The 72089-nt window shown below is 47.2% G+C and overlaps 1 long non-coding RNA gene across 1 annotated transcript; it reads left to right on the forward strand.

Annotated features, from left to right (window-relative positions):
* Positions 1–23584: 23584 nt before the first annotated feature.
* Positions 23585–37020, forward strand: LOC123651735. Its single transcript, XR_006740610.1, has 3 exons — positions 23585–23822; positions 25895–25898; positions 37010–37020. It is a non-coding gene; the product is annotated as an uncharacterized LOC123651735 (long non-coding RNA).
* Positions 37021–72089: the final 35069 nt, after the last annotated feature.

Genomic DNA, 72089 nt, shown 5'->3' on the forward strand with positions numbered 1-72089 from the left:
CACATCTGGTTTGGAATTTGTCTGGATCAACACTTTTACCCCCAAAATTAACATTAAGGCTTCTTTATTTGAAAATGGCACCTCTCACTTCTAGCAGAGTTAAAGCACACAGCTGGGGGACAGATGTGCATGTGTCAGAGCTCAGAGGGGAGCCAGAGCATGTTGGCACTGTGGTCCTATTATTTCAAGTGGAAAGATTTTCATACATTAGCATCATGCATCCCATCTGGATGCTATGGCAAACCCACACTGCCTGTGTGTTACGCGTGTGTGTGTGTGTGTGTGTGTGTGTGTGTGTGTCTGTATGTGTGTGTGTATGTAAATCATGCAATGTCCTTGACAATTTTTTTTGCCACTCATGTGAGTCTGAATGTGGGCAGTCATACCTCCCGCAGGTTAAAGTTCTAGGTAAATCTTCACTCAGAACTGAAGGGAGACGCACCACATCCTTTAACTTTTCATTAAATTGAGGTAATGTTTGTGTAGACATATACTAAAGTTAACTGGAAACTTTATTTAAATGAGTGTATTTTTAGTGCTGGCTTTCTCTCACAAATTTAAATATCTGGTTGTTTTAACATGCATATAAATGATATGCATTAAGTTAATTAGACTGAGTATTACTCTAGTAATATGATGGCATACTGTTTAATATTTTTATACAGCAATAGCCATTCCCATACTCTGATGGGGATGACGGGTGAATCTGACAGTGTGTGCCTACGTGCAGGGGGGCAGACACTATTGTTATCTTGCCCATGTGGGGCAGGTACTGCCAGACCTTTTGATTTTTTCTAGGGAAGTTGAAAATTTAGATCTTATGTGAAATATCCCAAAGATAAAATAACCGTATAAAACTCTGTAAAATCCTTTTGTGGGATATAATGACCTCTTCACACTTTCTGCTCTAGTGAGAACATTACGTATTGAAAAGGCATCGGTTTTGGAGAGAAACAGACCAGAGTTTGAACTCGGACACAGTTTCCTGTGTGGCTGGACAGATCTGCTAGCCCTTTTGAAACTTGGTGTCCTAACTTTGGAAATGAAGATGCTAGAGTGTTTTTTTAAACATCTGTAATATCTATAACAATAAAAGCATAATATGCAAATCGGCCCAAGGCCGTCATGACGACTGTCTGGACAGCCTTCTGGATGACGCCGGGGCTGAGATGGCCTGCTCTTACACAGGTCTCAGGCCCTGGGCCTCTAGGAAGTAGATCATTAGCATGACTCTCTATCACTGAACTTTCTTCTCATTTCCAGGATCTTTAATTACTCACGCCCACACTTCCTCTAATAACCATAAAGCAAGGCCACCACAGCGTCACAATTGCTCATTTTATCCTGTGCACCAGGCAGACATTCCCCCATGAGTGAGCTCTAACTTGGAAGCTAAGACAGGGCAGTGCACCTGGAAGATGGTACCTGGAGGGGCCTCTCTGAGCACGTTAGTATCTTATAGGGAGGACGGTGGGCAAATGGGCTTCACCATTTCCACGGCATGACTGAGAGCAGTGGTCGGCAGGATTGTTGTGAGCTCAAGAACACAGACATGGATTTACGTTCGTAGTTACTTTAGAAGTCTTTATTACTCAGAGTTACATAAGAAATGTAGATCTGAAATATGATGCCAGCTCCTAAAACTTAATCTAGGAACATACGCCTATCGTTGAAATTTTGGGGAAATGGACCTCCTGCAGTGTTTTAGACTCATATCGTGGCCATTGTGGCTCGTATTGTGGGAAAGTGTTGCCAAGTGTTTTTGGTAAAGATACCAATCGCTGCAGCTTGGGAGGGAGGATGCTTTGTTGTTGTTTGTGTTGGTGTTTTTGTTTCTTATTATTACTTCTAGAGGTTGGTGGAGGAAATTCTTCCATGGGCAGGTTCCCTAGGCCTGGCCGGTGAACAGGCTGACCGGGGTTTCCAGCTGCTGGCCAGGGCTTTCCTTCATTCCGCATTGCCCTCTGGTGGTCAGTACACATCATAACAAGCGATCGAACTCCTAGTCTCCCGGTCGAACTTCCAAAGGGACGCTTTGTAGATCAGCCTCATCTCTATAGATGTTGGGCCTGGCATTCGATTTAGGATAAATTGGTTTTGCAATATGATATCAAATTCATTATTTTCCAAAGAGGTTTGATGGATATTAAAATATTTGGCAAATACTCTGTATGAAGAGGAACGTACACATTGGGTCGCATTTTTAAAAAATTACCTTGTTTTGTCTTTTCCCAGCTCCGTTAGTATAGACACAGTCACAGGAAATGTAGATCTGCTGGCTCTGATTCTGAGGCGTCAGCAAGTTCTGTCCGTGCTCTGGTCTCCAAAGGCTTCGCAACCTCTCTCTCACCACACCCGTGTCGCATCTCATCCAAAAGGAATTCAAACGATTGGGGGTGGGAGCCATCTGGCAGCTCCGATGCATATGTAGGGTGCTCTGGGGGAGCGTTTCTCACCGATAAGCACAGAACGAGTTCAGGGAGCGTTTGTGTCATTAAAGCAGCTCTCACTGTGTCTCACGGACACGGCACAGCCCCGGAGAGGTCCAGGGAGTGCACAGGGCTGTTCCCTTCTTGTCTGAAAGGGTGAAAGCAGCACTGCGTTTTCTCTTTGAATGTGAGCGTTATAAACGTGGCCTTCCCCCAACTGCCTCTGGTTGTCTATTTCCCACAAATATCTTTTCTTTCCTTCGGAATGCACATGAAGTTAGTGTGAAAGAGGGAAACAGCAAAGAAGGGATGTTTCATAATGTAAGTCAACTGTTTAAAAAACGATTCTGCTGAGTATATTGTCAGAAACTGTTGGCCGTGACCCTCATTAGCTTTACGACAATAAATCACATTGTAGTTATCGTTAATGAATCTAAATTGCAATAAAATTGTAACATAATTCACACATATTCCCTATGACCTCTGTAGATAGCAAACCATTGTCTGTGGCCTGGAACATATTCCTTAGCCACTGTTTACCCCAATGTGCTTATCTGTAAAATGGGAATGATAGTGGTAGCTAACTCACAGGGTTTTGTTTTGTTTTATTAAGGCTTAAATGTAAAGAACATGCTAAGTACTACTGAACTGTTATGATTGTTAACATCATCATTATGGTATTATTAGCCACTGAGTTGTAATGAACATTGGCTCCTTAGACATTGTGTATGATTATTTTCACTTTGGGTTACTAATGCTCCAGGAATGGGGCTGCGCCATGGATATTTGGGGTGCACACCATACTGAGAATTTGAGTGGGTACCTCAGCTGTTGGTTTGATCTCGTTCATCGAGGAACACCTGGTATGTACTGGTCAGTGTCAGACAATGAGAAGTGAGGAATCTCTCACAGGAAAAGAGCAAATAATCCAATCCTGTGGAATTAGATGGCCAAACAGGTGAGGCAAAGAGCAGCCAGGGCTGGGAGCTGGGCCGTGTCATATGAAGAATAACGAGGTGTCGCCGAAACCGGTTTGGCTCAGTGGATAGAGCGTTGGCCTGAGGATTGAGAGGTCCCAGATTCGATTCCGGTCAAGGGCATATACATTGGTTGCAGGCACATCCCTGGTGGGGGGTGTGCAAGAGGCAGCTGGTCGATGTTTCTCTCTCATTGACGTTTCTGGCTCTCTTTCTCTCTCCCTTCCTCTCTGTAAAAAATCAATAAAATAAAAATTAAAAAAAAAAAGAATAACGAGCTGTAGAGGCTCAGAGTTGGCTCAGTGGACAGAGCATCAGCCTGTGGACTGATGGGTCCAAAATCAAGGGCACATGCCCGGGTTGCAGGCTGGATCCCCAGTTGTGGGGTGTGCAGGAGAGAGCCAATCAATGAGTCTCTCTCATCATGGATGTTTCTCTCTCTCTCTCTCTCTCTCTCTCTCTCTCTCTCTCTCTCTCTCTCTTTCTCTCTCTCTCTTCCTCTCTGAAATCAATAAAGATATATATTTTTAAAGGGGACAGGATTGGTATCTCAGAGAAGAAAAATAGGGAAACAAAGATGATGAAGCAATAACAAATCCAGATACGAGGCTGACAAATATGAACAATAGGAAGTCAGAATCCTAGAAAGGTATTTCTTTTCATAGAAAAACAACAGGAGTCCCACCAGGGAAACTTGTGCCTGACCCAGGATGAAATGGTGCCTCCTGCATTCCTTCTGCCCCGGAGCAGGCTGGGAGAGCTGGTGGCTGTGCTTGGCCAGACAGGGAGGACAGTTGTGGCTAGACCCAATACTTTCTACAGGCGAGTGAAGGAACCATCGTAGGAGACATGTTGCTTGTTTTCTTTCAACTTTTTAAAATTTCTTTATTGATTAAGGGATTACATACATTTCCTTATCCCCCATTGCTAAACCTGTAACCCCCAAGGCTGCCAGCTCCCCACCCCACTGTTGTCCGTGACCACTGGTTAGGCTCATATGCGTGCACACAAGTCCTTTGGTTGATTTCTCCCCTTTACCCCCACCCTCCCCTGCCTTCCCTCTGAAGTTTGATGGTCTGATCGCTGCTTCTCTGTCTCTGGATCTGTTTTTGTTCATCAGTTAATTTTGTTCATTATCTTCCACAAATGAGTGAGATCATGTGACATTTATCTCTCTGACTGGCTTACTTCACTCATCACAATGATATTGACAAAGAATTCACACGTTGGAAGACACCACGCAGCCTAAGCAAGCCTGCTGGGCACAGGTTCCTCCTCCACGCAGTACCCTGGGCCTGCGTGGTCATCCTTTCTGAACACCCCCCACCTCCTGCTTGCCCATCTCTCCACGTCGCTCTCTCAGTCTGGAGTCTCCTCTCTCCTCTCTCCCTTCAGGGAGGACACTCTCACCCTCCAGTTAGCAGGCATAGTGAAGGCTTCATGTGGGATAGAAGTGAGTATTTGGTATAATGTTACATTAATTTTGAATAAAGCATGAAGCAAATTCTCAACAAGAAAAAAGGCTCACACCTCGGGAAGTGTGTGCCCCGCACAAAAAGACACACAGGAGGGCGAATAATGGGGGCAGGAACTTCTGTGAGCCGCCCTCCCCTCGTGTGTCCCCCCAGCATCTCAGCTCGTGGCCCAGCGTCTTTGGGGCGGGACAGTCCATGCCGTGCTGGGCGCCTGCAATGGGCACAGAGCCCTTGGCTGCCAGAGGCGCTGGTGTTGGTGGGATTATGTATGCAGACGGTCTGATCTCTGCTTCCCTGTCTCCGGGTCTGTCAGAAGTACATAAACTGATGAAGAAAAACAGACCCGGAGACAGGGAAGCAGTGATCAGACCGTCAAACCTCAGAGGGAAGGCAGGGGAGGGTGGGGGTAAGGGGGAGAGATCAACCAAAGGACTTGTATGCACGCATATGAGCCTAACCAGTGGCCATGGACAACAGGGGGTGGGGGCATGCTGGGGAGGGGTTTGGGATGAGAATGGGGGATGAGGACAAATATGTGATACCTTAATCAATAAAGAAATTGAAAAGAACAGAAGTCCCGAGGCCTTCCCTCTGCTGCCTCGGGCCGGGAAGGGAGGCACATTGATGATCAGAGTTTCTGGAGGCATACGTTCTGGAAAAGGCGCTGTAGAGGGGGGACGGATATGTGAAAATGACATTTTACTTTCATATTTTAAAGTATACCTCACACTTTTTAGAGACGGTGTCTAATCCCGGTCTTCCTGCACATCCCCATGTGCCTGTTCCAGAGAACAGATCTGTGCAGGCGGAGCGGGCGTGCGAGGGGCCCTCCCGGCCATCTGCGTGCTGGGAGCACCGCCCTGGCTGCACTCCGCGGCAGCATTCCCCGGGCGGTGCTGCCGGGCGGCGGACACCATATGTTTGGCTCTGGCCCCTGAGGATCTGCCATGTGTACATTCTAATAGCGCAAGCACCACGGAGAATGGAGCAAAGATACTGACCGTCTACACCCATGTCCCGGGCCCGGGTTCTACAGCGAAGTGTGCAGACTATGGAGAACATAATTATTAGTTTGTCCACAACTGTTGAATATTTAGATGGTGCTCAAAGCATGCCTTCCAAACACACACATTCCAAACAGATCACAGCGACACTTGGGATAAGCAAATTGACCTGGAATTGTTTAGGGTGTTGAGAAAAAAAATTAAAGGTCAGAAGTTTTTTTGCTTTGTTTTGTTTTAAAATATGTTTATATTAATTTTAGAAGGAGAGGAGGGGAGAGGGAGAGAGCGATAGAAACATAAATGATGAGAGAGAATCATGGATCGGCTGCCTCCTGCAAGCTTCTTGCTAGGGATGGAACCCAGGCATGTGCCCTGACCAGGAATTGAGCCAGAGATCTCTTGTTGCATGAATTGATGTTCAACCATTGAGCCACACTGGCCGGGCAAGGTCAGAGTTTTAGTGTTACCTAGAATTGAAAGGTTGAATGAATTTAATAAAATAAAAATAACTAACAAATAAATAAAAAGAATTAAAAGAAAAATGATTGCGTGATAACCATTGGGACCTTGAAGCTCCTTGAATCAGGTTTTTAGAGAAGGAGGTGGATAAGAATACTTGCTACTTTGTGAATATTCAACATGTAATACCTTCCTAACTGAGAAATTATGAGAGAATTTGGCTTTAGTCTGTTTCCTCCGAAACAAAGGAACACTGTTATCAAAATGGCTCTCTGGTGTCCACTAGAAGGGCTCAAAGGACTTACTGCCTCTGTCTTTGACTTTTGTTCTGGGTCACGGGCTAATGCTTGAATAACAAGTCATCTCCGATGATGACTGCCTCACTGTAAGTGAGTAATCAGAAAGTTCGAGAGATTTTCACTGTATGCCTCACAGGTCTTAGAAAGCATGGCTCTTCGTAATCTCTTTAAAATGATAGAGAGAGAATTTGCCGAAGCCGGTTTGGCTCAGTGGTGGAGCGTCGGTCTGTGGACTGAGGGGTCCCGGGTTCGATTCCGGTCAAGGGCATGTACATTGGTTGCGGGCGCATCCCCGGTGGGGGGTGTGCAAGAGGCGGCTGGTCGATGCTTCTCTCTCATCGACGTTTCTAGCTCTCTATCTCTCTCCCTTCCTCCTCTCTGTGAAATATCAATAAAATATATCTCTTTAAAAAAAAAAATAAAAATAAAATGATAGAGAGAGAATTAAAAACATGCTCTACCCTTTATGTTTTCAGCCACTTATGACAGGGCTGGATCTTTACTTCTGAACCCATAGAAAAGGAACTGAGTCAGACAGGGCATGTGGTGGTTGAGTTGACGGGCCCTGAGGACACCCCTTGTCTGAGAGCTAGACGCTGTAGTTGACGTCAAGCTGGCCAGCAGTCCATCAAAGGGGGTCAAAGGTACAATCCACATCCTCTCTGCAGCCTCTGGTTTGAGAATTAGAAAAGCCTAGGAGAACCATGACATCATGCAGACTTCAGAAACTCCAGCGAAACTCAGAGAGCAGACTCTCTCGCCTCCGTGGCTTCTGCGCCGGCCAGGGAGAGGCCAGGAAGGCTGCTGAATTCGCACACCGGGAATTGTCTGCCAGAGACACGTTGGTTTCACCACGTTGGTTTGTCCATTCTTCACTCCTAGGAACATATGTGGAAACTGCTGCAAAGTGCTTGGTATTCCCTTAGATCCGTGGTCGGCAAACTCATTCGTCGACACAGCCAACTATCAACAGGACAATGATTGAAATTTTTTTTGAGAGCCACATTTTTTAAACTTAAACTTCTTCTAATGCTACCTCTTCAAAAGACTCGCCCAGGCCGTGGTATTTTGTGGAAGAGCCACACTCAAGGGGCCAAAGAGCCACATGTGGCTCGCCAGCCGTGGTTTGCCAACCACTGCCTTAGACCGAAGAAATACAGCAGTGTTCAAGACAAGCATGGCACTGACCTAATGGAGCTTTAACCGAGACATGAAGCCATTAAACTTAAACAAACACTTATGCAAATTGGTATTCACGAAGAACAGTATAATTTGGCATTCACTTAAACGTACGGGGAGCTATGTGTGCCTGTTACGGGGGGACCTAAACTAGTTCTAGGGTTTATGGGCGGTTTCCCTAAAGAGGGGACATTTATTTCACTTAAGGTTTGAAAGGCCAATAAAAGTCAAGCAGACAAAGGCTCAGAATGGGGAGTGAACGTGTTGGACTCAGCACTGGATTTCTGAGTAGGGAGGCTCCTTTCTCAGATTGTTGCATCGAAATAAAATATTCGAAGGCCAAGCTATGATTTAGAAAAAAACATGCACTGGAAGTCTTACCACTTGTAGGGCCACAGACATATACAGAGGAAATACATTATGGAACAGCCAGAAAATGCTGACATTGGAACAAGAACACACATATTTATATATGATATTTTGAAGGATTATAAAATTAAGATATGGATAATATTATAAAACTAGAGGCCCGGTGCTTGAAATTCATGCACAGGGGGTTATGTTCCTCAGCCCAGCCTGCACCCTCTCCAATCTGGTACCCATCGAGGGATGTCTGACTGCCTATTTAGGCCCTATCCTGGAGCAGCCATCGTGTGTGTTGGAGTGACGGTCAATTTGCATATTACTCTTTTATTAGGTAGGATATTCAGTAGCTGAACAGGATTGTGTACTGATTAATAGGAGCAACCTGGCAGATGTTTGTGTTTTCCCACCGGTGAGAGGTCTGGGCTAATGGAAACTGATGTTGACATAGAAATGTTGCTGCTAAGACTGATGTGGGAATTGAAAGCATTTCTCCTCGGTCCCCGCTGCAGTCTTACTAAACGATGTCTCCACCGGCTCAGCAGGCCTCACATCCCCTTGAGAGAGAAAGAAAGTCCTGCCTGACGTGTCACAGGGATGTTCCAGGGAGCTGCCCTGCCCCTGCATCCTCCTGACTCCACACGCACCTTCAGCACCGTCCCCTGAAACGCAGCGAGGCCTCCCCTGGAGCTGCATTGACCGTGCAGGTGAGAGGCATGTGAAGCCTAACGATACATGCATGATGTGCATGTCATTGAGAGACATCAGCTGTTCCATTTCACAGGGACTTGACCAGGTTAGGAAATCTGTAGGTAGAATGACTGAACCCCAGTATTTTCTTGCCACACAGGCCATGGGGGGTGCAGGGTGCCCCTGCTGTCATCCAGGCTGTGCTTCCAAACGTGGCTGCTGAGCCGTGGGCCGCTACTTCTCTGACATGGCTGCTGGTCCCTGGTCAGACAGATCTGAGGGTCCAGGAGAGCATTCTCAGGACTCCAAAAGGTCAGGGTGACCCGGGGGTGAGTCAGCCCCTGAGGACGCCAGGAGCCTTCCTATCCTTCTGTCTCCACGTCCAGTGCACGGAGCCAATGGTGTGAGACGCTCAAATGCAGCCACCGGGGAGAGACTGGCTGTGTGTGCTGGTTGGCAGCCTCACTTTGGCCTTCAGAGGCCAGCGAAGCAGGGTGGGGAGCACAGTGTGGAGGAGGGAGGGCCTGGATGAGGTGCTGACAAGCGCGGGGAGCCAGATGGAAGGTCCCGGGAAAGAGCTGGAAGGTCCTGGGACTGATCTCGGGCCAGGAGCTCTCAGCAGTGACCTGGGTGTCCCGGGCAGACATCATGAGAGAGAGTCCCTCTGCTCGCCTCCCCACCCCTCCACCCCACCCCCTGTTTCTCTCTAAGTCTACAACCATCTAAAGCAGAGCTTTGGTTGACTTTGTGAACCACTTTCACCCAAATAGGCACTATTTCCCTTCATTTCTGTAAATATTCCCTATGGGTTACAATATTAGATAAGTTCTAGATGTTTCTAGATTCAACAGAAAGTCAATTCAATATAAACCAAGGAACTGAGTCAGGGACAGGGAAACCATCTTAGAAAGTCAGTCCCGGTGATTTTGTAAGCAGTCAGCAAGGTAGTGGTGATAACAATGCCTTCCCTTTATCCAGTAGGTTTTCCAGAACTTTCACATCAACCAGAACTTCCACACAAACCCCAGGGAGGGGAATGGAGCAAGAGTTATCATCCACATTGTACAAATGAGGAAACTGAGGCTCAGAGGGACTGGTGTGGCCAAGGAAATCGTAAGGGGTAATGCCCAAATGAGAAGCCAAGCTTTGTCACTTTCCCATTATTCAACGCCATCTCTCTCTCCATCTTACAGAACTCACTCAGGGCTGTTTTTAGTTTGAAAGGAAAAAGGGAAGAGAGGGATTAGGGAACCAGCTTTAATATTGTAAGAATTAAAAATAAAAGCAAACACCAGTGTGGGCCGTGCTTGGCTCACCAACATGGGAGTTACCCAGTGCTTGGTGGGGGTTGAGAGGAAGTGACCTGGCGAAGATGGGTGCCATCCACCCTCGTCCATGCTCAGCGTGGAGCCTGAGAGGCGAGAATAATTCATCCTGGGCTAAATAGCCATATTGTTTGTTCTGTTGCCCGGTGACATTTCTAATAGCCTGCCTCCCACCCCCCTCACCATAAACACACCTCCCACCTCTCCTCTTAGTTTCCAAACGTGAGGTCTGAGTCGGGTGCCTGTCAGGTCATTGGTCTTGTGCTTGTTGACTTTCCCCCGGGGGCTGAGGTACCTTTACCCATCCATGGAGTCAATGCATACGACTTCTCTCCTTTTAGTGTTCTCAAGAAGGACTGAGCAGTGATCAGCTCACTGAAATAGGACAAAACATGCTTACTATTCGGGATCACTTTGTCCCTAATATAATGGAAAATGTTCTTGTTAGAATTCACAATTTGAACGAGAATTCCAGTGATGACATATTCATGCAAGAATGCAATTTGTTGTGTGGCTACCTAAAGAAAATCCTTTAATTTGTATACTTACTTCGAATGTCTACCACCAAGGGTTAGGTACACTTACCAAACTGCAGTTTGACTTAAAATTCATACTTTTCTATTGGCTTGATGGGCAAAAAACAATAACTTTATCTTAAGAATAAAGAAGTCTATTTTTTTTAGTCCTTGCCCAAGGATATGTTTATTGATTGTAAAGAGAGCAGAAGGGAGACACATTGATTGGTTGCCTCCCATATGGCCCTGACTGGGGATCGAACCAGCAACCGTAGGTAAGTGCCCTGACCAGGAATTGAACCTGAAACCTTTTGGTCCACAGGATGACTCCAACCAACAGAGCCACCAGGCCAGGGTAATCTGTATGAATATGTACGAAGAGGGAGGTACGTAACACAGCAACAGAAGGCCTTCAAGCGAGCACCTGAGAGCGCTCTGGCCCTGAGCTTCCAGCCAGCCTGGAATCCAAGGCAGAGATTCCATTCTCTCCGCTGCCTTTTCCATTCTCTCTGCTGCCTTCAGAGGGAACATCACTAACCCCGGAGGGAAGCTGTAAGCTACAGTGAAGGCTGAGGACACGCAGGGGTCATTTCTCCCTGAACAAGGAGCTGTCCTCCGTCAGGCAGGAAATTGCACAACTTCTTGGAATGTAAGTCAAACTTCCAAAACGAACAACTTAATTTTTTTTCTACCAAAAATAAAAAAAAATAAAAAAGTGAGAGCATGCTGAAACAGCTTTACATGTTCCATGGTAGTGTCTGAGACGCAGAGAATAAGAGTGCTTGGGTGGTATGGTGCCATAAGTGCTGGAACAAGAAGAACCGTATTCTAAACCATGAAATGTGGAATTGTATCTTTAATTTTTTAAACAAACCCTTTTTAATTGAAAAACATGCTATGAAAAATGCGTAAAATCCAAGTGTACAGGTTGACAACTTGTCACAAGGAGAACATGTCCATGTAACTACCAACAGGGTCAAGATTGACAACCCCACCAGCATCTCAGAACTGCCTCCTGGCACCCCACCCCCTCTCCCCCATTCTCTCTTTCCACAGGAACCACTACCTTCTAACTCCAAGGATTCCACTGGCCTCGTTTTGAATGTGACATCAGAAGCATCACACAGTTTGTACTGTTTGGTGTCAGGTCATTCACTCTGGTTTTTGATGCGAGACATTCCTATTGTTGCGTGTAGCATGTTGGCTTTATGCTGCCTGTGCCCCTTGTAGCACTGTGCCACCATCTGGTTATGAATTACTTTCTACAATGGAGGCATATTTAGCTCATGTCCTAGTTTGGCTATTATGAATAATTGTGTGAGAATTCTGCAGTTCAACAATTTTGAGGCTGACCAGCGTGGCTCAGTGGTTGAGCATCGACCTAGGAACCAGGAGGTCAGGGTTCAATTCCTGGTCAGGGCACAGGCCTGGGTTTCAGGCTTGATCCCCAGTGTGGGGTGTGCAAGAGGCAGCCAATCAATGATTCTCATCAATGATGAGAATCTCTCTCTCCCTCTCCCTTTCTCTCTGAATTCAATAAAAAAATATTTAAAAAATATCTTTTATTAAAAAAAAATTGGGGTGGGAGATGCATATTGCTGTTTGCTGCATTCGTAGATGAGAATGTCGTTCAGAACAGCTGTGTGTGTACGCAGGGCTGACAGGTCCAGTCACTGTGTCAGTTTATACTCTCATCACATTCCAGTCGGCTCCTGTCGTCCTCGTCCCAAAAGTAATTATTGAAGCATTTTTATCACTTGAATTTGCATTTCCCTGGTGACTATGTGAAGACATTTTTTACATACTTACCAGCTATTTGGAAATTCATTCTTGTGAAGTGGCCTGCTTAAGGCTCTTCTCCTTTTTATTAAACTCAACTTCTCTTTGCTTCCTTTTTCTTATTTTCTCTTGAGACTTCTTTGACCCATGGGTTACTTAGAAGTATGTTGTTGGATTTCTGAAAATTTAGGGTGTCTAGTTTTGTAATCATACAACCAAGGGATCTGGGCTGCCTGTCACTACTTAATCCACTTGAGCAGAGACAGGGTTGAATTATATATGAGTGTTTATTCCAATACCGTGAGCAGCCTGGGAGAGCAGCAGGTCATCCATAAAAATCTGCTCTGTCCCCCCTATAAGCCAGCTGCTTCTATTGAGTAGAAGGACAAGAACTGGTAGAAGTGGGAATTGCAGGTACGAGAAAGTAGGTAAGGTATAATGGTTACAGGTTACAAGTCATGTGGGCTGGTGGCGTGTCTCAGGACCAGACTACAGCCAGTAGGGGCCAGGGGTTGTAAAGAGCAAGTGCCTCTGGAATATATATTTTTGGCCACAAGGTTGTCAATCTTTCCATAATAGGCAGTTCTTGGAAGAAGAATGGACTGTGTTCTGATGTGAATTCCCATGCCCCATGTCCCAGGGAGTACAACTCCCAGACAGGTTCGAATGTGCTTTCTCTAATCAGAACAGAACCATCATGTTAACATAGCATGATTAACACACACACACACACACACACACACACACACACACACACACAGCTTCCTCTCCCTAGTGACTAGCCTTCTTGGAGTTACTTCAGCCCAGGAACATGACTTGCTTTATAGCCAGGTGGAGACATTTTACATTGTAACCAAATGTCTGTGAAGTGTTTTCCCATCTCTCATCATATTTGATCTTCACAGAAGTCCTGGAGTAGGTAGATAGGAGACTCTATGGGATCTTATTTTCTTTTCATTAGCCGGAAAACAGAGATTTAGAAAGTTTAGAAACTTGACCCGACTGAAAAGAGGTAAGAAATGGTGAAAATGACTTCAGGTTTTCTCACTGCACAGAATATAGTCAAACACTGCTACAGTTAAATATTTTACCCTTTGTTCTCCCTGTGTGATCTACAATAATAATCTGCTTTGTGTTGATATTTACTGATGTGCTGCTCACACTTACCTGAAAGAGAAGTTGGGGTGCTTCACTGGGCTGGAAAAAGTTTAGCTAAATCAGAAAGCAGGTCCAATTAAGCAAGTTTATTCTATATCTATAAAAGACTAAGTTGATTTATGCATGCGAGATACATATAAAGCTGGCGCCAAATGGCACGTGTGTGTTTCCATCTGTCATTGTTGATCATGAATTTGGTTGACTCTTCTATTATAGAGGAAGGGCAAACAGCGATATTAAAATATTTCTTCTAATTAATTTCCTTTCAATGTGCATGAATTTGTGCACCAGACCACTAGTTTCTTATGATTGTAGCTGATCCCCAATATTCTATTTTTGCCCTAACAGTTCTAGAGGTAAAGGAAGGGCCCTTGGAACTTTGGAGTGAGGAAGCTAATGGTGATTTCCTTGGGGGGGAAGGAGAGTGAATGGGGAAGGGGGTAAAGGCATGGGCGTGCACCCAGGAGGAAGAGCACACTGGGTCCTCGTCCTAAGGGTTTAAGGGTGGAGGTGTTAGGGGATGCCCCAGAGGAAGATCTCCAAGAACAGTCAGCACTTTCCAAGTGTGTCCTCTCAGGGCTGTGGTATCCCCTGATTGGCTGGCACCAGGGTGGGGTCAATATCCAACGCAGCTGGTCCTGAGGGCAGCTGGGCTGGTGTTGCTGCTTTCCTGGGCCTGGAGCTGACATATAACTGAGGCCTAAATGCTGTCTCCAGGGGGAAAGGTCAGGGGTCCAACCACATGACCATCTATATGGTAGGGGAGAAAAGGTCACCCTGGGGGTGAGGTCCCACCCTACAATTGTCCTTGCCCGAGAGGTTTCCCACCCTCAAGACCTTTTGTACCTGGCCATAGTCATTGTTTCGCTCATGTCTGTCTAACTGCCTGCTACACTTTCATCAAAGAGCTGTGAGCTGTATCTTTTGGCTTTTCGTCTCTGGAGCTAATGCCTCTGTGAATGAGATAGCAGTCCGGGCTAATTGTTCCGTAGGGTATACTGTATATATATGTGTGTATATATAGTTGAGTTGGCACCTTTGCTGAAAAAAAGACTGTCTTGACTGCATTGTATGATCCTCCCTCAGACATTAATTGAGCGTAATGGTGTGGGGAGATTCTGGGTTCTCTGTTCTGTTCCGTTCACCTATGTGCTGCTCTTGTGCCAGCACCAGGCTTTCTCCCAGTGATGGCTTTGTAGTGTAATTTGATGTTCAGTGTTATGATCCCTCCAACCCATTCTTCTTTCTCAAGATTGCTGAGGTCATCCAGGGTCTTTTCTGGTTCCATATTCATTTCTGGAGTGTTTGCTCTGGATCTGTGGACTACATTGCTAGTATTTTAATGGGGAGTGCATTGAATCTACAGATTGCTTTGGGTAGCATGGACATTTTGATTATGTTAATTCTCCCAGTCCATTAACCCGGAATATCCTTGCATTTGTTTGTACCTTCCTCTATTTTTTCCCGGTCTTTTACCTCCTTGGTTAAGTTTATTCCAGGCCATCATTTTGAGGTTGTTTTGCGATGGTAGACAGCACTGTGTCTGTCGTTTCTCTTTCTGAGACGTCGTTATCGGCGTATGCAAGTGCTGTCCCAGACCGCCTTTGGTTGCTCCCAAATACATGTTCCTTTAAAACATTCGGAGACGGAGTGAAGTCACTCTGCGCTTTTTCTAAGGACTATTTTTAGACTTCCGTTGAGAGGTTTGTGCAGGTGGTATGTCCATCGCCGACCTTCACTGATTTCCCAGGAAAGCACACGGCAGCCAGGGGCGATCTGGTCTGCTGCTCAGGCAGCTGGACGGTGTCGCTGGGATAAACGCCTTAGGAAGGACTCCAGGCCGCACACTGAGGAGGCCTGCACCTTGGCTCCAGCACAAAGCACATCGCGAGTGCAGCCAGGTTCCCCCGCGCTGCCCAGGGAGTCTCCGAGGTAATGACTCAGCCCAGGCAGCTGCAGAGAGGGCAGCCTCGCCCGCCGCTGGGCACAGCCATGTGTTGCAATTGCCTTGCTGGCTGGATGGGAAATGGGTGAGCATTTATTCCAAAGTGGTTTTATGTGCCCACTTTCTTTGTAGCTTTAACCATAAAACTCACTCTGCTATTTGATTCTTAGAGATAAAATAAACTGCCAATTCCAGCCATTTCATTCTTTCCCCCAGTAACAATAATCACCATGGGAATTTAGTCATTTAATGCCACCAGAATCCAATGTCACCAATCAAATCTGAACAGTCACGTCACAAAACCAGGGTCATACTGAGTGGACATGCATTAATAGTCTACACAACATACCATCTCAGCAGAAGAGGAATCAAATACAAAATTTTCCTTGATTTTTGGTGGTTTCCAGATTCTACAGTACAGATAACAAAAACAAAACAAAATAAAACAAAACAATACAAAACAAACAAACAAAAAAAACACCAAAACAAAATGAAAGCAAACAAAAACCTAGAAAAACAGATTTTAAGTGTTATCAATAAAATAGTGACAATTGAATAAGCCTTTGTGTTTTTATATTGGGCTGAAGACTTAAAACATGAAGCTAGCCCCAATCTGTCAAAAATGACAGCTCAAGCCCTAACCGGTTTGGCTCAGTGGATAGAGCGCCGGCCTGCAGACTCAAGGGCCCCAGGTTCAATTCTGGTCAAGGGCATGAACCTTGGTTGTGGGCACATCCCCAGTAAGGGGTGAGCAGGAGGCAGTTGATTGATGTTTCTCTCTAATCAATTTTTCTGACTCTATCCCTCTCCCTTCCTCTCTGTAAAACAATCAATAAAAAATACATATTTTTTAAATGACAGTTCAGTAGTTATCATGACTAGACAGGCTTTCCTACAGTAGAACTGGAGGCCTGGCCCACCTGGCAAAGCCTCTGGGGTTAATTTCTCAACGCAAACATCGTCATTCAGCAGTCACCGGAACTTGGAAACATATTTGAAGTTAAGACAGGGATGAAAAATGACACACAGTCCATCTCGTTTCTGACCTGTCACATAGAGCCACTGGGCGCAAACGCCGCCGAAGCCTGCTCCCCAACATAAGACGCCAGCGAGAAGAGTGGAATGAGTTCCGCCCTCGTGGCCGCGGTCCTGCGGAGTTCTCTCTCTCTCTCTGTGTGTGTGCCAGGCGAGGCTCAAGCTCCGTTAACTTGCTTCTCTGGAGCATAATTAACAGAGCACAAAATCATTAACTGATATAGGCCAACCCCAAATGCTCGCACACCTTTCAGACGGAAGGAAACTTGTCCCCCATCCTCAGTTCTCTGTGCCATGTCATTCCGAGCTGACATCGCTGTCCACATAGAAAGAACAGGGAGCTCTGGACCAGGTCTTGTGCTTTTGCCCAAGGCTAGTGTGCAACCCGTCTGCACACCGCTGCCCTCGGGGCAGGCAAACATGGGAGCGCCATGTACAGGAGGTGAAGGGCAGAGCTAATTCCACAAAAGACATCCTCAACCAGGCGCAGGCGAAGACGACCGACGACCAACATGACTCTTCTTTCTTCAGCGCAATCTCAGAAGGAACCGAGTTCTCTCAGAACTTGAGTTTTTGTTCGATTCTCTCTCCTGGGATCCTCTCTGAAATCAATAAAAAATATTTGTTAAAAAAAGAATAAGTATTGTCCTAGCTGTTTAGCTCAGTGGATAAAGCATCAGCCTCAGGACTGAAGGGTCCTAGGTTCGAATCCGGTCAAGGGCACATGCCTGGATTGTGGGCTCCCAGTGGGGGGCATGCAAGAGGCATCTGATCAATGATTCTCTCTCATCATTGATGTCTCCATCTCTCTCCCACTCCCTTCCTCTCTGAAACCAATAAAAATATGTTTAAAAAAAGAATAAGTATTACTTAAAGTGAAAGCAATTACATTTCTCTAAACAATATTTATTCCTTTTTTCTTCAAATGTATGTACTACATACTAAATTATAATAAAGTAGCATAATATGGCAATTACGTGTTGTTTATTTACATAACATCATATGTGCATATTATACATTGCATGGATATACATATTTTTCATGTTCATAATACATGCGCATGTAAGTGAATTTAAAAATCGCCGTTTAATATTTTCAAACCTTCACGTGTACTAGTTCTCCTTTCTCCCAGCGTCTCCACCACCGTAGGGGCAGCCTGGGTGTCATTACGGAGAAAGCCTCTGTGCGGGCATTCCTCCCTCCCTGTGCTGAACGGTCTCCTCAGCGATGATGTCATGGCCTGGCCATGCGTGTGCTTCTGCCTTTCCACTTACCAAAGCGAGGACACCTGCATGGGGAGAACTGAAACACGATACGGGAGAGTCCCGTTCGGTCAGAAAACAGGACACGGAGGCTTAAGGCTGCATTTCCCGTCGGAGCTAAAGCCGGAGTCGGGTTTGCGATTCCTGCACATCTAGGCCCCACCAGGCCAGACTGCACCATCAAGGCCCGTTTCCTGCCCAAAGTCAACGCTGACCCAGGCCCAGGCCCAGGGCTCACAGCGTTCCTGACCCCAGACGGTAGTCACCACCCAGGTCTGGGGACTTGTTCCAGCCCAGTCCCCTGACGAGGGAGCTGGGTGTGTGGCCTGTTCGGCCGTCTGAGGTTTGCTGCTGAGTGGGACGAGTGGCCGTCCCCTCAGCCGGCCGAGGCCTGGGCCCCGACGCCGAGCCCTCCTGTCCGCAGCCTCCGTGCTCCTCGCTCTGCGGAAACACGAGTCAGGCAGACAGTGTTTCTCTGGGAACACAATGGTCTGCGAAAGCCTGGTTATAAAACTCCGAGCCAAGTTGGAACGGAGTCACTGGGAACCAGGGAGGCCATTTCAACATTTAGGAAAATCCTCCACATAAAACTGGAGCTCCCGCAGAGTCTGGAGACCGTGCTGGCCACTTCCTGCTACGGAAAGCAGACCTGGAAAGTTAATTTAGTGTCTTCAGAGAGACGCGAGAAGGAATAAATAGGAGATGCTTAGTCAAGAGCACCAGTTAGTCATCAGAATACTTTCCTGCCTATGACAGATCCGTGTGGTTTAAAATGGTCTTCTTCTTTATGCATGTGGTTTTCTGGGCTCTGTGTGTGTGTGTGTGAGTGTGTGAGTGTGTGTGTGTGAGAGTGTGTGTGTGTGAGTGTGTGTGTGTAAGTGTGTGTGTATGTGCGTGTGAGTGTGTATGTGTGAGTGTGTGAATGTATGAGTGTATGTGTGTGTGAATGTGTGTGTGTGTGTGTCTGAGAGTATGTATGTGTGAGAGTGTGTGTGAGTGTGTGTGTGTATGTGTATGTGTGAGTGTGTGTGTGTGAGTGTGTGAGCAGTTGGGAGGGAACAGGCCTGCAAGGGAGGGCAGTTGGGGGTGACCATGTCTGCAGTGGAGGGCAGTTAGGGGTGACCAGGCCAGCAGAGGAGGGAAGTTGGGGGCTACCAGACCTGTAGAGAAGGGCAGTTGGGGGGGACCAGGCCTGCAGGTGAGATCAGTTGGGGGTGCCCAGGCCTGCAGGGGAGGGCAGTTAGGAGCAAACAGGCCTGCAAGGGAGCAGTTAGGCATCAATCAGGTTGGCAGGGGAGTGGTTAGGGTTGATCAGGCTTGCAGGCAGAGGCGGTTAGGGGCAATCAGGAAGGTAGGCAGGCAAGCAGTTGGGAGCCAGCAGTCCTGGATTGTGAGAGGGATGTCCGACTGCCCAATAAGCCTGATTCTATTTGTCTTCTTTGATTTCTTTCAGCAATGTTTTTGTAGTTTTCAGTGTACAAACCTTTTACTTCCTTGGCTAAGCTTACTTCTAAGTCTTTCACTCTTTTTGATACTAATGTAAATAGAATTATTTTCTTTGTTTTAATTTCATTTCCCTATAGCAACCATCATTATTCTCTATGTCTATGGATTTGTTTCTATTTTGTTTTGTTTATTCATTTGTTTTGTTTTTTATTAGATTCTACATAAAAATAAAATCAATTAGATATTCATCTAATACCCATTTTCACTCACTGGTACACATCTGTATTTTTAAATTGATTTATTTATTGAAAAAAACAGATCTTGTATCTTATGGAATTACTCAATGTGTCTCTTTCAAATTGGTGTTTTTCTCTCAAATTGGTATTTCTCTCTCTCTCTCTCTGTGTGTGTGTGTGTGTGTGTGTGTGTCTCCCCCTCTCTTCCATTCTCTCTCTAAAAAAAAAAAAATCAATGGAAAAGTATCCTCAGACAAGGATTAATAATGAAAATAGCTCTCCCTTATAACTATTTGGTTAGCCTAAACTATAGTCCACAAAATAAAGAATGTATACTCAGGTCTTTCCTTTACTTATCAATATTCCAAACAATGAGTTCAATGAGGCCATAGAAAGCTCTATAAATGTTTGATATTTTAAAGATCAATGTTAACTTATAATTTTTATGTTTCTGATATGCTTCAATTAATTCAATTGCTGTTTTTTCTTAAGTTCAATTGTCCCATACGTGGACAGAGTTCCCTTCAAGTTGGCACCTGTTTCATTCTGATATGACCCTCACTCATATTTGATGGTTTTACGTTCGGTAAAAAGGGATCTCAAGCTCAGGTTGCCCTGAAACATTATTCTTGTTTCCAGTCCCAGGTCTGTAATCCACCTTTTCCGAAGAGCCCCAGTTTGTTTAGCAGAAAATATTACTTAGAAAGCGCAGTCTGCAGGTCAGTGTCCCCTGGCCTTTTTAAAACATTAGCTTTAGTTTGTATTTTGGCAATAAATAGGGTGGTTATCCAAAAAATAATGAAATAAGCAGAACTATATTGTGTATGTATCAACTGCACCATTAAATTCACTCTACATCTAATGAAAATAAACGATAAATATTCAGCTTGGGAAAGAGCGTGTGTTTGTTTTAGTTGGTTGATAACACAGATGCCCAAGGCTCTCATGTTTTCTATGACATAGTTGCTCCAGCTGTTGCTTATATTACACAGCTGTTCTCAGAGTTTTCCATTTTCTATAGCACAACATGGGGGCACATATTTCCAACAGTTGCATTGTTCCTGGCTCCCCAGTGAATAGACAAACATCCTGCAAATGGCATGACCCAGCATGTTGTGGACACACGGGCAGAACAGGGATCAAGGAGCCGCTGGGTTTTAGCTCTCTGTTGACTAACCATGTACTGTCAGTGACCAATGCAAACCAGCACATGCACAAAAACTCATTAAAACGAAAGGGAGAGGCTTGACTTAAATACAGTGTGTGGGAAGAGAGTGAATGTTTCTGAAAGTCATAAAAAGTGGTTTATGTTCTAGACTGAAATAGTTGAGCTACTTCTTAGACATACAAGGACACAACTGTTCTTAGTAGATTTTGATGGATAAACTTATTATAAAGAACTAAGCCAGGTTGGTGTGGTTGAGCATCAACCTATGAACCAGGAGATCATGTTTCGATTCCCGGTCAGGGCACATGCCCAGGTTGCAGGCTCAGTCCCCAGTGTGGGTGTGCAGGAGGCAGAATTGACAAAGGTGAAAGGCACTGTCAGAAGGCTCACGCCTGCTGAGGGTGGCGTGCAGAAGCTGAGGGTGGCGTGCACTGCGTGGGAGCCCTCAGGCCTGAGGGACCTGCAGGTGGGCCTCGGGCAGCTGCACCTTCTGCGGCCTGGTGTGGGCTGGGCTTGAGCCGGGCCTGGTCCTCTCATCGGCTGTGACTCCGTGACACCAAACTGTTCATGTTCTAGAAAGTACTTCTCGGAGACCTACATGGGTTGTGTTCCACTGACCTCACCCTCCCTTTACCCATCACACGTGTGCTCATCACACGTGTGCTCACTCATCTTACAGAGCAGGGACCGTGAGAGAGCACACAGGCTTCCGTTATCCATGTGTGGGCACACGGACAGGCTGCCTGAGCTCCCCTGCTCCTGCAGAGGGCTTTATACTCACAGGGGGGAGTAGGTAGATACACACATAGTTTTTCACCCCCGGGGAAATAATTTCCAGGTTAATGCACTCTTGTAATGAGGTGTGGGGTGATGTTATCCTCTGGGTAGTAATTGAAAGACAGTAGGACTTCTCTCTAGCTGGCCTAGTAGTAAAAATGCTCCAGCAGTCCGGCCATGTAATGAATCGCCTCCTTTGTATTAAATAAAATGTTGTTAAATGGGTGAACTAAAGAATAAGACTCGTTAGTTAAAAGCTCTATTATGAGCCCCCTGTGTATTCCTCTAGCTAATTTCTTTTTAAATTGTTATGTTCAAGGTGACATTTTGGTTCCTATAAAATATTGAGATTGAATCCTGGTGGGTGTGGCTCAGCTGGTTGGAGTGTTGTCTCCTGCACTGAAAGGTTGTGGGTTCAATTCCCAGACAGGGCACATGCCTAGATTTTGGGTTCAGTCCCTAGTTGGGGTGCATACAAGAGGCAGCGTGTTGATGTTTCTCACATCAATGTTTCTCTCTCTCTCTCTCTCTCTCTCTCTCTCTCTCTCTCTCTCTCTCTCTCCCTTCCTCTCTAGGAAAATACAAAAAAACGACAAAAACCTTAAAAAACATACAGAGATTGTGGTTCATAGTCATTTTTAATCAAATAAAAGTCTTATTGGAAACTTATTCAAACAGTTTAACGTTGGTATTTTTCTGGTGTCGAAGTGCTAATGGCTATTGTAATCTGGTGAGTCTGAGACCACAGTAACCAGCTGGTGAGACATCTCTGCAGCATCTGCCGGGGCACTCTGCATAGTAAGCACCGGCCGGGCCAGACAAGAGCTGCCCGGAAGACAGAGACCAGAAAGCCATGATGAAGTCATTCCGAGTCCCCGCTGAGTCGTTAGTGATGAGGTAGAGGGGATTGGACGGGAAATGACGTAGAGACCAGTGCGTACACGACTTTCAAATACCAAGAACTCTCAGTCAGCACCAATGGACAGAGAGTTCAAGCCAAAGGGAACGTGCTAAGCAAGTGCGATGTTTTTGTCTTAAAATGTAGATTAAAATGATGTGTCATTTTACACAATTAAAACTTATGTATTTCTAATACCATAAAATCAAAGACGCGTGTCCATTGCAGAGAATTCTGGGAAGAATGAAGCGTGCAAATATCCCCTTCTCCATTTTGATAAATTCCCCCTCTCACTTATGAGTTTCCCCTCTCTTCCTCCTTAACATTAGCATCACAGGAAAATTATGCAGATACATAATATCATTAAATTATGTTAAATAGATAACATTTAAAAGAAAATGGGAAACACTAGATTTGTTTTTAGTGGTTCTAAACTAGCCTCATTTCTAATCTCATCGAATCTATCATCTATTTATCTACTGATCACTGTGCTTCAATAATGATATGAGCGCTTTTAAAAATGGACCAATATAGCATGTCTAAAATAAATATGTTCATAAAGTTATACACATATTTCCATAATTATTCTAAAAAGCCCAATCTAACTATTCTTAAAAATAAGGCCGAAATCAGTTTGGCTCAGTGGATAGAGCATCGGCCTGCAGACTAAAAGGTCCTGGGTTCAATTCTGGTCAAGGGCATGTACCTTGGTTGCGGGCACATCCCTAGCAAGGGGTGTGCAGGAGGCAGCTGTTTGATGTTTCTCTCTCATCGATGTTTCTAACTCTCTATCCCTCTCTCTTCTCTCTGTAAAAAATCAATAAAAAATATATATATTTTAAAATAAGAACAAGTTTCAGGGAAATTAAGTTGTGCCAACCTCTGGATAAATATGGCACACACATCCGCGGCAGTCCACACTTCTCTGCTGAGATGCAGAAAGAACATCAGCATTGAGGTCACCCAATTGCCAGGAGATGGAGATAGAAGTTATATTTCTAAAAATAGTCTAATAACTCGTGAAAAAAGGCAACAACTTCACCTTTACAGTAGACAAAATTATATTAGTACTAGTGTCCCAGTGCACAGATTCATGCACAATGAAAGGAAGTTAATTAGAAGAAATATTTTAGTATTGCTATTTGGGTCTTGCTAATGGAAAAAAAAAAAAAAAAAAAAAAAAAAAAAAAAGGATTCTATGGAGTCTCCTATCTACCCACTCCAGGACTTGTGTGAGGATCAAATGAGATGAGGCATGGGAAATGCTTCACAGACATTTGGTTGAACTGTAAAATGTTTATTCCTGGCTATAAAGCAAGTCAGGTTCGTGGACTGAAGAAACTGCAAGGAGGCTGGTCACTAGGGAGGGGAAGCTGGGCAGTGATACATGGCGTCATTACCCGGTTGTCACCCTTTCAGGGCTGGGCTGGCCTGGGGGCCACATTTTACACCATGGGATCTCGGCAGCATCAACTGTGATTTGGTAGAATGCTGTTTTCTGGGTGGTGGCAGGGCCTGTGTCCCATCTGGGGTAAGCCAAGTGTTGGTTTGTGGGCGCCAGTCCGTGGTGCTGTTTAGTTTTAAACGGCCAGTGCGTGTCATGGCAGTTCCTGCGTTGAGCGCCTGCCCCCTGGTGGTCGGTGAGATTCATAGCTGCTGGTCAGACAGACACTGAGCCTTTTACATACGGAGATAAGAAATGGGGTGATGGTGCCCCATAGAGTGGCAGTGTGTGAGCCTTGTGGTGCTCTCTGTCTCTGCTATGAAGGCAGTGGCATTCCTCAGGCAATGGCAGACCTTCAGAGATTTTCCCTCTCTGAGCCGTAGGGGGGGGATGTGTGCCCTGAGTGGATGCAGGAAAGCCCTCAGCAGCACAAGACAAGAGGCCAGACAGCCATTCCTTCACTCTCGCCCAAGTCTTTCCGTATCCACGCTGAGTTCCCAGCCAAGGAAGTGAGCGGGCATAGGAGATCAGAGACAAAGCCTCTAGCGTTTAAGTCATTTATAACTGATCAAACATAGGAGCCGATGGTCAGATCAGCGTGCATGAAAGGGAAATCAGACAAATCATCTCGGAGCTGCAGGCTGTGGGAAGACAAGACACGCACCAGGGGCGGGCGTGCTCGGGCGCGCCATGAGCTCCGTGTCCTCTCTGCTCTGAGTGGCTCTCCGGCCGCGGGGTGCTCCACGGAGATGGCGGCCGCTCGTCTGGGGAGGAGCGTTGGCGTTAAGAAGCATCTCTCCCTCTCAAAGCTGTTCCCGGAGCTCACAGCTCATGGACGCTCTTCAGGGCCGGTGCCTCGCAGAGCTAGACGCCTCCACTGTCAGTCACCCTTCAGACAGGGGCCTCTGGACAAGGGTTTTCGAAGGGGGGTTCCTTCCGTCAGATTTAAGTCTGGGCAGAATGGACACCCAGGATGGCACGTTACGCTGGAGCCAAAAATCAGCAAAACAAGCTCCAGCAGACAGGATCTGTGCCAGGTGTTTCACACGGTCACGGAATTGGAGCTGGAAATGTCACGATGGGAGTGGGTACGATTCGGGAGCCGTTAGACATTAGACCCTCAGCAGATGGTTGCCCAAGGGCGCACGGCCAATAAAGCGGGAATATAACGCTACCCCAGTGACGTGACTGCTCCATGTGAGACATTATAGCAGGCAAACAGCAAAAAGGCTTCCGAGGAAAACCAAATTAGAGGTTCAAAAGGTATTTTTTTTTTAAACAAATTGATAATGTCCCCATGTAAAACAATAAAAGCAATCTAAGAGGCCACATTTTTTTTCCTACAGAGATAAGGTTTCTAGTAAGTGTTATTAGTCTATTTACCCAAAGGCCCAAAGCATGAGGCCCTGAGACTGGTAAGTTGTCCCATTTTTACCCAGAAGCATCCCTCCGCTCCCTGCACAGGACACGGCGGAGTGCAGGTCAGCTTTGGGGGCTCCTCCGGCCCATCTGCGTCAGGGAGACCAGCGAGGCCAACCAGTGCGGCCACACTGTGCGCGGCCCCTGGGCCCGGGCCCCGGAGCCAGTGCTGACGGAGTGCTCCCCGTGGAAAGGCCTGAGTCCTCAGTCCGTTCGTCCTCACCGAGGCTCGGGTGGTGGCGCGGATCAAACGAGGAGCAGCCCGGGGGCGTGTCAGAGGGACACAGCACATCGGCAGATATCTCCGTGACCCTCGCGTCTGAGGCGCTGTGCTCTCTCGGGGTTCCACAGAAGCCCTCGGAGTGCTCATGACCCTGATAGTCTGCGGGGCCGGGGGAGGGAGGACCGGCATCTCCATGCCAGGAGCCAGGCTTGGAGGACAGCCGGGAGAGCGGCGTTTCCCGAAGGCTTATCACTGCTGACGGCTCCTGACCTCAGGCCTGGTTCCAGAGGCAGCGATTTTATGGTTTCCTGGGAATTCTCAAAAACACAGTTCCTTTTTCTTAACCTCCTGCACCCAAGATGGTGCCGTTTTCTTACTCGTGGTCACAGGCATGTTGCAATCCATCCCAGACCCTAATCACTTTCCATTTTGTCTGCCATCCAGCCAGCAGCCAGGTTCGGCTCCGGTGGCACAGAGAGGGGACCGGACACCACACTCCCTGCTGGGTGCTCTCCAGAACAGTCTGTGGCCTCGTGTGAAGCTGACCTGGTGCTGCACCAGCGGCTCCCCTTTCAGAGCTAGAGCACAGATGTTCCTGCGTTCACTCACCATGTCTATGAAGAGCTTATCCTCTATAATAAAGAGGTGATATGCAAATTAGCCCTCACACCCTCACAAGATGGCTGCCTGCAACCAGGTTTCAGGAGAGCACAGCTTCCTTGAAGGAGCATAGTGTATAGCACCGAATACTTAATTAACTTTTCATTAGCCTCAAACCCTTTGCTTTCCCAGCAGGAGCGTTAGTGAGGGTAACCAAACAGCTGAACAAGCAGGCTGCATGGGGAGACCAGGTTGGTGGGGGGGCCTTGAGGGGCAACCAAGCTGGCAGGGGGGTCGTTCCCTTTGCCGTTCTCCCATCTGTCCTTCAACCCTGGCTCCTGGCATGGGGATGCTGGTCCCCCCTCTCCTGGCATGGGCATGCTAGTCTGGTCATGAGCAGTCCTGAGAACTTCTGTGGAACCCCGAGGAGAGCTCAGGGACCAGGCCAGCAGAGAGAGGAAATTGGGGTGACCCAGGCTGGCAGGAATGGTAGTTGGAGGTGATTAGGCTGGCAGAGGGAGCAGTGAGAGGTGACTAGGCCCGTGGGAGGGGGCAATTGGGGGTGACCAGGCCAGCAGGGGGGGCAGTAAGAGGTAACCAGGCTGGTGGTGGTGGTGGTGGGGGGGAGTTAGGGGAGACCAGGCAGGCAGGCAGGTGAGCAATTAGGAGGCAGTGGCCCAGGATTGTGAGAGGGAAATCCGACTGCCGGCTTAGGCCTGCTAAACCAGCAGTCGGACATCCCCCAAGCGGACCTGGATTGAAGAGGGTACAGGCTGGGCTGAGGGGATCCCCACCGTGAACTGGGGATCTAGTAATATATCTATATCTATATCTATCTATCTATCTATCTATCATCTATCTATCATCTATGTGGCTTACATATATTGCTATTCTTATTTTTCTTTCAAAAGAGATCCATATTGTGGAGTATTTTTATTTTGTTGTTTATGGCTCTGCATTGCCGCCCGAATTCCACTCTAGTAATGTTCCTAACTCGTTGCTGCTCTTCGATGGAGAGACTGAGGTCTCGGGAGAGCAAGCTACCGGGGAGGAGCGGGGTGCACAGCAGCGAATACTTAATTACTTTCCATTAGACTCAAGCCCTTTGCTTTCCCTTTAAGCTGTCTTCTTAGCAAAGCTTGCATCCTGCTTTTGTAGCTGTAAGTGATACAGATTTTTTAAATAAACAGACTTCCTCCCCATCTTTCATTCTCAGGCCCTGTCGTTACGAGATGCATTCTGCACTGCCCAGCTGTGCTGGCCGAGGTCAGCGCCGGGAGTCAAGCCCCAATGTGCTCTCCACACGCACAGGAACTGCACACACACACACACACACACACACACACACACACGCAAACTGACACCGCTGTTCGGTGTTCCTTACGGTCACACATTAGGGAAGGGGGGCAGTGGTGTGGTTCCCACGGAGGGTGATGGACTGCCTTCTCTCTGAGGCCAGTGGCACGGTCGCTCAGTGACGTGTGGGAGGCCAGAGATGGGAGACAAACAGGGACACGTGCTTCAGAGATGCCCCGATTATAGTTTGGCTAAGAAATCCTGTGGCAGTATTAACACATATTGTTATTAAAATGCCTTAAAAGCAAAACATCACCGATCAAGTGATCAAGTGTTAACTAAACACGGGTTCCTTACGCCCCCAAATCTTGCAGGAGCCAGGGGCATGCACCTCTTTCTGTCCATCTCTCCCTGTTTCTGATTAGGATGAGAGCATCTGAGACGGGGAGGGAATCTGACAGATGGGATGGTGAAATCGTTGCGAAATCTTACTCCAGATTTGTACAGATAAGAAAATCAGTCTGAGGTTCTTGGGGGTGTTCTCAGCCTCTCACAGATGAGCTTCGTCAGAACAGGCTGACCTCCCACCTCCTGGCCCAGCTCCTGTGATGCCCACTGTGCCCCCTTCCTTCCTCCGCCCCTCCCCTGGTCGAAGCAGAAAGCGGGGTGGCTGGTGGGCAGTGAGCCCCACACTGTGTGACCAGCTCCCCGGGCGGGAGAGGGTTAAGACCGGGACCGGCTGGACCCAGAAGGTTCTCATTAGGAGCAGGGCCTCCCTGCCAATCCGGGAGAGCACATCCCCAAACAGCTCAGCGGGGAGAGGGAGCCGGCCAGCTGGCCGACACGCTTCTTCTTGCTGCTCCCACTCCGCTCCCTGAGGAGGAGCAGGGGGAGGGAGTCCAGGGCAAGAGTGAGACCGAGGAGGACTTGCCACGTTGCTCCTCGGAAAGGGGACCTCCGTCCACGTGTCCGCAGAGCAGGAAGGACCGGAGCCCGTGCTCTGAACGCCCAGCACGGGCCTCCCCGCAAGGACAGCCGAACCAGGTCACCTCCTCCCTCCTTCCCGGGCTCACTCCTTCCTCTTCGGAAAAGGCTGTGCTTCTGCCTGGGTGACGTGGACAAGGCCAGAGGCAGGTCCCTGCATGCGGAGGCCGGGGACCCGGCTCCCAGGAGGACGTATGGAATGACGTGTCCACATGACATTGGTTTGGGCGCCAGTGGTCAGTACGTTCAATTTGGTGCGTGGCTCTGGGAGCCTTCAATGTACCAGTTTCCCGCCGGCGCTGGGCGCCGTCAGGTGGCCTTTGTCTTGCAGACGCTGACCTTGAAGTTTGGTGTAAACACTGTCCACAAGGGCCATGGCTGTTTGTGTCTCTGGCTCTTTTTAGGGTCAAAAGCGAATTCCATTGACTGGAGCCACCTGGTTCCAGGCTCCAGAATACAGTCAGACAGGGACCAGCCGCCTGTTACAGGCTCCGGAATACAGTCAGACAGGGACAGCCTCCTGGTTCCAGGCTCCGGAATATAGTCAGACAGGGACCAGCTTCCTGATTCCAGGCTCCGGAATACAGTCAGACAGGGACCAGCCTCCTGGTTCCAGGCTCCAGAATACAGTCAGACAGGGACAGCCTCCTGGTTCCAGGCTCCGGAATACAGTCAGACAGGAACCAGCTTCCTGGTTCCAGGCTCCGGAATACAGTCAGACAGGGACCAGCCTCCTGGTCAGAGGCTCCGGAATACAGTCAGACAGGGATGAGCCGCCATGAGAACGCCACTTGACAGCACTGTCCCAAAAGCAGCACATCTGTTGGAGCTGGGCCATCTTAGGAGAGAAAGGGACACGGGGGAGGGAGGGAACATCTCGAGGTTCCCTCTTGCTTTCCTCTGCCCATCTACCTCCTTTCCCTGATTCGAGAGTAGGCATTAAGAAAACAAAAGAGACAGAGAGCTTTACTGGGAGAAAGGGAAAGAGACAGGAGGGAAGATAGAAGGGTGTGCAGCCCTGGTCGGTTTGCTTATTGGTTAGAGCGTCTGGCCATGAACTGAATGAAGAGTCCCTGGTTCGATTCCAGTCAGGGCACACACCCTTGGTCAGGACACGTGCAGGAGGCGACCAATTGCTGTGTGTGTCTCCCACTCCCACTCTCTAAAAAAAAAATCAATGGAAAAAGTATTTTCGGATAAGGATTAACAAAAAGAAGAAGAGGAGGAGGAGGAGGAGTGTGGGAATGGGTAGCTGGGGGGAGAGAGGACTCTGGAGCCTAGCGTGGTGTTTAGATTTGCAGCTTTGACCTGGGGCAGGGCACTCACCGCCTTTGGATCTGGAGAAGCTGTGGCTGGCAGTGTCAGCAGTGAGGTGGGCACGGAGATCAGAGCGGGTCATTGGCATGGACTTATTTTCAATCTTTGATTCAAAGATTAAAACGTTAATGACCCTGCAGGCGTTCGTGCGTGTTAGCTGGTTAGAAGTTCAAGTTCCCTGTGTCATGTGTTTTGTACCTTCTCCCAGCCAGGCTGCTCTGCCTCTTCCAAATGACTCAATTCTGTTTTATTTTTTATTTCATTTAGTGTTTTTTTTATTTCAGAAAGGAAGGGAGAGCCATCAGTGATGAGAGAGAATCATCGACCGGCTGTCTCCTGCACACCTCACACTGGGGATCAAGCCCGAAACCCGGGCCTGCGCCCTGACCGGGAATCGAACTATGACCTCCTGGTTCATAGGTCGATGCTCAGCTGCTGAGCCCCGCCTGCCGGGCCCGAACGCCTCCATTTTGCTTCGGAGGTGGTGGTGGTGGTGTGCTTGCTACGCCCCCTCCGCGGAGGACAGGAGCCGCGTTTTGGAAATGCTGTTGGCAGCAGATTGCTCCGGGGTGGGACGTGACAGGGAGACCAGGCAGGAGGAGGCACACGTGTCAGCGAGCGGGGCGGCCCCGAGGGGGCGAGTGCAGGCAGCGTTCACAGTCCTGGGCCCTCAGAGGGGACAGGTGTCCTCTGGCTGCTGGGGGATCGCAGGTCTGCTCTGAGCCGCTGGCCTGTGGGGGTGGGGCATGGAGAGGGGGTCAGGGTGAGGCTCCGGGCTCCGGGCAGGCAGAGGGGTGGCGGTTAGAGGAGCAGGACCCCCTCGGGTCACTCAGAACCACATGCTGTTGAATTGCTTCCGGCTGCTGAGAACATGGGTTCAGAGCTTCTCCCTGTCTAGAGATCAGGTTCCTGAACAGCACACGTCAGTGGGCTGAACAGCGAACCATGGCTGCAGCGGGGAGCACGCTGGCTCCTGTCAGCTCCGCCACTGCCTACGGGGCAGGCCGGTCCCTCGGAGGGAGGCTGACACTCCCGGTCTCTCTCCTGTCCGGAGAGGACACGTGGAGCGCTGAGGGTGCCAGCTCTGCAGGCCGTGGAGCTCGAAGCAAGACCAGCAATGAGCCGCCAGGCCTGATGAGTCTCCGTGATGACAAAGGCACAGCCATCGCTGTGCTCTCTCTCCAGAGCCAGCTTCAGGAGCGGCTGTTCCATTCGGTTCCCTTTGCTGACGTCCACCGGCTCCACTGTCCTCCAGGAGGGCTCCGTGCTGATTCCGTGGCGCCTCCGAGGGCCTCGGGTGGAGTGGGCCCTTGAATACGTTTATTAGTGAAATAATTCAGTAGAAACATTAATATTTGAGTTACTCAGAGTCTTTAAAATATTCTATGAAACTCAGGAAAATACCTTTGGGTTACTATAATTTGATCAATCATTGCAAATAATATAACTTCTTGGGCATGTATTTACATTTTATTTGTGGGATAATCGTTTCCGTTATGACACAAATGAGAAATAGAATCCGGGCGTTTCCCCAAAATGCACATTTTCAGAGCTGCCTTTGAAGATTCGAACACAGATTTTCACATCTTTTATCCTGCACAGAAACCGCTATGCTACAATAGAAAGTTCCAGACTCTTTGTGGGATGGGGTGATGGATCCTCTGAGGCACCTACGACTACAACCTTATCTTTAGTAACCTCTGAGTTCCTCCACAGTTGTCGAAGAATACTTTTCCATTTGACTTCTATTCCCTGATGGTTTTCATCCAACCACACTGAAATCCGAATTCGCGCCTGAGCTCAGGGGCCCTGTGTTCACATTGGCTTTTTGGTCAGAACCTGAAGGGGAGCATGAGCCTGAAATGCGTGTTTTATTGCCCACAACAGTGTGCTATTTGCTCACCAACATGCCTCCCGGGTAAACTGATGGAGAAGAATTACAACTCAGGCTTTCTGTCCTCCTTCATTGCAGCTACTTGGTCAGATTGCAGGTTCGACTTATTAGGAAAAAAATATCTTTTGCTTTCAGTTAGCGATTCCCTTTAAAAAAAACAAAACCAAAAAAACAACCCCCTTTTTAGATATATTTGCATCCATAGATGATCCTTTTGATGATCTTAGCTAGAATGTTGGGTCATGAAAGCTAGAATAAGCATGAGAGATGTTGACTTTCAGACTCAGAGTTCAGACAATACGGCACAAACATCATCGTATTAACAAGACCAAACTGAATTCTTTTATAACAGGAGAGATAAGAATAGCAAAGACCATTGTGATGGGGATGGGAAAAATAGAATCTGGGAGCAGAGTTGTGCAATCAGATCGATGACTAAATCTTGCTGAATTTCACGGTCTTTTTCTGCAATCCCCTAGGGATATACAGCTATCCCTTGCCTTTATTAACGTGGCGATAATGACATCTGAAAACTTCATTTTCTTTATGACTAATGATTTATGAATAAATATTTTTTAATTAAATTAATGGTGGTGACATTGGTTAATAAAATTATATACAACTAGAGGCCTGGTGCACAAAATTCGTGCACGAGGGGGTGTGTCCCTCAGCCCAGCCTGCACCCTCTCCAATCTGGGACCCCTCGAGAGATGTCCAACTGCCCACTGGGATTGGGCCTCAATGGGCAGTCGGACAGTCCTCTCACAATCATTTCATACATTTAGACCCACATTAGACTGTTTTGTAATTTTGGCTTCTATTGTCAAATGTAATTTAGAAAACTCAAAGAAGTCAGGAAGTCTATTGTTTAGTATTTTACTTAAAAAAAAAAAAAAGTAGTTTTTAAAAATAAGTGGTTTTGCTCCAGATGAAGAAAATAGGACCAGAGGCATGGATGCATGAAACAGACTGACAGATCTCGGAGGGAAGGGGGCTAGGAGTGGGAAAAGATCAACCAAAGAACATATATATACATATATGCATAGTCCGTGGACACAGACAGCAGTGTGGTGTGGTGAAGGGGATTGGGTAGAGGGGGGGACCTCAGGGGGCAGGACAAATAGGGAATATCTGTGATACTGTAAAAAAAAAAAAGATTTGGACTTAATTATGACAAGAGACCTCAAAACTATTTCTTCTTGAATTTAAAACGGGCATCTTACATTTTAATCACAGGGAGTAAAAATCTGGAAGACAAGCTCTCTTCCCTGCCCCCGCGAATATGTTTGAAGTAATTGAAAACAACTGTAACTTTTGAAAATTAAAACAATTGTAGAAAATTTTCATTGTGCCTTATGTGAAAAATACCTTCAACATAAGCATCTTTAATATGTTAGTGATATTATATATTTTAAACAACAAATGTGTGATCAGTATTCACACACCAGGGGGGGGGTGTCTGTAGCATTAATGACTCTGGGGAAACGTTAGTGTGCTGACACACAACAGCACAATGAGGATGAGGGTGAGCTGTTTCCGCAGACCTCAGCACACGCCAGCAGTCACAGAGCGGACACATCTGTAAGCTATCTGCTCAGGGCTCTGTCCTCCCTCTTCCTCAGTTCACAGTTCAAAGTCCTCCTCTGCCAAATCCCGGGAAGTAATGGAGAACAGGTGTGACTTAATTACAGGATTTGATAATGGAACGCTTGTGAGAAACCATTTTTTTTTTTTGCCCATGAATAATTAATGTAAGGGTAATCATTGTTTCTATATTTCCCTGCATCATTAAATCCTGACTCAAAGATGCCGAGTACATTTGTATCAGAAAGATTTCTTAAAGTTGGTTGGACTACTAAGAAGAATACATGAGGAACAGAAATGTGTGGTTAAAAAAATATGGTATTGATTTATTCAAGCAGATGAAAAGAAGTAAATCTTCCCAAGGAGGCCAATTGGTGAGTAAGAGGGAAGAGGGCTAAAAGAATTTGAAGGGTGTGAACAAAAAAACATGGACAACAAATGTTGAGCATTATGCAAATGCTCGCTGGGCAAAACAGCCGCATGCTGGATAACTCTGGTTCTAATAAAATGGCATTTAGACAAGAACAGTTGTCATTGGATGGGGAATTTATTGCTTGGATTGTTTAAACTTAACAAATAAGAAACTTCAAATGTTTTAGCAGCTAATAGAAAATTTTTAGAGGTCATGTATGGAGACTTAATGTTTTATGCAAGCCAAATATAATATTTTTTAGACATCATCTTTCAGCATATGATTAAATCCTGACTCAAAGATGCTGGAAATGTTATTATATGTTTTCATATGTCATTCTTGTCAAGTACTTAAGAAATGGACAATATATGTTCCTATTGGAAACTGACATCACATCCTGTAGGCCAGGACTTCTCCATCTGTGTGTGCAGCAACCGGGATGTATCAAATTATCTCCAGGGCTGTCACGGAAACCCCCCAACTCCACACGCCCTAAAAGCATTTCACAACAAAGTAGATTTAAATTCATTTTAATATTTTGTAAAAGCATGTTTTTATTGATTTCAGAGAGGAAGGAAGAGGGAGAGGCAGAGGGCGAGGGCGAGAGAGAGAGAGAGAGAGAGAGAGAGAGAGAGAGAGAGAGAGACATTAGTGATGAGAAAGAATGATGGATTGGCTGCCTCCTGCATGCCCCACACTGAGGATCTAACCCACAACCTGGGCCTGGGCCCTGAGTGGGAATCCAGCTGTGACCTCCTGATTCCTGAGTCAGTGCTCAACCACTGAGTCATGCCTCTGGACTAATATTTTTTAAATCAGCAATATTTGGAAGGCAAGGCATTTAGGAAGAATGGGTACCATGAAATAACAGGTTTAGGAATCACTGTTTTAGGTAATAAATATAACCACAGAGCAGGAGACTGCTCGTCTGTAAGATTCTCCCAGTGACTCAGTCATGATTAGCCAGCACTCCAGCGGCAGAGTCCACAGCCCTGCTGACCCTGGAGTGTGGTTTGGTTTGTTTTGCTTTTACCCTTTTCATGACCACTAATTGTAGGGGTTGTCTGTTTCTTCTTACTGGGATCATATTTTAGCATTTGACAATCCCACAGAACATAATGGGACTGAATGCAAAATGGCACAATTTTGATTTAAAAAACATCAGAATACAAGGAGATCCAAGATGGTGGCTAGCAGGACAGCAGGCTGCGAGATAGCATGAGTGAGTGAGAGCGCTAAGGGAGAGTGTGAGGACTGGCAGGGAGTGTCTGTGTTTGTGAGCGAGGGACAGCTACATTCCACAGGGCTGTTGGGGACTGGTGGACCAGGCTCCCCTGGCTGGACAGCCTCTACTACCGCTGAACTCTCTCCTGGAGCAGCAGGCTCTGCCGCAGAGCCCAGGCCATCTTGAAGGGGAGAGCAGCTGTGGTCAGAAGCCTAGCCTTATCTTCAACCTGGGAGATCTTGGATACTCCGGGATCCTACAACTACATCTCCCAGGGACCAGCTGCCCGGCATACATCCTATCTATCAATGGATGAGCATAGACCTATGAACCAGGAATTTAAATGTCTCCGCATTCCTCTCTCATACACACCTGGGACATGTGAGAGAGTGAAGATGCTTTGGGGAGTGGGAGGAGCACCTTGGACATGACATTGAAATTCCTGTTATCTCTTCGCGTCCAACCCACATCATTTGTGGATAAAACAATAGGAGGAGGAGACACAGTGAGGCCACGGAGGCCTGCCTTTCCGGATATGTGGAAGGCGCAGTGGCCTTGCCTGCTCCATCTTATCCACAGGGAAGGGGTAGATAGGATGTGTGCCAGCTGGCTTCTCTCTGCCTGTTTCTTTTCTTCAATATTTTTATTGATTTCAGAGAGGAAGAGAGAGAGAGAGAGAGAGAGAGAGAGAGAGAGAGAGAGAGAGAGAGAGAATATGATGATGATGATGATGATGATGATAAAGAACCATTGGTTGGCTGCCTTCTGCACAATCCCAACTGGGGGTTGAGCCCACAAACCCAACATGTGTCCTGACCAGGAATGAACCCTGACCTCCTGGTTCATAGGTCGATGCTCAACCTCTGATAGATAGGATGTATGCCAGGTAGCTTATCTCTTCCTATCTCTTTTTTAAACATATATTTTTATTGATTTCCGAGAGGAAATTATACTACCTTTTGAGGAATTTAAATAACATACCCATAAGGAAATAATCTAGTTTTTAAAAAATAGGCCTAAGAAATAAAAAAATATTTCACAAATTGAAAGATAATAAATGAAGCAATTCATGTTATGTCACCAAAAGGGAAAGTAAAAATTCAACTCCACAGCAGCCCTAAAAAATGCAATGTTGGGTAAATTAATGTTTTTTTATGGCTTTGACTTTCCCTTGATTTTTAAAAATGTGACTTTTTTCCTCATAAACTTACTTCCCAATTAAATAGTGTTTTACAGTTTTCTTCAGTCACTACGCTGCACTGCGTACATGCGACTGGGGACTCAGCTGTTTGCAGTGTGGGTGGGGCAAGACACTGAGGAACGCAATGGCTGCTGTCTGGTGGTGGCTTCTATCTTCTCTTCCCTTCTCTTCCCTTCTCTTCCCTTCCCTTCCCTTCCCTTCCCTTCCCTTCCCTTCCCTTCCCTTCCCTTCCCTTCCCTTCCCTTCTCTCCTCTCCTCTTCTCTCCTCTTCTCTTCTCTTCTCTCCTCTTCTCTTCTCCCCTCCCCTCCCCTTCCATCCCCTCCTCTTTCCTTCCCCTTCCCTCTCCTCCCCTTTCCTTCCATTTCCTTCCCTTCCCTTCCCTTCCCTTCCCTTCCCTTCCCTTCCCTTCCCTTCCCTTCCCTTCCCTTCCCTTCCCTTCCCTTCCCTTCCCTTCCCTTCCCTTCCCTTCCCTTCCCTCCTCCTCTCCTCTCCTCTCCTCTCCTCTCCTCTCCTCTCCTCTCCTCTCCTCTCCTCTCTTCTCCTCTCCTCTTCTCCTCCTCCCCCTCCTCCTCCTCCGTCTCCTCCTCCTCCATCTCCTCCTTCTCCTTCTCCTGTACCCCCAGGCGTCATGCAGTGCTGTGTCCTCCATGACCCTCTTTATGGATAGCGAGTTCCCCCAGTCTCCTGCCTGGGGCAGCAGCAGGGCTTTGTGCTTTGTTTTGCTTGTTGTTGCTGAGAAACACGACTTGCTTCTTTGACACCAGAGACCTTCTTCTTGGGAATCACATTGTGCACAATAAGAAAATCCAGAGTGGGCCCCACTGCAGATGTTCCTGAGAAGATAAGATTCTCTGGAAATAAAACATTAAACTTCCTCTCCAAAAGAGTTAGACTTTTCTTCCCAGTACTCACTCATCTATAATCATTAAAGCCTAATATGAAAATCGGCCAAATCGCAGAACAGCCATCTGGACGACCTTCCGGACAAAGCCACAGCTGCCAGGGCCTACTCTTGCACGGATTTTGTGCACCGGGCCCCTCGTTCTTTAATAAGTTCAAGGGAATAAACCTTCATTTTTCTTAGTAGTTGTAGTATTGCCCTTCCTTTCATTTCTCAGCTAACTGGCTTTAATAAGTCATTCTTGGAACCTTGATAATGACCTGGAAGCCAACGCACTGGACATTCGATTCGGTTCTTTTCACTTTCACTGGAAGCCTCGTCTCCTTCCCGAGGGTCCGCTTCTCCGATGAAAAAGGAGCAGAAGGTCGTCGGTAAATTCTTCCCAGTGTCCTCATTTCTAGGAATTAGGATCATCACGTTTTGGGACTCAGCTGTCAACTGATGCAAATGTGCTTGGCTGCCCTGATGGGGAGCCTGAGGCCATGAGTTCTGCTTTAGATCAGCTCCGTCATCTCCTTGGCGACCACAGTGGTGACTCTACGGTTGGATACTCCACCAGCACTGGTGCCTTCGGTGGGATCAGCAGGTTTCATAATGACATAATCCTGAAAAGAGTATCAGGGATTAATGCGGTCCCACCGCAATTTGAAATGACTTTTTTCTTCTACCGATAGTGCATAGAGAGCAAAGGGAGACATAAGTAACCGAAATAAAATGTGGTTTCTAAAGCATGAGTTACTTGGAACTGATTTGAATAATATTAAATTTTCATTAGCTCATTCAATTGAATCATTCCTCAAATGTATTTTCCAACTATAATTTAAATCTTGAAAAATGAATTAGGTAACTTATATTTTAAGTTTCTTTATACAATATTAACTTTTAATTCCTATAAGATTTGGGGGGTCAAAATCCCCCCCCTTTTTTTCTTTTAGTTTGTAATCCAAATATCCATGTTTGATTATAATTGCATAGTCAGTGTTAAATAAATATCGATGCTGTTTCCTCTCCTCCCCCCAGCAACAGGATGCACTTGGGATAAACTCCCCTCTTGCCTGCCTGCCTTCTCACCTCCTCAGTTAATTTCTCTCCACTCCCTGCCAGTCTCTGGGCATCAGGAGCCATAAAGGAGCATGATCTGAGTCCCCTGGAAATGGAATGGCTTTGGGCAGCTCCTATGTGACAATAGGTCTCTCAATAGTGTAGGAAGCCCTGAGGCACCCAGCCTGCATGGCTCAGTGATGAGCGTGGACCTAGGAACCAGGAGGTCACGGTTCAATTCCAGTGAAGGGCACACACCCAGGTGGCGGGCTCAATCCCTAGTGGGGGCATGCAGGAGGCAACTGATCAATGATTCTCTCCTCAGTGATGTTTGTATCTCTCTCTCCCTCTCCCTTCCTCTCTGAAATCAATAAAAATATATATATTTTTTAAAAAGAATCCCCCCTCATAAAAAAGAATCCCTGAGGCACATTGGGAGATGATGTTCATGAGACAATCTATTTATATAAAAGGCTAATATGCAGAGTGTCCCCGAGAGAGCATGATGAGAGTTCTATTGCTTGCTATGATGTGTGCTGACCACCAGGGGACAGTGTGGAATGAAAGAAGGTCCCAGCCAGCAGGTGAAAGACCCCATGGGCCCTGATTGCTGGCCAGGCCTAGGGACCTTACCCTGCTTGATTTCCTGCACAGTGCTTCTAGTAACAATATAATTATGCTGATACCCACTTGGCATTGGAAAGGGTCAGTATCAATGGTAATTGTAGTCATAATCAACTGAGTAAATGATACAGAATTTCTTGGTAATAATAATTATCACAATTATTTGCATTCATCAACTTTAGTGCTCATAGGAGTTCTTTGATGTAGTTGATCTTATCTCTTACAGATGAGAAAATTAGTCACCTGCTCCCATCGCACAGTTCACACCTGGTAGAATTGGGTTTCAGCCAGGTCTGCAGGGTCCAGAGCTCGTGCTCTTACAATACACCCTGAGTGCTGCTGCCTCTCTCTGCTGCCCCCAAGCCTAGGGAATACTCACCAGAGAATTGAACACTGTTTACATATATTATCAAAATTTACCTTCTATTTTTTAAACACATTTTTTATTGATTTCAGAGAGGAAGGGACAGGGAGAGAGATAGAAACATCAATGATGAGAACCATTGATTGGCTGCCTCCTGCACATACCCTACTGGGGATGGAGCCCACAACCCGGGCCTGTGCCCTGACTGGGAATCAAACCATGACCTTCTGGTTCCTAGATCAACACTCAACCACTGAGCCATGCTGATCACACTTAAATTTACCTTTTAGAGATCACTGAATAGCTGACATCAACACTAACGTCCTTTAAGAATGTAACGTAATTGTGTGTGTTTTCTTTTTATTAAGTTAAATGTATTGGGATAACATTGGCTAAGTGTGTTTCTATGTTACAAGATTTGTACATTGCACTGTGTGGCCAACACACAAGGTCAAACCATCTTCATCACCAGATAATTGTGTGTATTTTTTTCACATGTATTCATTAATTTTATTTTACTGCTATTCTGCACTTCAAATGCACTCCCAGTTACCATCAAATCCCATAACTTCTCTGCATCACATCTGGATAAATGCATACAGATTACATGCCAAAGAGCTGTGATGCATGGAAAAATTCTCTTGGCATTCCCAAGACTTTTCCATTTCTTTAAAATTAGTCTTTACGTCTCTAAAAAGCAGATATGAAAACTTGTAATTGATATATATATTTTCCTATCCAGGGCTCTATCTGCTGCTTATGTTCTGTGTCAATGTCCCCTGCATGCCTGCTACCTCTTTGTGAGTGAAGAAGCTTCTCGCCCTGCCGATACCCATGTGCCGTTGACTGGCCTTTGTCATGTCTGCAGAGGCCTGGGCGCTGTTCCTCACATCTCAGCTTACTCTGTGCCGATGGCACAGTAGCGTCCGGAAGACGAGGCCGGGGTTGATGGCTCACACAGACTTCCCAATCAGCTCCTGTTGATACAGCACCTCCCCTCGCATCTCTCTGGGCAGTTGGAGGTCCTGAAAGTCTCACAGGTGGTGCCACACCTGGAAATTAGCGTGGCGGCCGGAAATGTCAGGCTCAGCGCACTGAGCCATCCTCAGGACGTGGATGCGGGTGGCTCGTGGCACTCCCATGCTTTCCGTTCCTTTGCTTGCCCATCACGGTGAAGGTGAAGGTGGTCACGGTGCAAGGTGTGACAGCTTTAATCGTCCACACTAGTTAGCCACCTAATTCATTTCAGCCACTCAAAGCTAACCCCGGGAAGGTGCGAGCTCGGAGACCAGACCGTCGTGTCCGCCAGCCGTGGGGTAAGGCCGATGCCTTCCCCTGAGAGCTGAGCCCTTCTCCTCGCAGACACCCCTTTGCCGCCAGGCCCGGCTCCTGTGCGGGAGAACATGGGTCCCGGGGGGAGGACAGCGCTCCCGGTGCTGTTCTCCCCCGGAGGTCCCACGTTCTCGCAAAGGGATGTGTCTCACACGTGGTGTCTGAGCTGAGCCCTCCCTGGCCACGGTGGGAAGGAGGCTCATACACATATTGTTTCATGCAGACGTGAGAAATGAAACAGCTGCATGCTTGGCAAGTCAGAAGTTTTCCTCCCCGAGAGCCTTCTTTCCGGGCTCCCATCACCGTGGATGTCAGACTCGGCACCGGCCTCTCCCCGAGGCAGGGTTGTGAGCAGGTTCGTAAAACTGGAAAGATTATATTGTCGTTAAATCCCCAGGAGCATTCTGCTGGCATAGGTTTATTGGCTGTCCGGCTTCTTTCTCCGGACTCCACCGGCAGAATCCGCAGGATAATCCTGGCCACAGCGTCCACCTGGCTTGTTAAACTTTGTTATGGTCATAAACCTGCTCCTGGATTGCGAGGGCAGATGCTCCTAGACAAGCAACAGCTCTTTCTGTGTTATGAGTGATGAGTATTCAGTCCCTTCATTGGTAATCGTTGGCTTCCATGTTTTCAAGAGTATATCTTGCCGAAACCGGTTTGGCTCAGTGGATAGAGAGTAGATCTGCAGACTGAAAGGTCCAGGTTCGATTCCTGTCAAGGGCATGTACATTGGTTGTGAGCACATCCCTGGTCGGGGGTGTGCAGAAGGCAGCTGGCCGATGATTCTCATTGATGTTTCTGACTATCTCTCTCCCTTCCTCTCTGTAAAAAAAATCGATCAAATATATATATATTTGAATATACTATATATATATTTGAATATATATATATATATATATATATATATATTTTTTTTTTTTTTAAGAGTATATCTTACTCCATAGTCAGCCTTTGGGAGGGGGATAATGATTGTCCTTTAATTAAATCTCTCTTGTTCGAAGCAGGGTACATTTTGTGCTTCAAGGAGACAGCCACTGTTTTTATTTCTCCATACTCCGCCCCTAACATCTTCCTTGTAGCTCTTTTTATGAGCAGTAAAAAGGTAATAACATTATTTTGATAATCACAATGCCAATATTGATGATGAGTGTCGGGATAATCCTCAGCCAGTTCACTTGTTGGCTGCTGCATTTAGACATCAGACTATATTAAATAAAAGAATAAACATTTGATTTTCAGCATTCAGCTTTGGGTCACAACCCATCACATGGAAAATCAGGTCCAGCCGTGAGCTGACGATAATGCAGCTGCATTAATTAGTCAATAGAGCAATTAAAACAATAAAAAATAATTGAATATGTCCTCCAACTTATACTCTTTCAGTTCTCCTTACTCCTGTGTAGATTTAAATTTTTATCATATTCATTTTTTTCTGAAGACTTTTTAACATTTTTGTTGTGGGGGTTATTATAAACTACCTTGCTTTTTTCTTTGCCTAAAAAATTATTTCTTTCATTTTTTTTGAAAGCTATTTATGCTAGGTATCATATTCTAGGCTGATATTTTTGTGACTTTTTAAATATGTCACTTTATAATCTTCTGGCTTCAATAATTTGTAATGTGAATTGTTGAGCAGTCTACTGTAATTCATATGTTTCTGTGAATACATACATTATCCTATTTCTAATGTGTTCTTTTCCTCTGTCTTCCTTTAACTTTAGTTTTGAGCACTTTAAATATGCATTGCCTAGGCACTTTATTTATTTATTTTAATAACTAGAGGCCCGGTGAATGAAAATTCATGCACTGGAGGGGGCGTCCCTCAGCCCAGCCTGTCCCCTCTCACAGTCCGGGAGCCCTCAGGGGCGGGAGGTGACCCGGTGACCAAGGGAAGGCAACTCCCCATCACACCTCTGCTGCTGCCACTGCCGGCAGCGCAAGCCTCAGCCGGCCCTGGTTACCTGCACCTCGGGATGATTCTAAGGGAACTGGGGGACTCCAGAGGCAGGACCCCCGACGGGACTGGGTGCCGCCATATTTGAGGGTATGGCAGTCAATTATATTCTCTCCTTTTTGGCTGAGGGTGCTGCCATCTTTGAGGGTGGGGCAGTCAATTAGCATATTCCATCCTTATTGGCTGTGGGTGCTGCCATTTTGCAACTGTGTGAGAGTCAATTAGCATATTCCCTATTGATTAGATAATTATGCTTGATTTCTTATGAAATTCTTTGATCTATGGTTCTGTGTTTTTCAACACTTTTGGAAGATTCCCAGCCATTAGCTTACAATACTTCCTTTATGTGTCTCCTCTCTATCTTTGTTTGTGATTCCTACTGCACCTCCGTTAAATGGACCAATACCGTCCTGAGGTCTTGTATGTGTTGCCATTCTTTGTTTCATTCATTTACTCTTTGTGATTTACCCGGTTAATTTCCATTAATGTATTTCCTTGGTTATTGATTCTTCTTTCCTTGGCTTTTTAAATTCAGTTAATAACCCTGTGGAAGGTGTTTTTATTATCTGATTCATTGCATTTCTTATGTCTAGCATTTGCATTTGATTTTTTCTAATAGCTTTCGTTGTTCTGATACAATTTAAAATATTTTTTTTTACAATTTTCATCTCACTCCTGCAATACATACATTTTGTCCTTATAAATAAGAATTGTTAATATATTAATCATTGTTGTTTTAAATTTCCTAGTTGGTAGTTACAGCATCTGTATCCTATATGGGCCTGGTTCTGTTCATTGATTCCGATATATCTTAATTCTTATTATTGCTGTGTAATATTTTGTTGAATGTTAGACATTGTGTCTAAGACAACACAGATGGAGATAGATATTGGTTATGTCTGAAAATGGGCATATCTATTTTTATGTGAGATCCTCTGTGTGACAGGCTCAGTTAACCTAGTCAGGGGTGAGCTGGATTCTGTTTTTTTGTGTTATAATGGTTTTCACTGGCTTCAAATTCCTCTACATTTTCTGTCTGTTTGTTAGTCTGTTTTGTTTAGCACCCTTAGGGGGGTTGAGTCACAGAGGTGTTTTTTTCCTCAAGGATCTGTTTCACCTTCAGAGTCAGACTTCTCTGTACATTTCCTCATCAAAGGAAGCCTCTCCACGGCTTGTCCCTCTTGGAGAAGCAGACGTTCTGCTCACCACTCAGCGCTTGGCAGGTGCGGGTGGGGGGCGAGAGGTTCTCTCCTGTTCTGTGTTAGTACCAGTTCAGGCTGTGTTTGGGGTACTCCCCGTGACCCCGCCGCCCCACCAGGGAGACCTGTGCTGACCTGTCTTTGCTCTGGTGCTGAAGGATTCATTTTGTCCCCAAGCTGCGAGGGTTCCTACATGTCCCTGCATGCTAGAGGGCTTCCCGCCCTCCATCTGTGGGGTAGGTCTTTGCTCAGCAGTGAAATAGAGGAGAATCCTGTGGATGGGGCCTGTTTCCTTCCTTCTATGGTTGCTACTTTCTCCACCAAGGCTGGTCAAGCAGCAGGTAATCTCCAATCTCCCAACCCGACCCAAATCTTTCTTCTGAGAACCTGGACAGGCATGAGAACAAGGCCTGGAGTTAGGGGCACCCTTTCCCTGTGTCAGTGGCTCCAAGGATTCTGTGCCCTCAGACCAGCCAGTGCTCACAGTTAGGAAGGGGTTCAAACCCTGAGCTGATGTCTCCTGCCAGTGGATCTGGCACTGAGTCCTCTTTGGCCAGGTGTCCCTGCAGGTCAGCCAGGGCGCCCAGGCTGTCTCTCTCGGGAGGCGTATTTCCTTACACTTGAGACTATTTGTCCTGTGGGCCCAGCTTGTTGATGGTGCAAAACACGATATGATTTGGTAAATTATCCACATTGCCGTTGGGGGAAAGCTGTGTTCCTTTGAGCTTTCCATACCCTAAGACTAACCAAAGCCCTTCTCAGTTGATTTAGGGTTAAATAGGGTCTATGAGTTACCCTGACAATGCATTTTTAAGTGAAATTCATACACTGAACGTTTAAAATTGTTTGTAACATTATTGATCCACATACATTTCCCTCATGTTGAACTTCCCGAGATTTGCCAAACAGTCAAGGGAGAGGATTAGTGATTCTGAGAATGTTGGATTATTGAGCAAATCTTTGGATCCATTTCGTGGGTGGAATTCGCTGTTGGCCTCCTTCTCTCTGTGTATGGAGGATGAGATCATAATTTGCTTTCTTATGTGCTTTTATGTGTATGAGTTAATTTATGTTTGTATTTGCATGGAACATGTTTCTAGTTTCAAAGGAATTTAATATTATTTGGACAGTTCAGGAACAGATGATACATTTCCATTAGTTAGAAACTGGTTGCTCCAATAAAACAGATTTTAAATCCATTGCATGTCACCATTGGCTGCCAAGGAAATTGCAGCCCTTGTCTGCCTCCAAATAAGCTTCATTTGCTGCAATTGCTGCTGTGGAGTCCCTGCTTCCTGTTCATCCTCTGATTGCAAGGACCATCCTGTCCCCCCTGAGGGTTCTGCAGACCCCTGACGGAGGTTCCTGCTTCTGAGGTCAACAAAATTAAAAGCGTCTTTCATGCTGGTCCTACTCTTAAGTCTACACCAGTTTCAAAAAAGACTCTACACATACATTTGGTTAAATTACTTAAAAGAAAATCTCTCTATATAAAAGGCTAAGCAATCATCCAGGAGCTGCTGAGCTCCGGTGACTTGGCAGTGTGGTTCTCGGGTGTCATACCCAGAACCAAAAAGGAGGAAGCCCGATTCTGGGGTGCATCACCCGAGAACCGCCCTCTTACATCCGGGGACCCCTGGGGGGATGTTGGAGAGCTGGTTTCGGTCCAATCCCCGAAGGCCAGGCCAAGGAACCCCACCTGCCAGAGGGACCCCGCTCACTCTGCAGATGCCACTCTGGCTGGCTCATGGGACATCTTTGAAATATACACAAGAAAATGTTCATCTCTAGAAGGAATCCAATGGCTGGTGGGAATAGTGAGAAACAAACCTTCTTTTACCTTGTGTAACCTCTCCTCCTTACCAAATGCACGATACACATAAAAGGATGACAAAACCACTCCATTAGCAGAGTTCAGGAGTGCTGTCATTCCAGTGGTGAGCTCAGGATGCAGAGAAGGAAGAAATCAGTCTGAGTCACTGAGACAGATACTTAGAGAAAAAAGACGCATACACACTGTGTCCTCCCCAAATGTAGACACACTTTAACAGCTGATAGCTCAATTTCTAAAAGAAATGCATGTTAATAAACACTGTCTTTATAATTGTTCAGTGTGTGTAGACATTTTTGGGGGGACACCCTCTATATGGTGACACATTTTTATATTAGTGATCAGAATCTACCAAGGTCATTGTCACTTATTACCGATTTCTGACGTTTCATGGGAAATAGATCTGCCTGCCTGACAGCAAACAGCAGCGCCCGCTGGGCCGCTTGGGAGCGCAGGGTCAGGAGCCCTGGAAGGTCAGGGGGAGAGCGGGTCCCAGCCGGGCTGTGAGTGACAGCGGGGCTCCCCAGAGCAGACTCCTGGACACAGTGGGCATTTATACCTACTTCATAAAAAAAAAAAAAATGTTCATGAATTAATTACTTTTTAAGATATTCCTCTCAGTAAGACTATTAGAAAATATAAATTGTTAACATATCATAACCAGTAAAATTGTTTCCTCTAAATGTAGAATCTCTATAACAATCAAATAACTATGTTCTACTTGATCATCTGTTGTCCATTACAACCTGTGCCCGCGCCCGTGTGTCCCACACACGCAGAGACAGTGCACATGATGGATGTCTCTGTTCCTTACTGCTTGGCCCGGTCCGAAGCCATGCCTTCCAATGTGGCTAAAATATATGTGTTTTTAGTTCCAGCATTAGCTATTTTTAATTCATTAGCTTGGCACAGCATAATAAGAAGTAATATGGAACATATCCTATACCGAAGGACCAGCCATAACGTCTCAGACGTAGAGTTCATTTCTAAAACAGCCCCTCCGCGGCCGCCAGCCAGGGTGGCTCCTGGGACAAGGCCCACTCCCACGGAGCCATGCTGTGCTCTCCAACCTTCCCCGCCCCCTTCCCGTGCCTCCTTCATCAGCAAATACGACGTAAATCAGAAGTATATGCAGCTTTTCTCAATGGGCCACCATCTTTGGCGGGGAAAGTGTTTAATAACCAAAGGTCTAACGAGTACATTCATACGGAGAGGTTTGCTCTTTGAGGAAGCTGGAGCAAACCTTTTGGAGTTGTGAATTATCACGCCTGCTTATTTTTCTTTCAAGTTTTAAGATGCTGTATAAAGGTTTCTTCTTGAATATGGGATAACAAAGTACATCATGTAAGTTGTTTATCTCATCCCATGTTGATGAAGTTTGCACATCTGTAACTTCTTATTGTGTAGGTCACAGGGAGCACGGATCTGGCAGGATGTCCACATGTAAATGAAAGGGAACATAGAACACATGATTAACTCAAAACCTTAAGCATTTGTGAAGCTTTTTTCTGAGGCGTTCACCTAATTCCCGGACATACCCTGGCCATTTCTCAGTAAGTTAAACATGGAATCACCATGTGACTCAGGGGTTCCACTCCTAGGCATACCCCAAAGGGAAATAAAGACCTAAATTCTCACACAAAAATACTGTACACCCGTGTTTATAGCACATTATTCATAAAAGTCCAAAGGCAGAAACAACCCACGTCCCACCCACTGACAGTAGCTAAGTGCAGTGTGCCTCCCCATACGCTGTCACTTAGCCTACAAGAGGAATAAACACCATACTGCAGCATGGTCAGCCTTGAACACATTGCCAGGTGAGGGGACTCAGTCACAAATTACCGCATCTCATACGATTCCATTCTATGACATTCAAGACCAGAAAAACCCACGGTGGTCGCTTAGGTTTTTTTTAAGGTCAGGAAAATGTGAAGTGGACTGGGAAAGGTGGTAATGCATACACATAGATGTGAGAATGGGGGAAACCATGGACTATATCCCTAAATGGGTGAATTATATGGTATGTGCGTGATGCCATTTTGTCTCAATAAAACCGTTTAAATGTTTCAGGGAAGAAAAGGAAATCAGCACTGGGAAGGGCGGGGTTGGTGTGACTGCTCTAGATTGTCACCAGGATCCAAATCTTCTGGCCGCCTCTACCCCACCTGCATGCAGCCGGGTCACTTGGATTTCAACACGGGCCTTCACGACCACATTCCAGTCGAAAGGGAGCCAAGCATGGACAGCACCAACAGCGGGAAGCAAAAACTTACCCAGAAACCCTCATTGCTTTGCTTTTGGGGCCAGAAAATGGACCTTTCTCAGCAGCAAGAGAGGGAGGGAATTCAGCGTCTCACTGAGACCCTGGCCCGCAGCACAGAGCCTGGGGAAATGCCCATCAGTAAGAGGTCACTGAGTCTTTAAGGCTCTCATTTTTCCTCAGGAACAAAGATCCAAGGCATTTTTAAAAGTCAAGATTATGATGACAGAGGAGCGAGAGCTTAAGATAAAAGAGACTTTTTGATGTTATGAAGCTTAGCCATGAGTGCTCCCTTCTTCATCATAAACATTAATCTACTGTTTCTATCTTCACAGAGAATTTTTTTCAATGTGCAAAAGTCACATAGGAGACATTTATATGTCTTTTCAATAATGTTCTTTATAAGGCACAAAAGTGCATGAATTTATTAACTCGGTATCATTGATTAAAGACCTACCGTGCATGTCCTCAAAAGTTACTGGGCATATACAGCCCCCTAATTATTTGATGCTATAAAGGACATTTAAACTAATAGGATGGCTTAGGGATATTTCACACTGGGTTTATATTTGGACTGATTATTAAAGAAAAATTATTTCTAATCAGAGGAAAAGAGAGAGCATTGGCACCAGAAGAAGGGTTGGTGCAAACAGGGGTATTTTACAAAAGTGGTTTCACATGGCTGTGGCTGGTGGGGCTCAGTGGTTGAGCATCAACCTATGAACCAGAAGGTCATGGTTCAATTCCCAGTCAAGGCACATGCCTGAATTGTGGGCTCAGTCCTCAGTAGGGGGCATGCAGGAGGCAGCTGATTAATAATTCTCTCTCATTGTGATCTTGATATCTCTCTCCTCCCTTCCTCTCTGAAATCAATAAAAATATATTTCTAAAAATTTGTCCTAGCTGGTTTGGCTCAGTGGATAGGGTGACGGCCTGTGGACTGAAGGGTCCCGGGTTCGATTCTGATCAAGGGCACATGCCTAGGGTGCGGGCTCGATTCTCAGTAAGGCGTGTGCAGGAGGCAGCTGATCAATGATTCTCCCTCATCATTGATTTCTCTCTCTCCCTCTCTCCCCCTTCCTCTCCCTTCCTCTCTAAATCAATAAAAATATATATTTTTTAAAAATCTTCAAAGAGTAAGAGTGTACAGGAAAGGCAGGAGGTGGGACTCGGTGGAGTAGACTGAGGTGCTAATTACATGCACCTGACTCCATAGACCATGTGAAGTTTGGGGGCAGTTTAAGAAGAGTTGGAAGAGGCCATGCACATTTTATAAATCACAAAAAAATCCATGAATTTAGCAATGAACAGTACAGGGCTTACGGTCTTACCATCCTGGAAAGGACTCCTCCTGAGACAGCCCAGAGGAAATGTAGTCCCTTTGACCTGAAGATCGCCATGATTAATACTTCACCTCTGGAGGGTTTAGTGAATTACAGTGCGCCCCAACACGAAGACAGGGTGGTCGTGAAATATGTTCTAAAATGTTTTTTACAAAAAGGCATGCATATATGTCATTTAATTTTTTCTTTGAAATACATAAATTCCTCTGAGCACAGATTCCAGTAAAAAGCTTCCTTTTTTGAATCATATTTTATTAGCTTACTAGAGGCCTGGTGCATGAAAACCGTGCACTTGGTGGGGGGGGGGGGGGGGTCCTCAGCCTGGCCTGTGCCCTCTTGCAATCGAGGAACCGTCAGTCAGACATAAAGGTGCCATCACTTTGTAATCCACTGTCTGTGGGTGCCATTTGGCCACTTGGGATTTTACTCCTCAAATCTTGGCTACTGTAACACAGCCATGAACATGGGGGTGCATATAATTTGTGTAATTAATGTTTTGGGATTCTTAATATAAATTTCCGGAATTAGAATTGCTGGGTCATAAGGCAGCTCCATTTTTAGTTTTTGGAGGAAACTCCATACCGTTCTCCACAGTGGCTGCACCAGTCGGCCTTCACACCAGCAGTGCACGAGGGTCCCTTTTCTCCACGTCCTCTCCAGCACTTGCTTGTTGATTTGTTGATGACAGCCATTCTGACAGCTGTGAAGTGGTATTGTGGTTTTAATTTTAATTTCTTTAATGATTAGTGATGAGCATCTTTTCATATGCCTACTGACCATCTGTATGTCCTCTTTGGAGAATTGTCTTTTCAGATCCTTTGCCCATTTTTAATTGGATTGTTGTTGTTTTTTTGGCATTGAGTTTGGTAAGTTCTTTATAAATTTTGGCTATTAAGCCCTTTTCAGATACCTCGGCTAATGTGTTCTCCCATGAAGGGGCTATCTTTTCAATCTGTTGATGGTTTCCTTTGCTGTGCAAAAACGCGATAGTTTGATGTCTTTCAATGTGTTCATTTCTCCTTTTGCTTCCTTGCCCATGGAGATGTATCAGAAAACATATTGTTACAGGAAGTGTCTGAAGTTTTACTGCCTATATTTTCTTCTAGGATTTTTATGCTTTCCAGTCTAATATGTAAGTCTAATCCATTTTAACTTTATTCTTGTATATGGCATAGGAAGGTGGTCTATTTCATTTTTTTTGCCTGGATCTGTCCAATTTTCGAAACACCATTTATGGAATGAACGGCCTTTGCCCCATTGTATGTGTTTACCTTTTTGTCAAATGCTAATTGACTCTAAAGGTGTGGCTTTGTTCCTAAGCTCTCTGCTCTGGCCCGTTGGTCTATGTGCCTGTTCTTATGTCAGGATCGTGCTGTTTGATTAGTATAGCCTTATTGCAGCGTATGATATCAGCTACTTGGTTCTTCCAATTCTGTTCTTCTTTCTCAAGATCACTGTTTCACCCTGGCCAGTGTTCTCAGTGGTTAGAGCACCAGTCCATTCACTGAAGGGTCTAAGGTTTGATTCCCAGTCGAGGGCATGTACCTGGGTTGCAGGTACATGCAATTGCCTTTGGGAGGCAGCCAATGGATGTGTCCCTCTCACATTGATGTTTCTCTCTCTCTCGTGCATGCTCCCTTCCACTCTCTCTAAAAATCAATGGGAAAATATCACCTGTGAGAATTAAAATAATAAGATTGTTGTTGCTCTTCAGGGTCTTTCGTGCTTCCATTTATATTTTTGAAATGTGTGTTCTAGTTTATGAAATACACCACTGGCATCTTGTGAGGAACCGCTTTGCATCTACAGATTGCTTTGGGTGGAATGGACGCTCTGATGACGCTAATTCCTCCTGCCCGTGAGCACAGTATGTGCTTCCACTCACTTGTCTCTCCTTCTCTCTCCTCTCAATGTCTACACGTTCCCTAGCACCAGTCTTTTATACCCTGGTGGGATTTATTCCAGGGATTTTAAGCAATTGTGAATGGGATTTTTTTTCTCTTAGCTTTTCTTTCTGATAGTTCATTAGTGGTGCATAAACATGCAACTGATATCTGTTTTGTATCTGGCCACTTTACTGCGTTCATTTACAATTTTCGTAAGTTTTGCTGATGGAGTCTCTAGGGTTCTCTACATTCAGCATCATGTAGTCTGCAAATAACGACAGTCTAATGTCTTCCTTCCCAACGTGGATGCTTTCTATTTTTCTCCTTGTCTGATCAGGATGTTCGCACTGTGGTGAATAAGACTGGCGAAAGCAGGCACCTGTCTGGTTATTGGGGAAAAGCTTAAGAGTTTTGCCATTGGCTGTGGGTTTGTCAGATATGGCCTTTATGGCATTAAGGTATGTGTCCTGTATTCTGAATTTATTTAGAGTTTTTATCAAAAGCTTTTCTGCATCTGTTGTTGGGAACGTGTGGCTTTTATCCTTCCTGCTGTTTACGTGACGCCTCCTGCTGCCGGCGTGGGGAATCGCAGCCATTTGCTCCAGCCCGGGACCACGGGCCTAGACCCCCTCCCCGGTGAGGACGAGGCATATCCTCTCTCTCTCTGGGCAGCGCGGCGGGCATGGGCGATGCCGGGCACTGTGGTGGCCACTGGGGGAGCGTGCCGGTGACCTGGGGCTGAGGAGGGACCACTGAGCCATGGGCTGGGACTCCGAGGAGTTTATTCCTGAAGATGTCCATGTCTTCAGTTTCACAGGAGCCAGTGAGACACCCCCATGGGTGCGGGTACCAGGGAGAGCCTGCGGACCTCCCGCAGGAGGCAGTGGCAGGAATGGTCTGGAAAGCACTGCCTTCTCACCAGGCCTCCATCAGGGTCACCAGCCCCCAGGGCCGAGCTTGCTGAGTGTTCTTCTGGCTGCACCAACTCTGGGGGCAGAACATGCACAAGTCCTGCCCTGGCAAGGCCTCTGTTCCACGTCGGGGGCAGGGGGAGAGGGCGGGGTGGGGGCAGAGGCACTCTTGTGAAGGTTCGGATCCAGAGGCACAGGCTCCCTAAGGACTGGAATCCAGTTTTAGGGCCACAGAACGCCCCCACCTCTCCTTACAGGCCCATGTCCAGCGGTTCCGGTGGCCCGGGACCAGGTCCGGCCGAGGAGGGGACCCCCGGACGCACCCAAAGGCCAGGACACGCTGGAGGGTGCGGCCGCAGAGCCAGACGGCGGGAGGCGGCCTCTCGGGCTGGACATGAAAACAGCCGCGTGTGCAAGGCTCCGGACCAGATGGGCAGAGTAAACAGAGACGTGGAAATCCCAGGAAAGGACCAAAGGAAGCGCGGCGATAAAGCCATGATGACAGCCCGGAGGAATGCCTTTGATGGCTCCGAGGAGCCTGGACGCAGCTGGGACCCTGGTCTCTGCGCGGGAGGGCGCCGCCGGATCCCCGAGAGCCAGACGGCACAGAGGAAGGGAGGAAAGGACAGAAAGATCGGCACCCAGGAGCCAGAGCAGCCAGGGAGGGGGTGACCTGTGCACAACAGGACGCTGACAAGAAGAGGGAAATAAAAAGAGATAACTCACTGGAAGCAGTCATGACAGAGCATTCCCCCAAATTGATGTTAGTATTAAACCACAGGCCAGGAAGCAGAGAGTGCCAAGCAGGATAAATGTGAAAACAAAACAAGCAAACAAAAAATAAATTACAGCCAGGACCGGTTTGGTTCAATGGATAAAGCATCAGCTTGGGGACTGAAAGGTCCCAGGTTCGATTCCGGTCAAGGGCATGTACCTTGGTTGAGGGCACATCCCCAGTGAGGGGTGTGCAAGAGGCAGCTGATCGATGACTCTCTCTCATCGATGTTTCTAACTCTCTGTCTCTCTCCCTTCCTCTCTGTACAAAATGAATTAAAAAAATGTATTTTAAAAAAATAAATAAATAAGTAAATTACAGCCCTGGCTGGTGTGGCTAGAGTGTCAGCCTGTGGACTGAAAGGTCCCAGGTTCGATTCCAGACAAGGGCATGTACCTTGGTTGTGAGCATATCCCCAGTGGGGGTTTGCAGGAGACAGATGTCTCTCTCTCATCGATGTTTCTAACTCTCTCTCCCTCTCCCCACCTCTCTGTAAAAAAATAAATAAAATATATATATTTTTCAAAAAAAGACATATTGTCAGAGTGTATAAAAAAATAGGACCAGCTATGGATGATCTGTGAGAAACCACTTTAAAGACAGAGACACAGATAGGTTAAAAGTATATGGATGGAGGACAATATGCCACCCTTACACTAACCCAAAGAAAGACCCATCATCATGGAAACAGAAAAATGGACATTCGGTGGGAGATGATGTCCGACTCAGCTGCTGGGGTTAGTGCCTGGTGAAGTGAAGGTGCAGAAAGGTTTAAGAAAACCCCCTTATCTTCACATTAGGAGATTTAAATGATATAGGCACTGCCCGGCCTGTGTGGCCCAGTGGTTGAGCATCGTCCTACGCACCAAGAGGTCATGGGTCAATTCCCCGTCAGGGTGCATGGCCGGATTGTTGGCTCAGTCCCAGTGTGGGAGGCAGCTGATGAGTGACTCTCTCTCATCATGGATGTGCCTAACTCTCTCCCTTTCCCTTCCTCTCTCTGAAACCAATACAAACATACTAAGTGATGTATATGCCACGTATGTGGTAAAGTTCATCCATGTGAACTATTGCTTTTGCTGTTTTGCATGTTTCCCCTCGGAGCCTCCCCAGGAGTGATGCTGTGAAGTGCGCCTAAGAGCTCTGTGGATCCAAAGGGCTTTCTTCAATGCTATAGCTCTGAGCACAAACCTGGGTGCCACAGGTCTCTGCTGCCCTCCTGCAGCTCTCCGCCAATGCCTGTCCCCCACTCCCCCCAGCCCTCCGCAATAGCGTGGTGGCCTGCCCCCTCCTGTAGCTCTCCGCCCCCACCCTCCTGCAGATCCGTTATCTGGTCGTCACAAGGTCAGTCATTACACCTCATGGCGTAACGGATAATTAGCATATTCCTCTCTTATTATATAGGATTGTCCTGAACCAGGTTAATATTCTTTATTTTGCCGGGATCTCCCTGGCTTCACACAAGATGTTTAAAGACTTTCTAGCTTCATGCCAGGGAATCAAGAGGCCTCTCTGGCTGCCTCTCCACGCTCACGCCCTGTTCTCTCTGAGTCCGTGCTCTGGCTCCAGCGTCCAGCTCCCACAGGCTCACCACGTGGGAACCGTTATATTAGTCATGCTTCTCGAAGCCATATTGGCATCTAGCAATCATGGAGTCCATTTTCATTCGCTGGAAACTGCCTCTGAAACATGTCAATGTTGGGGTTGTTAAGGTTCTTGCATTTTGCAGGTGAACAGCTTAGCCGGCTTCAATAAATTTTGTTGTTTTTATAGCCATGAGCACATACCCGCAGAGAGCTCTGCAAACGCCAGCCCCGTGGATGGCGGGAGGACCATGTCAGCACACAGGGACGTCCTGTGAGGGCACCGGGGGAATTCACTTTCTTCTCCTGGGCACTGTGTTCTCCATAGCGCATGCTGCCGGGGGACAGTCAGACCCTTAGCACACGGCTCTGAGTGTAGCAAAGCCAAATACATCACTGGCAGTTCAGCCGGGCCCTAAAACAAGCGGGGGTAATCCCCGTCTGCTTTTGGGGAGCAGGTTTCCGTTTTGCAGTAACAATGACTGGCATCAGCTGACCACTTCCCATCCCCAGAGCTCCAGGTCTAAGGAGTTGATTCTTTCAAAATGTGTGGCCAATTATGGTGTGACTTTTCTGTTGTCATAAAGGGAAAAATCAATCGTTTTGCCCTCTTAAAAGACTGGAAGTCTATAGTATCATGGTCCCAAGAAGTAATTCTCTGGTTTCTACTTTTATGTGTCTTAAGTGATATGTAAATCCTTCTTTTTAATCAGGCTCCAGGGATGAGATGTGAGTTGAGTGATGACTCTACCAGCAAGGCAGCTGGGTGACTTACCCATGGGCATGGTAGCTGTCCATTGATAATGAGCCCAATGAGAGAGCAGTGAGTCCATAATAGTCACACACACACACACACACACACCACACACACACACACACACACACTCACACACACTCACACACACTCACACACACTCACACACACACTCACACACACACACACACCAGGCTGAGCCAAATCCTCAGAAAACGATTCTCATCCAGTCATCATCTTCTGTGGTTTTCACCAAGTAGATGGTAATCATGTTAGCTGTGACGTCCTCTCTGACAGCAGATGATGTGCAGTAACTTATATAACAGAACTTGTTCCTAACAACCAACTAATTTTATCTGTTTTGCTTCACACAGCGTTTAGCAGTGGGTATTTATGTCTTTACTAGTAGCCCTGCACACGGATCCGTGTACCAGGAGGCCGCTGCTGTCCAATAGCTCTTCACCCGCTGCCCCGCCCTCCTGCAGATCTGTGATCCAGTCATTACTCCGTCAGTCATTACCCTTACTATGCCCCAGGGTGTAATGGATATCCACATTTCTCCCTGTCTTTCCCTCTCTCTTCCACTCTCTCTAAAAATCAATGGAAAAATATCCTTGGGTGAGGATTACAATAAAAAAAGGTATTTTATAAAATAAAACCCAGAAGTGTAATACCTATTTTAAACCAGAGGCCCAGGGCACCGAATCGTGCACAGGTGGGGCCCATTGGGGCCGGGCCGGCCAGGGGGAGGGGCCATAGGCAGTTGGCTGGCCCCGCCCCCTATTGGGGTAGGGAGCCACACTCCGGGGTGGGACTGGCCGGGGTGAGCACCTGGGAGCAGATCAGGGTGGTGGGGGCCCCTCAGGGGTGGGGCTGGCCAGAGGGAGAGGCTGCAGGATGTTGACCAGCCGGCCTAGCACCCAGATTAGGCCGGTTCGCTGGCTGCAGTGGGTGTCATAGTGACCAGTTGTCCCGGTCATTATGGAGTTCCAGTCACTGGCTTTTTATATACATAGATAATTTTCAAAGGATAGGTTACCTTCTGAGTTGTTCAATTCATGCTTCTTTTTCATTTCTTTTTTTTCTTTTGCTCCAATTGATCCAAGAATCTAATGTTTCTTCGTCAAAGATCATACTTCAGCTAAGAAATAAAATATATTATTGAGAATGTTTTATCTTTCTGTAAGCCCAAGATTAAAAATGAGTTTCCAGTGTTGATAATTCAACTCGTATCCTGTTAACAAGTACCGTACTAAGTAAGTAATGTAGAAAACTAATAGTTACAGTCGCTTTTCTCCCGGGGCACCCACTTCCTGTGCTCTGTTGAAGATTGAGAAGGACGCCTGCGGACGGAGAGACCGTTGTGGCTTCAGAAGGCTCACCTTTCGGTAATGGTCCAGGGGGGTGCCGGGGGCAGGCTCCGGACAGGAGCGGCACAGCCCGGCTTCGGCTTCTTCGGCTTCGGGCGGCCACTGTTGGGGGCGACATTCAGCAGCAGGCCTGCTCCCCCTCATAATGGACCACGTGTTGTCGGACATAATGGTGTTCTCTTCTCCGTCCCTGGCCCGCCGCCCGCCCTGACCGAGCTCGCACAAGTGGACAGAGCCCTTTGTAGGAGTGACTGTCAGGGAATTTGGAAAATATGTTATAAAGTTAACAACCGCAATTAAGAAACAATAACTGCATTGACTGTAATCTTAGAAACAGAAGGATGTTTTATAATTAGGACTATTGAGAATGTAAGTTCTAAAGGCCACCGTTCTGTGTAATCGTGTGCTCTCCAGCTACTTACAGTGACGTCCATGAATTTATGTCAGCGGTGAAAGTGAACTGTGCACCAGAAAGCAGAGTTCTGTGGGAGCCACGAACAGATTCTTTTCTCAATACGACAACCTAACCTCACTTACTGGGGCTAGAGAAGTGGCCAGAAGAACAAAAAATAAGATGGAAGAATGTGCACCGTAGCTTCCGTTGGCCACCTGGTGCAGGAGCCAGGCCTGGGTGCTCTTCCCTGGGAGAAGGCGGACACTCAGCCTCCTGCTGGCTCTGCGGCTGAGGCCACCAGGGTCCGAGAGCCACCAAGGCCCAGAGGCCACCAGGGCCCAGAGGCCACCGGGGCCCAGAGGCCACCAGGGTCCGAGAGCCACCAAGGCCCAGAGGCCACCAGGGCCCAGAGGCCACTGGGGCCCAGAGGCCACCGGGGCCCAGGAGTCACCAAGGCCCCGAGGCCACCAGGGCTCAGAGGTCACCAGGGCCGAGAGGCCACCGGGGCCCAGGAGTCACCAAGGCCCAGAGGCCACCAGGGCCCAGAGGCCACCAGGGCCCAGGAGTCACCAAGGCCCCGAGGCCACCAGGGCTCAGAGGCCACCAGGGCCGAGAGGCCACCTGCGCTCTCAAGGGTGTCAGAGAGGAGAGGGAGGGAAGGGAGAGAGGATGAGGAAGAGAGCGAATGAGCCTGGAAGATAAACAGCTCTCCGGTTTTAAAGATGATTCCAGAAACAACAGCAGCAGCAGGCCAGGCCCGGAAACACTTCCAGTTGCCTTCGCTCCAGTGACGGTGGGAAGGGCTGGCACAGCCATGGGGGGTCCCATGCATCAATGATGAGAGAGAATCATGGATGGGCTGCCTCCTGCACGCCCCACACTGGGGATCAGCCCGAAACCTGGGTACATGCCCTTGACCGGGAATTGAACCTTGACCTCCTGGACCATAGGTCGATGCTGAGCCAAGCTGGCCGGGCGAGAAGGAATTGTGGTGTGTCAGCAGCCCGGCGGCACCTACCTGTGGTCGCACGCTCCCAGCGGCCTCCCCGCTGCCTGGAAATGCGGAGGAATGCCTGGACCGCAGGACGCAGATCTGACAAGATTGTGTCTGTAGCGCGAGGCGAGGTTGTTTCTGCAAGAGGAGGTGAAGGCATTGCTCACCATGTCCAGTGTTAACAGATTTCTTAAGTTCCAGTACTCTTGGCCTGCTGCAAACATGCTTTGTTCCAAATGATTCGACTTCAGCCTCGCAGGCCTGATAATCCTGATAAAGAGCAAGCTGCTCTTTCTTCTAGAGCAGGCGTCCTCAAACTTTTTAAAGTGGGGGCCAGATCACGGTCCCTCAGAGAGCTGGAGGGCCGGACTATATGAACTACTAATTCCTACTGTAACACCTCGGCTGCGCTCACTGCCCAAAAACCTGGCGGGCCGGATCAGACTCCTCTGCGGGCCGCATGTGGCCCGCGGGCCATAGTTTGAAGACGCCTGCTAGAGTCATTAACTTCTGTTCCCAGTCAGACCCTGTGAGGGAATGAAGAGAGGCATGAGGCTCCGTGTTTGACCGAGACCTCAGCGAGGCCTGGCCAGGCAGCTGGAAAATGGTTCCCGCTAAGTGGAATTCCTGAGCGGCTGCTTTTCTCACCCCCACCTGTGTGTCTGTGCTGGCATTCTCACACCCAGCCTATCCGTCTACGCTGGCATTCTCACACCCAGCCTATCCGTCTACGCTGGCATTCTCACACCCAGCCTATCCATCTACACTGGCATTCTCACACCCAGCCTATCCGTCTACGCTGGCATTCTCACAACCAGCCTATCCGTCTACGCTGGCATCCTCACCCCCACCTGTGCGTCTACGCTGGCATTCTCACACCCAGCCTATCCGTCTACGCTGGCATTCTCACACCCAGCCTATCCATCTACACTGGCATCCTCACCCCCACCTGTGCGTCTACGCTGGCATTCTCACACCCAGCCTATCCGTCTACGCTGGCATTCTCACACCCAGCCTATCCGTCTACGCTGGCATTCTCACACCCAGCCTATCCGTCTACGCTGGCATTCTCACACCCAGCCTATCCGTCTACGCTGGCATTCTCACACCCAGCCTATCCGTCTACGCTGGCATTCTCACACCCAGCCTATCCATCTACACTGGCATTCTCACCCCCACCTGTGCGTCTACGCTGGCATTCTCACACCCAGCCTATCCATCTACACTGGCATCCTCACCCCCACCTGTGCGTCTACACTGGCATTCGCACGTAGAGGCAGAGGGGCAGCACGCATTAAACCCTCCACATGTCCGTCTTCAACACCTGCACGTTTCCATGTGGCTGCTTCCAAGCCGTCCGGTGGCCAGCAGGGGTGTGGAGAGGGTCATGGAGATCTGTGTGTCCTGTGCTCATTGCTGTTTCCACAGGGAGCGGAGAGGATGCGTGTTTCCTAATAACATTCAGAGGCCTTTAGAAGCTCAGCCTTAACTGGCCATTTAAATCTCATCGTGAGCCCTGGCTGGTTTGGCGCAGTGGGTAGAGCATTGGCCTGCAGACTGAAGGGTCCCAGGTTCCATTCTGATCAAGGGCACATGCCTGGATCGCAGGCTCAATCCCCAGTAGGCGTGCAGAAGGCAGCCAACCAATGACCCTCTCTCATCATTGGTGTTTCCATCTTTCTCTCCCCCTCCCTTCCTCTCTGAAATCAAAACAAATATATTGAAACTTCATTGCCAGAACCACTATCCCATGTTATTGTTGTCAAATGTGTTATTGTTGTCAAACACTATCCCGTGTTATTGTTGTCAAAACAACAATTGTTGTCTTCTAGTTCTGATCACTGGGAAGTAGCTGGGATATATAATGTAGAATCTGTAAGCGGTGGGCTTACCCCAAGTTCACCTTTGATGTGATTTGGGGCCACAAGGGATTCTCAATCTCTCACCTCTAATGCACCCTGTTAGCTTTCTGTGAACGACCTGGAACATTCCAGAACCAAGAACAGTCCACCTTAAAATGGTGATATTAACTCTGACATCAGATCTCCCATGATGACATACATGCAGGCTGCTGAAAGTATTTCCTACGTTGCTACAGATCAAAATGTATTTTGCATTGTGGGTTCTTTATGGGTATATTTATTTTTTATTTTTTAACCTTGGCCTTGAACCCTGATCCTGGCACCCAGGAGGGACTGACATCATGATGGATGACTTGGACGCACTCGGCATTCTTCTTCCTATGAGATCCTTGGAGGACGGGCTTCCGTGAAGGCTTGGTCTGGTGTCTTGACAGGTTGCAGTTGAAATAATGTTTTGAAAGGAAGCATCCAGGCCTTGAGTCTGAGCCAACACACTCTGTCAGCCGGTGGGCCTCACAGACCAGACACTCTGTCCACACAGGACATGAGGCCCCGGCTGGCCACGTGGGAGACGCACCTGGACCCCGGAGAAGAGAGAACACCGCTTCCCATCGCCGCAGTGCTTCCAGGGAAAGCTGCTCGCTGGTGAGAGATGGGAACATGAACCCTTACCTGATGGGAATGTCCCACAAAACACCCGGCTCCCACGCAGGCCAGAGGCAGGGGCCCCCGCCCAGCCAGTCACCCGGAGAACAGACGCAGGCCCCTCCCCGCTTGCTGGAGGGGAGAAGGTGGCTGTATCCGTAAACTTGTGGGAATATGTTTATAGAATATCATGTGGCCAGCCTTCTCCAGCTTCCTTTATGATTTCCTGCTGTTGGGAAGCAGGCTAGGGGAAACAGGAGATGAAATGATCTCTCTCTCTCTGTCTCTCTCTCTCTCTCCCTCTCTCCCTCCCTCCCTCTCTCCCTCTAACTGCCTGTTTTGTTTTTCTTCTCTTGGTCACATATGTTACTAATGATGCATAGATTGCTGGAACCAACGTGGAAAGAATGTCACAAGAGAAACACTACGCTTCTCGCTCTGCTGCCAGGTATAATTGGTTCCATACCGCCTGGCCATTATTCATGTGGGTTTTATTCCTTCCCACACAGAACTACATTCTCTTGCATTGAATGTGATGTTTGAGCTCTTCTCGGTATTAAAATGACATCAACCCCTATGGGAGGGCGGAGAGGCAGTGAAGGGGCTGGTTTGCCTAACTGTTCAGAAACTTAGGAGTACAAAATGATCGCTTAGCTGTCACATCGTTTTGCTTCATTATTTACATTTGTTTATATTTTTTAACTCGGCTTTTAATCGGTAAACATGACTTGATTTCAAAGCGCAGTTGAGAATATATTTCTTGATAATTAGCAGACTAGTAGTATATGTTCAGACGATCTTTTAAAAAAATATGTATTTCTAGGACATTTGCCATAAAGTCTCCTTAGAACTAACGTTCCGCCTCGTATCTGAGCTGTGGTTGCAGAGCATTTTACCGCGGACTTGATCGTGGAGCAAATCTCTGGCAGTTCCATCTGCCGAGTGGTTCCTGCCTTGGCCCTTCTCTCCTGACTCAGACCTGCGGGAAGCCCACTCAGCAGAAACTGCTCCAGGCTTTCTAAATGGCTCACGGGACGCGTCTGTGGTGGTGTGTGTTTGATAGAGCTGAAACCAACAAAGAAATAGGCCTGGCCAGCACGGCTCAGTGGTTGAGCATCGACCTATGAACCAAGAGGTCAGGGTTCATTCCCTGTCAGGACACATGTTGGGTTTGTGGGCTCAACCCCCAGTTGGGATTGTGCAGAAGCTAACCAGTGGTTCTCTCTAATCATCCTCTCTCTCTCTCTCTCTCTCTCTCTCTCTCTCTCTCTCTCTCTCTCTCCCTCTCTGAAATCAATTAAAATATTGTATATTGAAGAAAAGAAGCAGGCAGAGAGAAGCCAGCTGGCACACATCCTATCTGCTCCCTCCCTTAGGATAAGATGGAGCAGGCGAGGCCACCGCGCCTTCCACACATCCGGAAAGGCAGGCCTCCGTGGCCTCACTGTGTCTCCTCCTCCTATTGTTTTATCCATAAATGATGTGGGTTGGACGTGAAGAGATAACAGGAATTTCAATGTCATGTCCAAGGTGCTCCTCCCACTCCCTAAAGCATCTTCACTTTCCCACATGTCCCAGATGTGTGTGAGAGAGGAATGCGGAGACACATGGAAACGTTTGCAGAATGACACATAGCCAGCTCCAGTGGCCGCTCCTCCTCCATCTGCATCGTTTTAGACCAGAGCATGGGGGTCCGCTCACCTCCATTGTCACCTCCTGCCCGGTCACTGCCAGGCAAGTCCATGCAAATGACACTTCTCTCTCCAGGAAGAAGGACGGCATTTACTCCGTCCCAGTTTCCAGGCTGTCCTAGCGGATTTGGCTCAGTGGATACAGCGTCAACCTGTGGACAGAAGAGTCCCGGGTTCGATTCCGGTCAGAGCACATGCCTCAGTTGCAGGCTCCATCTCTGGCCCTAGTAGGGGCGCATGCAGGAGGCAACCAGTCAATGTGTCTCTCTCATATGGATGCTTCTTTCTGTCTCTCCCGTCCTCTTCCTCCCCCTCTCTCTAAAAGTCAGTGGGAAAGATCCTCGGCTGAGGATTAGCTAAAACAACAACAGAAGACTGGGGTAGAAGACCTCACCATGGTCCAGAGCGCAATTCCTGAGTCTTCTAAGCCAAGCACACAGAAAGCAGGCGATGCAGATAGAGGTTTGCAAATAAGGATGGCCATGTGGCAGGAAAAACAGGAAGTGTCTCGTGTGATGTTTGAGAATCACGGGAGAGTGTGCGCGCAGAGAAGGCCAGCGCTCCCTCTGTTAGCTAAGTGGCGCCGGACACCCTGCCTGCAGTGAAAGGGAATGTAGCAGCACCTGCACTGGAGTCCATTTTAGGGGCGACTTTACTAAATGTGGGTGAAGGAGACCCCTGGGGCTGAGGTCAGGAGCAGATGGTGTGAGCTCAGCGGCTGGAGGACCGGGCGGGTGGGCTGGGTGCTGGTGCCCCAGGCTCACAGCAGGCCCCTGGGATGGAGGCCTTCCTCCCTCAGGCCCTCCTGCGGGAGAGGGCGCTGTGCATCCCAGGGCAGAGGCTGACAGGAGCCAGGAGCTCAGAGGTGTCCTGGGGGGGCCTCCCGGATGGTGGAAGCACTCAGAGATGTATGGGGGGATGTTGGGGGGAGGGGAGGGCCCCCAGGATGCGATGAAGCGCCATTGGGCCAGAGGGCTCGGACTGGAGGCAGTGATGACAAGGACTTGGCCAGCCCCCGGGGAGCTCTGGAGCAGAGATTCCGGGTCAGATAGGTTCCTCCGCAGGCACCCCACCCCCACCCCGCTGTCCCTGCTGTGCTCACTGCTGGCTGAGGCTGCTCAGGCCACCCTTGGCCTTGGCTGGAAGCTGAGATAAGTCCTCCCGGTGCTAACACTGGCGGCTGGTGGCCACCACCCTCCTGGCACCGGGAGGAGGTGCTCCGGGAACGTCTCACACGTGGGGATGGAGCCGGCGAGGGGCTTCGGGGGCCCTGGAGGTGGGGGGAGCGAGAGGCCAGCAGCCCAAGTCCAGTCTCCAAGCCCCTCCGGAGCCGCCTCAGCGGCTGCCCCGACGACAGGGCAGAAGCTGGCTCAGGGGAGCTCGAGTTCCATGTCACAACGGGCTGTTTCTAGAAAAGTCCGTGAGCTGCTGCCTTCCTTCCCCGAGAAACAGCTCGGCCCCGCCCCAGACCCTTCACTCGTTCTCCGTCACGTGGAGACGTGGCCCCGAGTCACCCACTCTGTTCTCCTTCCTTGTGAGTTCGCACACGAAACACGAAAATGGAAAACAGCTGAGCTCAAAATTTTGTAAATGAGAATTTTTTTTTAGTAATTGAATCGTTTCTAGAACGTAAAAGATGGCTTAGGATTCTTTTCTTCTTCCCCCAAAATGGCCAGACTCTCAGGAAGCAAATCCAATGTCAACACCAAAAGAACTCACAGCATAAAAATACTACATAGTCTTCCAAATATTTCTAAATAAAATTTATGGGGTTATATAGCTAAGTATTGGGTAAATCAGACAATTGGTTTTGTGATTAGTAGAAATAATGTTTTAAAAATCATTGCCGAACATCGTTACCACAGACGTCCTGTGGGACTCTGTAACTGCTCCTGTGTTCGTTCTGAGTGTATCGTGGGGGTGATTGTGAACAGTGTGCCACAGTGACACAGGATTCACCGTGGTACTTGCATGGACAGCATGTGTCCGACCATTCAGAAGTCAAACAGACACAGTTCATGATCTAACGTGGCTCACGGCCCGTGAAAAACCACTGACAGGTCATTGCAGAGGGCAGTGTCTCACACTCTCTTCTGGCCACGGAGTGTCCCATCGCACACATGTGCCGTGTCTACACCTGGTCCTCTGCCAGAGGACATGTTGGCGCCTCCCACATCTTGGCCCCTGCGGATGATTCCCCTCCTTCGTGGGATATACAACCAGAACTGTGAACACAATGGCGGTCGGTGGTGTCAGAGGGAAGGGGACTGAGTGAGGGTGGAGGGGCTAACATGTGGGCACAGAAGATGATGTGACTGGGTAGTGGGCAGTATACAGATCTCATAACACAGAAACCCACCCCCAAAGCCCATAGGATCCTATTACCAGTGTGACCCCTAAATTTAACTTAAACACAGGGACATATTTTTACAACTTCCGAAGAAAATCAAAGTATACGATTCCCAACAATCGAATACCACCCTCTTCTATCCCCTCCCCTCTCTCACTGCATAAGTCAACACTCTGCTCACCCACCAACAGCTTTCACTGTCCTTTCTCTCAGTCTTTTATTACAAAAATGAACGTAGTCTTCTGTAAGACAGAACCCTTAGGATTGCAGGGGAAGAAAAAGGAGACAATGTAGGCTGATAACAGCAATATTTACTTTCAGTAGGAAATATCATGAATACAAACTAATATAATTTTTTTCTCCTAGTCACATTTTGCAAAACTCACTCTGATTTTACAGTTTTGTATAATGTCCAGGTATTGTGACAGGATGTTTTAAGAGAATCAAATAACTTAGCACAGTGGTGGGCGAACTCATTAGTCCACAGAGCCAAATATCAACAGCACAACGATTGAAATTTCTTTTGAGAGCCACATTTTTAAAACTTAAACTACATAGGTAGGTACATTGTTATTAACTTAATTAGGGTACTCCTAAGCTGGCTGTTGCTAAAACCTCAAGGGGCCAAAGAGCCGCATGTGGCTCACGAGCCGCAGTTTGCCGACCCCTGACTTAGTCTATTCTGAGGAGAGGTGACAGACAGTTCTGCCACAGTAAATGTCTCCTTCAGGGCCTCAGGCTTCCGATGACAATATCCAGCGGCTCCGGCCCACCAGAACCCATTTCTGAGCCGCTCTTGGACTTCCTACCTGCTACCCAGTCCGCAGGGGCCTCCCAGCTGAAGCATCTGGCCTTCAACGGACTGCCCTTAGGTCACTTCCTGCCGGCTCAAGGTCACGGTCCTTCGGGCTGCTGCTGCTCACCCTGAGAACCCCTTTCTATAGGGACAGAGCCGCGCCCTACACTGCATTCCATGGCGCTGGCCACTCCACCGTGGTGTTTTCAGACTGAGGAGACTGAGGAGAAGACAAGAAGACAAAACCAGGTCCCAGGGAATGCCCTCCCAGGGTTTGATGACACAACCTGGGAAGGAATTCCACCGCCTTCAAGTACTTTATAGCGCCAGGTTCGCCATACTGTTGTCAGAGAAGGGTTGTGTGTGTGTGTGTGTGTGTGTGCGCGCTTGTGTGTGGCACTGACGTTCTTGGTCACCTGACCATCTATCTCCGCTGTTATCCTTGATGAAAATTCACTGAGAAAAAGCCTGGGCTTGCATTTCCGTTCTCTCCAAACGTGAAGGATAAAGAGACCCTTTGCTGGTTAGAATGCACCCCGACTTTCTGTGTAAGAGATGCTCCCTGAGATGTGTGTCATATCCATTGCTCTCTAGCAGTTTTTCCTGGCAAATTCCAAGCTCCATAAGTCTATAGATTCTATTGTCTTGGTTTCAGGTTTTATTGTGAGTAGATGTTGTATTCTGTACATCCAGGTTCCTCCAGCCACTCTGCATGTGCAGCCCAGACCGCCTGTTACCTTACTTCTGCCTTTTCCTGCTCCTGTGTACTATTGGCATTTTCTTTTTGTTATACTTTTGGGCTAAAATCTATCTATATATTTCTATTTTATTTTTCAGTCATTTCATTCTATCTTCTTTTTGTCTCTGTACCACCTTTAACCTTCTTAATTGACTTTCATTTTTTCTCAGTGCCCTATTCTCAAGCTGTTTAATTGCAACTAGAGGCCTGATGCACAAAATTCATGCAAGAGCAGGCCTTCCTTCCCCCAGCTGCCAGCACTGGCTTCCCTCTGGCACCCGGACCTGGGCCTCCTCATAACTCTGCTTTATCTGGAAGGTCGCCAGAAGGACATCCAGTCTAATTAGCATATTACCCTTTTATTATTATGGATAATTTATTATCTTTTTTCTGATCTCTTAAACTGATCTCTCATTTCTTTACTCTAAAAGAGTGATATTATCTTTCTTTCTTAGAGATTTTACAATGTCATTTCTAGCTTTCCTGTATTTTGATAGAGCAATTCTTCTTGAGGTGTATGATACTTATCTTTTGATTATGTGTCTGTTCCTTTTATGTTGCCAATTTTTTGCATAGGAACTTTATTTTTTATTAAAATTATTTTTAAATGAGCACTGGCTTCCACAAAGTATAGTGTAAAGAGAGGCAGTTAGAAATAAGGAACAGATGCCAAAACCAGTTTGGATCAGTGGATAGAGCGTCAGCCTGGGGACTGAAAGGTCCCAGGTTCAATTCTGGTCAAAGGCATATACCTTGGTTGTGGGCACATCCCAAGTGGGGGGTGTGTAGGAGGCAGCTGATCAATGTTTCTCTCATAGATATTTCTATCCCTCTATCTCACTTCCTTCCTCTCTGTAAAAAAAATCAATAAAACATATTAAAAATAAAGAAAGAAAGGCAAAAAGGAAGAAAGAAAGAGAGAGCCTGGCCAGTGTGGCTCAGTGGTTGAGCATTGGCCTAGGAACCAGGAGATCAGGGTTCCATTCCCAGGCGGGGCACAGGCTGGGATGCGGGCTGCCTCCCGTGTGGGGTGTGCAGGAGGCAGCCGGCCAATGAGTCTTTCTCGTTGTTGTTTCTGTCTCTCTCTCCCTCTCCTTTCTTCTCTGAAGTCAATAAAAACATATATTTTTTTTTTATAAAAAGAAAGAAGAAAAAGGAGCAGAGAGCCCTTCTTCCTGGAACACGCACCTTCTGTTTCCTTTGGATCTCGCCGCAGTCTCCACACTGGAGGCCCAGTTCCCCTCCAGTTCTGCTCAGGAGACTCACGGGCTTCCTGGCAGTTCCTGCTTGGGCCCAGGCCCCTGGTCTGTGGTCTGGCTCTTGGCCTCCGTTCACTCTACTGTGCTCTCCAAGTCTCCTTGAGCCTGGAAACCAAATCCTAAATAAATAAAAAAAATCAGGCTTACTGAAGCTTGACTTTTCCTGTAGCTTCCCTGTCTGGTCATCTGACCTGGGATTCTTTCTGTGCCGCCCACCTGAAACCCGAGGCCAGCACCACACCAGATCGAATCTCCGGCAAAGCTGGCGTTGACATGCCGTTTAACATCGACTTTAAGAGACTCTCTGCTTGCTAAGGTTCAAAGTCAGTCAATGTCAACTCTCAGCACGTTCCTCATTGAAGTCTGGGCTTATAGTTTTGGCAAATGTGCTCCCTGGTTTGCGGTCTGAGGTGAAGGGTGTCCTTTCATATCAATGATGAGGCATTTTCTCCTCTTTTAAAAGCTGCTTTCTGTTGTTTGCAGGCAGTTGTAGAGGGGAGTTATGTAAGGTTTTCCTGTCCTCGCAGTTTGCAGCCTGCCTTGTTGCACCACAATTTTCAAACAAGCAATTGCTTTTCCACAGGAGCAAGCCCTGGACGTTCCATTACTTAGGGCCTGCGGAGTGAGTCTTGCCTGGCTTCCCCTGCTGAGATTTTAATATTGCATCCTCTGTTTTCACAAGTCACGTATGCGTTTCTTAATTCCCCTGTTCCATTCTGGTTTTCATTTTACCAGCTTTGGATTTCCATCGCGCGGCATTTGGGAGGCCGCCTCTTTAGTTCTGTGAGTTGAAGAGACATTGAGCTTCTCTCTTCTTCTTCACCCAGATTCTCAGTGTAAACCCTCGTTTAGTTGCCAAGTTAGTTTAGTTTAACTCATTTAATATGGCATCTTAGATCCACATGTCCATTGGTATTAGATAGTTACTTATATAAATTTTTTGAGATTTGTTTTTGTTATATCCACAATTATTATAAATATATAAATTATAATCATAAATAATTACCTCTTGTTTAATAAGGTTTAGTGATGATTTCCAGTTTTTTAATGAGATTATTTTTCTTCGTTGTACTATTAATTTTATCGAGATACTGAGTCTCTTCATTACTATGAGTTTATGTGTCCTTTGTTCTGCTTGGGAGAGAAAGCCTGCAGAGACACTCGTCCTTGAGTGATGACTTTGCCTAGCCCGCATCAAACGGCACTGACTCTGCTTGTAAGGTCCTGTGGTCCAGAAGCTAGAGTTTCCTGCATTTCAGTCCCTTTGTGTGACACACTGGCTCTGTGCACATTGGGTTTCTTGTTGTTGTTTGGATGATGAAAGAGTATTCTCTTTGCATTTCAAAAATGCTGCATGTGTACTGATCCTAGACCAGCTTCACTTTGCCACCATACTTTTGCTCTGGTGACAGCTACGATGCAGTGTCCCACTGTTCCTGGTGGCTCTCTTTCCTGGTCCTGCAGGTGTAGGCTGAGGCTGTGAAGAGCTGTAGGTCTCCAGGGAAGGTGGGAATCAACTTAGTACTTCTCTCATCCGGTATCTGTTGGCAGATGTAACATTATGACTCTGGCTCTGCCCATCAAGCTTATGACTACGATCGATTGCATTCCTATGTCCATCATACCTATTGATGAGGAAGGTGAATAGTTGAAATATTTAAGTATATGTAAAGTTTTAATGATTTCCTCTTTGAATGGAGTCTTAGTTTAAAATGAAATGGGTTGTGATTCGAGGGGAAAAAAGTACTCAAAATTTTCATTATGAAAGCATGCGTATTATTAGCTGTAGCAACACACATTTCTAACATGTGGTTTAATTTATTTTTCTTTCCTTGGTAGAAAATAAAGCAAGTAACAAAGGGAATTTTGGATGTGCATGTTTTTTCATAAGTAAGAAAGCCATGGGTCATTTAAAAAGAAATTGAAAAAGTAAGTGAAAATTAAGTTATGCTTTTGTCTTAGCTGCTCTAACTCTATTGTAGGTTTAACAAAAGACATACTCACAAGTTAGGTACGGAAGAAGAGTTTCAGACTAATTTGAACAACTGTAGAATGTCTTATGAATGTCTTTTAATTCCCACTGAAAATTTTATTTATTGACCATTCAAGGCACTGACCACCTTAAGATCACAATGCTAATTAAGATTTGGTTACTTGATAATTACAAATAATGGAAGCAAACACTCCAAATATGAAGTATGGCAAAATATAACAAAAATTAAGAAAGGACAACCTAATTGGTTTGGCTCAGTGGATAGAGTGTCCCAGGTTCGATTCCAGTCAAGGGCATGGACCTTGGTTGCAGGTACATCCCCAGTAGGGGGTGTGCGGGAGGCAGCTGATAGATGTTTCTCTCTCATCAGTGTTTCTAGCTCTCTACCCCTCTCTGTAAAAAAAATCAATTATATGTATGTGTATATATATATATTAATTAAAGTAAAATTCAGCCCCCAAGATGTGGACCAAACATGAATCTCTGAAAATCTTGGCATCAAATAACTAGGGTAGCGTGAGCAGCGTTCTTATAATTAAAATAGCATGACCGGACAGCTTCCCCATCAAAGAGTGTGTCCGCTGGTCCCCAGTGGTTTTAATTGGGATTGAGCTCTCCTGGAAAGGCACACGCAGGGTAATATTTCCACCAGACGCACAGCTGAGCGGCCGGATCCCGCGCCTGTCCCTCACTCGGTGAAATGTATGAACCGCTCGCTTTGCTCCAGGCACGGAGTCTGCGGCACCAGAGAAGACGGGGCCTGTGGGAGCATCGCAGAGGAGCAGGGTGGTCCGGAGGGAGATGGAAACACAGCCCGCCGTGGGGGAGAGCCGGCGGCTGCTGGGACAGACCATGTAGACAGCAGTCTGGTCCTGGCAGTAAAAGAAGAGGCTCATCTCCTTCGAAAAGGGATTTGGGGGGAGAAATCGAGACCTTGCTCCCACTAGATGTCATCCGTTTGGCTCAAATAATCTTATAAAATTTTTTTTAAAAAAGGGGGGATTCTGAGAGGCACATGAGTCTGAGTCAGAGCTCCAAAAAGTAATCCATCCCTGACAAAACCGTAGCCACACATCAAATTACACGTTTCTGTCTGAGCGTTAGCTTTTCATGATCGTAGCTGCTGAAAGAAACTGTATCCCCAACGTTCGTCCTCTCCCCCGCCCCCTTCCAGCCCTCTCACCAACTCTTACTGGTAACTGCTTACCCGCAGGGCATTGATATAAGTACAGTAACTTGATCTTCCAAGGCCAACCATAAAGAGGGAGGAATAAATACATAAATGATTCTAGGTTTACAAAGCCAGGAAACCGTCATTTATTGATGTAAATTACGGCACAGGCCCTGGTGGGATTGTCTACCCCAGCAGGGACAGCGGGACTCAGACGCTGCGCCAGTCCCCTAATTGCACAGTACAAGCCCCGGAGGCGAGTTTTCCCAGCAGAACACAGAGCCCTTCATGTGCGACGCTCATTTCTTACTCAAGAGCGCTCCTTTCCTACTTGTTTCTTGATTAGTGCTTGTGAAAACCCACGGGACTTTGGGAGATGCCTTATCTGAAGACGCCAACAGGAGAAAGAGACATGAAGCGCTCTCTTCCCTGAGGAAATTGCTCCTCATGGATGAAAAGCGACAGCCAACGCTCCTTCCTGCCCATCCATCTGCCCTCCACGCACTATAGCCTCTGGAGAGAGGTCTGCTCTACGGACAGGCTGCACAGGAAGCCTGTCATCAGCCTCTGCCATCAACACAGTCTTTCATTAATAAACTAGAGGCCGGATGCACAGAAATCGTGCATGGGGAGGGCCTAGGCCTGGCCGGAGATCAGGGCCACCTGTGGGGCAGATGCTGGGGCGATCAAGGGACTCCCCCCCCCGCTCCCCCCTGCTGGACCCACCTTGGCCAGACTGGCACCACCCACTTGCTAACCCCAACCCCTGCTGCCATTGGTCGCCTCCGTCTGCAGGGCAACTGGCGGGTGATCAGGGCCTCTGCTGGCACCCGCCTTGGCTGGCCTGGGGCCTGTGGGCTAGGGCAGCTCCTGTGTTGAGCAGTTGCCCCCTGGTGGTCAGTGCACATCCTAGCTACCGGTTGTTCTGCCATTCGGTCAATTTGCATATTAGGCTTTTAATAAAATTATGTAGGATATCAACGACAGATCAAATATCATCAACTACTTGAGATCAAGTAAGAGAAAGAAATTGGTAAAAAAAAAAAATATATATATATATATATATATATATATATATAATCAAGATAATTCAAGAAATAAAAACAGAAACTATAAATATAAATCTATACCCACAATAGAATCGAGGGAATATAAAATTCACAAAGTAGGACTGACCTGAATATAAACTGCGACCCACTTTCTAAACTTTAAGACCTCTGCTATCTCTGTTCGTTTGTGTGTGTGTGTGTGTGTATGTTTTTGGTTGTTGTTAATCCTCACCCCAGAATATTCTTTCCATTGATTTTGTGGAGTGGGAGGGGAGCAGGGAAGAGAGAAAGAGAAACATCGATGTGAGAGAGACATATTCATGCGTTGCCTCAAGCAGCACCCTGACCCGGGGTCAGGGAACAAACCTGCAACCCAGGTACGTGTCCGGGACCAGAATCGAACCTGCCACCCTTCAGTGTGTGGGCTGGCGCCCTAACCACTGGCCAGGGCTCTGCCATTTCTGAAATAAGTAAAAAATAAGAGAGCGAAAGACAGAGCCGCTTGTCCACGGTCATGTTCAAAAGGGATTGTTTCCACGAAACGATTAAGTTTAATAACGTAATGAAACAACATTCCTAAGGACTCTCAATGCTAATTTATCTCATGGCTCCATCTTGGCAAAACCAGAGCGCCAGGGCTTTTAAAGACGGCGGTAAAGCTCGGCCCGTAACCGTGATTGTGCTGGGCGCGCATTAAAACGGGGGGAGACCGTGTCTCTCTGCTGTGGACACCACATGAACGGTGGGGCGTAAACTGTGAGACATCAACCGGCACTTCTCTGTGTTCACTCGGAACGCGGCTACAGAAGACTCCGCCGTGCGAGGCTAACGGCACTGCTCGGGTTGTTCCCTGTGCGGAGTGGATGTGACGTCCGTCTCCTTCGAATACGCTCTCAGATTCTTCAGAACGCTCTGGATTTCACACACCCAACACCACTGCTCGCCCTGCCGTCACGGCTGTGGCCAGGAAGCCACCGCCTGGAGCCACAGCAC

The sequence above is a fragment of the Pipistrellus kuhlii genome, unplaced genomic scaffold, assembly GCF_014108245.1.
Source record: "Pipistrellus kuhlii isolate mPipKuh1 unplaced genomic scaffold, mPipKuh1.p scaffold_m20_p_79, whole genome shotgun sequence".
Lineage (NCBI taxonomy): Eukaryota > Metazoa > Chordata > Mammalia > Chiroptera > Vespertilionidae > Pipistrellus > Pipistrellus kuhlii.